The sequence below is a fragment of the Pinus tabuliformis genome, chromosome 2_2, assembly GCF_031772625.1.
Source record: "Pinus tabuliformis cultivar Carrire ecotype Pingquan chromosome 2_2, CPIR1, whole genome shotgun sequence".
NCBI classification, from domain to species: Eukaryota; Viridiplantae; Streptophyta; class Pinopsida; order Pinales; family Pinaceae; genus Pinus; species Pinus tabuliformis.
Genome location: NC_142300.1, coordinates 800,644,230 through 800,715,953, shown reverse-complemented (window position 1 = coordinate 800,715,953; position 71,724 = coordinate 800,644,230). Strand labels below are relative to the sequence as shown.

The following is a 71,724-nucleotide window of genomic DNA, read 5'->3' as shown; positions in this document are numbered from 1 at the left end:
GAGCTGCACGAACATGCACAAAGCCAACCTCGGGTCACAACTTAGAATTTTTGGTACGGGCTCATTTGCCCGGGCGTGCCCTTGCCCGAACGACCCACCTGAACGAGTTTGCTCGGACGCCCTCAAACGACCCGCCCGAATGATTTTGCGTGGGCGCTCAAATGATTGAAACGAAGCGACAAGGGAGAGTCAGGCAAACGAGCTGCATGAACGTACACAAAGCCAACCTCGGGTCACAACTTAGCATTTTTTGATACAGCTCATTCGCCCGGGCGCACCCTTGCCTGAATGACCCGCTCGAACGAGTTCACATGGACACCCTCAAACGACCCGCTCGAACGATTTTGCTTGGGTGCCCGAACGACCGAAACGAAGCGACAAGGGAGAGGTGGGCAAACTAGCTGCATTAACATGCACAAAGCCAACCTCGGGTCACAACTTAGCATTTTTTGATATGGGCTCGTTTTCCTAGGCGCACCCTCGCCCGAACGAGTTCACACGGATGCCCTCAAACGACCCACCTAAACGAGTTCACACGGACGCCCTCAAACGACCCGCCTGAACAATTTTTCCTGGATGCCTGCACAACCAAAACAAAGCGACAAGGGAACGCCAGGCAAACGAGCTGCACGAACGTGCACAAAGCCAACCTCGAGTCACAACTTAGCATTTTTTGATACTGGCTCGTTCACCTACGCGTGCCCACGCGTGCCCTCGCCCGAATGACCCGCCCTAACGAGTTCACATGAACTCCCTCGAATGACCCGCCCAAACGAGTTGACGCAAATGCCCTCGCCCAACCCGCCCGAATGAGTTTGCACGGACGCCCATACCTGACTCGCCCGAACGGGTTTGCACGGACGCCCTTGCCTGACCTGCCCGAACGAGTTTGCACGGATGCCCTCGCTCGACCCACCTGAATGGGTTTGCACGGAAGCCCTCGCCCGACCCACCCGAACGGGTTTGCACAAACGCCCTCGCCTGACCCGCCCAAACATTTTTGCACAGACGACCTCGCCCGACCCGCCCTGTAAGGCCTCCAGGCATGACCACGGTTGGACGTCGGGCAAGTCGACGTGCACGACGAGCACGTGGGTGGGTGTGGAGCACTTGGAAGGTATGCTTTTTGACAAGCAATCTAGTGGTTTTTCAATAATATTTCTAACCTTTTCTGCATTATGAGTCTAAAGAATATAAGGGTTTTGATAAATTGTGTGAAAATGGAAAAACGAAGCTCAATCACTAATAATTGATGTTTTCTATGCAGAAGGATGCGGAAACAGGGAATCATCGAGTAAAAACAAGAAGCGAAGGGAAAGTAACTGCTGTCCCGTCGACAGGGAACCAGATGCGGACAAGATCAAGTAAAATTAGAGCCGAATAGTCCAGGAAAAGAACGCAGGATACCGAGACGGAGAACGCAAGAAAGGAAAGAGAAGAACTAAACGATTAGCGAATCCCTCAGGATCTTCGATCCCGAGGGATCGCTGCTTTAAGCTTATCTTTTGTATCTAGATATCTCCGTCATTTCTGTTATATAAAGGTGCCACGCCATCGAGCGTGGGGGACGACTGTTGTTGTAATTACAAGCTTCAGAACAACTTTGATCATTAAGTTTTGTTAAGATCTGATTTTGTATACTTTTGTTAATGCAATCAATATAAAGGACTTGGTGTTCACTTCGTTTCTGCATCTGAAGTAACTTTAAGCAGTGTACCATTGGTAGCCAAGGGTCCAGCTCTGACGGTCACTTGCTGTTGTATCATACGGTGATTTGTGTGGTTTGCTTATTTCTCTTGTTTCAGTAATCCGATATATCTTTTATATGATAGACTATGCTTCCTAATTAATATCTGAATCTGAATAAGTTCTTTAACCCACGTCTCTGTATTACACAAAGTGAATCTATTCGAATTGCATCCATTTCTATAGCAAGATATTGGTATGAATGTTATCATCATTGGATTCATATAAAATAAGTATTTGCGAGGCTTGAAGATAATATCACTTTGTTCAGAAACATAGTCACATCATACATTACTCTCGGATTGCTACAGTAGTCTAGAACGTGTACATACATTTGAGTTTGCTGTTCCAATTTATATGATTGACGTTTCCTGTTTATGATAGTTTGCTGTTCCATTTAATTACTGTTGTTCCATTTGATTACTGTTGTTCTATTTTAGAATTGTTGTTCCATTTTACTTTCGCTAATCTGCCTTTATTGCTTTTGCGTGATAGCAGGCCTAAGGCTGTCGTGAGCCCAGCAAGACGCTGCCTAGCTCCCAGACCTATAAGTCCATGCTTTGGTTTTCTTTCTTTATCAGTTTCTAAAGGGAAGGGTTATTGTTTCCGTACCCTTGACTGATCAACTGCTTTGTGTGATTTTATCTTTTGAGTTGGTTTAGTTACAGCTTAGTGTTTGTTTCCTTTCAAATCATTAGAACGCTATACTACCGAGCATTACTTGGACAAAACAGCCTCGGATTGAGTTACTCCTTGAAAGAACAAAACGATCCCGGATTGACTTAATAATGTGGAATAATTGGTGGTGTGAGAGACCCTAGTTATCGCTCTACATTTTGGCGCCGTTGACGGGGAAGGGGTAATAGCCATTTGTCCTTTATAGAGTAGTGTGCAAAACTGCTAGGAGGGAGTTGGATTTTAAAAACGGAAGGTAAGAACCTGCGTACGGAGCATGTAAAAGCCCTGCTCCACCATCCGCTCTCTTAGTAGAATTGTTGGTTGATAGGATTTAGTAGTTTTCCTAGAGTGCATGACTAAGCAGAAAAAGATAGAAAAGAATATCAAACTTCCAGTTAAAGCCAAAGGACCGGTGACCCTTGGTAGGACAACCTTTATAGACGAAATCTACAAGAAAACTGGATCTCAGCCGTCGGTAGGCTTTAGAAAAACTAATTCTAAGCAGCCTACCAGTTCCCTTCAGGCTACAGCATCACCATCTGGAGCCTTTGCTGAGGTCCACAGCCAGACTAATGAACAGGACTATCAAGAAATTGAAAATTCTGTGACAGAACGGCTGCAGGAAGGGAAATTAAGTAACCTTTGTGAAGGAGAAGGGGAAACAGGGGAAATAGAAGAACCAAGGTCTCCTTCTAGGATAATCCAACTGTTAAACAGCCCAGATAAGGGGAGCGTAGCTAGAATTAATATTGAAGGCACCCCATTCCTTCAGATAGAGATTCCAGCTGTAGAAATTCCAGATAAGGGAAGCATCATTAAACCAACCCCTGCCAATTCCGTCCCTTCCCAACCTAGGAACACCCTCCTAGAAATCCCGGAAGGATATTGGCACATATTTGATCCCATGGCGCAGAATCAGCCAAATACCCAAACCTCTACCTTACAATATCCTATAGTAGATTTTGCTGTGAATGCACCGATGAAGGCAATTCCGCTTCAACACATCCCAACATTTCATGGACTCACATCAGAAGACCCTGATGCATTCTTATTCGAGTATGATGTGTTATGCAGGGGGTACGATTACACCACTGACCCCCAAAAACTAAAGTTGTTCCCCTCTACTTTGAAGGGAGTAGCTCTGAGATGGTTTATGGGTTTAGGTGGTGGAGTCATAAACAATTGGGAAGAGATGAAAGAAGCTTTTCTCAAGAAATATCAGGATTACTGTAGGTCAAGGGAACTGAAAGATGAGATTTTCCAAATGACGGCCAAACCAAATGAAACTTTAGAAGAATATGTGGAATGCTTCCAATATAATTTACAAAGATCCCCCTATGCATTATTACCTTTGCCTGACAATGTGTTGAAAACTGCATTAATCAGAGGTATGAAAGAACAGTGGATTGAAACATTGAATATCATGGGAAAAGGGGACATTTACCAAGAAAACTTTGCTGATATTATTAAGTTATGCATCAGGAGTTCAAGGGGTAGCACAAGAATAAAACCAACAGAATACGATCGGTTTGTTAGAGATAATAAAATTTCAACAGAGGGGGTAACACATGTAGAGCTTGGGAATTTATTAGAAAATTTCAAAACTGATATTTTAGGGACATTAACTACACAGCTTGATATTGTGCAGGCTAGACAAAAGCAAATGGAGGCAGAACAAAATCTGGCAATTTTTTGCCCCCGATGCAGAAAAAAACACAGCCACAAGGAATGTCCACTAGATTCAGTCCAAGCATGTGCTATTTGTACAAAGGATCATCCTACTGAAAGCTGCCCCTCACTCCCTGTACTGAAGGCAGTATACAAAGAAGCAGAAGAGGAACCAGAGCCTACATACTTTGTTAACCAGCGTCGCCAATGGCAGCCTAAGCAACCAGGTATGTTTTCGGATCCAACCTCTTCCTTTCAGCCTCCACAGTATAATACTCAGCAATATGGTATATGGAAAAATCAATCTGCACCCCCATTTTCAAACTGGCCATCACAACCATTTCCCTCTTCAAACCCATGGATGAATCAAACAAACCAATTTGGTTGGCCAAATTTTCCTTATGCCCCACCATACTGGCAAAATAACTCATATCCCCCGCAGTGGATTCCCCCTACTTCACAAGGTTCACCCTGGCAGACCAATTGGCCAAGATCGACATATCAATCAACAGGAACTATCCCACTCCTTCAACCAACTCTGCCAGCTTTACAACAAAATCCCCAGTCTAATCTGAGACCGCAACTCCCAGCCCAACCCAATCCCAATCCTAATAATAGGCCAGTCCAATCCATCCAAATCATAGACACATCAGAGATTGGATCTGACCTAAGGGAGTGCAATGATCTTCAGTTAAGATCTGGACGAATAATAGAAACAGAGGGAGACAAAACAATTCGCATTGAAGATCAGTTACCAATAGAACAACCCCCACAACAGAAGGATGAAAACAAAGAGCAAAACAATAAACAAGCAAGTACATCCTCTCCTCCTTCCCCAGAACGATTAGTCATATCTCGACCTATACAATCTCCAGACTTCGACATTTTGGGAGAATTACAAAATTTGTATATAAAGATTTCATTCCTCCAAGCCATACAAGATATTCCTATATATGCAAAAACCATAAAAGAATTGTGCATCAAAAAATCAAGGAGGAATACAAATACTAACCCCAGAGTCCAAGTAGTTGGTACTTTATCCGACCTATTATCAGGAAAAGAGGCACCTATCAAATATGAAGATCCCGGGAACCCAATTGTAACTGTCCAAATCTATGGCCAAACCCTGACTAACACTCTAGTTGACCTGGGAGCTGCAATCAAAATTTTGACAACCTCCACCTGCCAAAAGCTTGGCATCACGTCACTAGAACCTACCTCTACTCTGTTAGAATTGGCAGATCGATCTGTAGTTTGACCAGAAGGTATTCTGAATGATGTCATGGTTTCCGTAGATTCCTGGGAGTATCCCACAGATTTCCTGGTAATTAATCCTAAAACCCGACTAGATGGACATCCGTTAATCCTAGGCAGACCCTGGCTTGCTACTGCCGATGCCTACATTGGCTGCCGGCAGGGAAACATGACTATAACTAAAGGACCAGATGTTAAAAATTTAATTTTATATCCTCCAGCACAGCCAAGCCTGCCAATGATTAAAACTAACTCTTATCCTGTGTCATATCTTGCTAACAATATCAGATCTCCATTAACTATACAGAAGGCTTTAGACTTTAAAGATCAAACAGAAGACGACGCCATTAACAATTTTATTAGTCAAACTGAAGCTAGAACACATATGCAATGTTTTATGATAGAAGCAGCATTTGACAGTGAGCTAGAAGAAGATCCTTTAAAAGATCCACATGACCAAACAATACCAGTAACTGTTGTTGCCAATAGCAAAGTAGTGGAAATTGAACCTGGTAAAACTCTGAATATTAACGCCAACCTTACATCAGATCAAGAAATAAAGCTTGTTAATCTGTTACAAAAATACAAGGATGCATTTGCGTGGGATTATCCTGACATGAAGGGGATTGATCCTCAATTATGCACCCATCACATCTATATAGAGAAAGATGCAAGACCTATCCGTCAGCCACAAAGAAGACTCAACCCTCACCTAAAAGAGATAGTAAAAGACGAACTTCAGAAGCTCTTAGATGTTAACTTTATTTACCCTATCTCTGACAGTAAATGGGTCTCTCCCCTTGTGGTGGTACCCAATAAAAATGGAAAATGGAGGATTTGCGTGGATTACAGGGAGTTAAACAAGGCTACACAGAAGGATCACTTCCCCCTCCCATTTATAGACCAAGTATTGGACACGTTAGCAGGGAAGAAATTTTTCTCCTTTCTGGACGGCTTCAGTGGATATAACCAAATCCAAATTGCCCCTGAAGACCAGGATAAAACTACCTTTACGTGCCCCTGGGGAACGTTTGCCTATCGAGTATTACCCTTCGGCCTATGTAACGCCCCTGCTACATTTCAAAGGGCTATTCTCAGTATTTTTGCAGATCTAATAAACGATGGACTTGAGGTGTATATGGACGACTTCACACCGTATGGGGATGAATTTGATCTAGCTCTAGATACCCTGGAAAAAGTTCTACAACGTTGCATTGCTACCAGACTCTGCCTGAGCCACGAAAAGTGCTACATGATGATGACGGAAGGGCTCATTCTAGGGCACTACATTTCAGCAACTGGCATCCAGGTAGACCCTGCTAAAATTCAGATTCTTTTGCTCATCCCTACCCCCACTACTCAAACAGAGGTACGTAGTTTCCTTGGATTTTCTGGATATTACAGACGATTTATAGAACATTATTCACGAATTGCAGCACCTCTATATGCCTTAACTGGTAATGTTGATTTCTTGTGGACAGAGAAATGTGACCAGGCTTTTAAAGAATTGAAAAAGTTGTTGTCAATAGCTCCAGTCCTTCGAGGACCAAACTGGAATTTGCCATTCCAGATCTCATCTGATGCCTCGGATATAGCAATCGGTGCAGTCCTAGGACAAGAAGAGGATAAGAAGCCATACGCTATTTACTATATTAGCAAAAATTTATCCTCTGCCGAACTCAATTATACTGTTACTGAAAAGGAATTCCTGGTTGTAATTCATGATGTTAATAAATTTAGGCATTATATTACAGGTTATCCTGTTGTGTTATATACAGATCATTCTGCTATCAAATATCTAGCAAACAAACCTGTCACGAATGCTAGAGTAACTCGATGGTTGATCCTGTTGTAGGAGTTTGACATCACAATGAAGGATCGACCCGGCAAGGAGAACCCTGTAGCCGACTTCCTCTCAAGAATACCCAAATCAATCGAAACAGCAGCAGTAGAAGATCAATTCCCTGATGAACATCTGTTTGCCATTGCCATTCGAACACCCTGGTATGCTGATGTCGCCAATTACCTTGCAGTGGGTAAGTTACCAAAACACCTAACCCCTCAGGAACGAAAGCAAATTGTTCAAAAAAGCACTCGATTTTCGTGGATTGGAGACCATTTATTCCATACAGGGGCAGACATGCAAATCAGGAGGTGTATTCGAGAGGATGAGATCCTAGACATCTTAAAAGCTTGTCATAATGGACCATGCGGGGGGCACTTTGCCGACAAAAGAACAGCACATAAAGTACTACAGGCAGGATACTATTGGCCTACAATTTTTAAGGACACGAAAAAGTTTGTACAAGCCTATGACAGCTGCCAGCGAGCAGGAAAACCTGGTCAAGCTGATGAAATGCCTCTGAGACCACAAGTGGTTATTGAGCCATTTGAACGATGGGCTCTCAATTTCGTCGGGCCCATTAATCCACCATCAAACCAGAGGACATACATCCTGGTAGCAACAGACTATGTTACTAAATGGGTTGAGGCTGAATCATTAGCTAGGGCTACAGAAGATTTGGTAATACAATTTTTGTTCCATTTGTTTGTACGTTATGGACTTCCGAGAGAAGTAATTACAGATGGTGGACCACAATTTGTTGGAAATAAACTAGCTGCAACACTTAACAACTATCATATCCAACATAAGATCACTACTCCCTACCATCCGCAGGCAAATGGACAAGTAGAAAACAGTAACAAGATAATTGAATCAATCTTAATAAAGACTATCGCATCACACAGGCGTGATTGGGCTGCTCGGCTACCTGAAGCACTGTGGGCTTATAGAACCACATGGAGAAGTACGACAGGCTATTCACCTTATCAATTGGTGTTTGGGAAACAACCAATCTTTCCTATCGAATTTGAGATCCAAACACTACGAACTGCACAAGAGGTTGGCTTAGATCTGAATGAGGCACAGATCAATCGACTACAACAAATCAACGAATTGGATGAGATTAGGCTCTCTGCATTACAAAACACAACATTAATCCAACAGCAGCAGGCTAAGTGGCATGATGCACTTATAAAGAATAAAGTCTTCCATGAAGGAGACTGGGCTCTGTTATACGATTCTCGGTTCCAGGATTTCCCGGGGAAACTCCAGACTCGCTGGCTAGGACCATATGAGATCCAGAAGGTGCACGACAATGGGACCCTCACTCTGATCACAATTGAAGGTTCTGGACATACGTTCAAAGTAAATGGCCACCGAGTTCGTCTCTATCGAAGACCTCTTACTCGGGAATCCTTTTGTCAATAGCTATAGCAAGATACTGATTTGGAGATCTTAGGAGAGGAAGCGAAATCTTCCTCACCTATAACTTAAGCAACTCGTTTTTCATAATTTGTACATAACATCATGTACATATGTTCTTTTCATCTTTGTTTGTAGTATTTTTGTTACCTTATTTTGCACAACACTTTTTGATTTTGTTGTTCCTTTTCAAAAGGAACAGCACTGGTTTGATTTTGCTGTTCCTTTTCAAAAGGAACAACACTCGTGTGATTCTGCTGTTCCTTTTCAAAAGGAACAGCACTTTTGGTTTTTTGCTGTTCCTTTGCGAAAAGGAACAGCACTTGGTGTTTTGCTGTTCCTTTGCGAAAAGGAACAGCACTTGTTGCTTTGCTGTTCCTTTGAGAAAAGGAACAACACTTTTTGCTTTGTTGTTCCTTTGCGAAAAGGAACAACAATTTTTGCTTTGTTGTTCCTTTGCGAAAAGGAACAACACTTTTTGCTTTGCTGTTCCTTTGCGAAAAGGAACAACACTTTTTGCTTTGTTGTTCCTTTGCGAAAAGGAACAACACTTTTTGCTTTGCTGTTCCTTCGCGAAAAGGAACAACACTTTTTTTCTTTGTTGTTCCTTTGTGAAAAGGAACAACACTTTTTTGCTTTGCTGTTCCTTTGCGAAAAGGAACAACACTTTTTTGCTTTGCTATTCCTTTGCGAAAAGGAACAGCACTTTTTTTGCTTTGCTGTTCCTTTGCGAAAAGGAACATCACTTTTTTGCTTTGTTGTTCCTTTGCGAAAAGAAACAACACTTTTTGCTTTGCTATTCCTTTGCGAAAAGGAACAGCATGTGTGGATTTTTGTTGTTCCTTTGTGAAAAGGAACAACACTTTTGTGTTTTGGAATTTTTTAGTTGTTCCTTTGCGAAAAGGAACAACACTTTTGTGTTTTGGAATTTTTGCTGTTCCTTTGCGAAAAGGAACAACACTTTTTTTCTTTGTTGTTCCTTTGCGAAAAGGAACAACACTTTTTGTTTTGCTGTTCCTTTGCGAAAAGGAACAGCACGTGTGGATTTTTGTTGTTCCTTTGCGAAAAGGAACAGCACGTGTGGATTTTTGCTGTTCCTTTGCGAAAAGGAACAACACTCTTTGTGCTTTGCTGTTCCTTTGCGAAAAGGAACAGCACTCGCATATTTCTTTTTCCAAGATACAGAATTTGGCTAATTCTGCTATTTCTTTTCCACAAGATAACTCATTTACATGCTTCTCTCAGAGAGGACACCATCAGAACCTTTCTGCTCCTATTGGGACGTTTTGCGATTATGCTCTCCTAAATCCTTTAGATATAGCAATGACATTATGCAATGAACATAAAGCATGATATACCGAAACCAGCATATCATAAATCGCTACTATTTTAACAGTCAGTATATATAAGAAGACAAGAGGAGGGACATTAACTTTCGTCTTCACTGTCATTATCTTATTCCCGAACCGTGGTTTGGTAATTTTTATCATGTCGATCTCCCTAAAAACTTTCTTGATCATTACTGAGGAATATGAGCAAACGATTTATATCTGTCTGTTGGGATTGTAATACTTCTTCCACCATTCCCCGCTCTTAAGGAGTGCGGAACCACCCTTATGTGTAATTGAACAAAGAAAAAGAGAAGTGTGCTGCAAAAGAAGAATAAAAGAAAAAATAAAAACAAGATATGAAATCGTCAAATGCAGGATAGGGGGTCTCATTCAGAGCCAGCCTACCATGATCATAAGGATGGAAGCGAAGTGGCATTCCCATTACGGCCACCACACCAGGGATATGGTCCAAAGGTAAAATAACAAGCAAACATTGGAACAGGAGGTCTCATCACGAGCCGGCCTGACCACGTTTCGTGCCTACCTTGTGAATGGCATTATGGTTATCTGGTCACCAAGCCAGCATAATGGCCTGCATTTTGACAAAGCACTCTTTAGTAGATACACAAAGGATAATGGTTCCGGAGGGTGAGATAAACAACTTTGCCAAGGTTATGAACACCTGTTGGCAGCAGAGCTCTGTTAATGGCATTGGAGTCGTAATATTTACACCAACAGGTATGATATTAAGTATGTTTGTCTTTTATATCCTTTGCATGTATCATATGTCACACCCTGATATAATTATCGCATGAACATTATCACCAATCATGGCAACAGAATTGACAATGACTACTGGAGACTTGGTACAGTTGACAGACGTCCAACCCCTCGGTTCCTCATTATATCACACTGGCTTATCTAAAAAGCGATCCACTTTTCTGCCTCGGTTTCGGTACTCCATTGTCCTTTTACAACATGGCATAATTCTACCTGCTGTACTTTATGATTTGACTCCCGACTGGCTGCTGCTACTCTCTTTGACGGCTGGGGGCAGCCTATCATATCGCGGGGGGGAGGTAACCTCATTACTCCAATGGTTACGTGGCTGCACACCATTCGGGCAAAATAATGACACGATTTAACGGTATGATGATCTCATTCTACGGACTGCCATCCATGATCTTTCTCTTTGCTACATTCTCTGTGAAGATCCTTCCTAAAATTAGAATCGAGTATCCTCTCTGCTTGGTAAATACTGCAAACAGTTGCTGTTTCATTCCTGAGTCTATTTCTGGAGTAAGCTATGGGCGGGAGGACAATCCGAAGTGAACCGCACAAGCTGACCGCGTCCGCTGCTGCCCACGAAATTCTGGAAAATTCAGGATGGTTGAATTACTTCAACCGCCTGCAAGAATCGAATGAGGCTGTAGCGTTGGAATTCCTGCAAAATTTGCAGGAAAACCACTCTATAGTCGGAGGAAAACGGATAGGAGTTACGGAGGACATTATCGCAGAAACCTCAGGATTACCAGCTGTTGGACCCAGATGGGAGCTGAAGAAGGAAAGACTGCAGAAAGTAATGGAAATTTTCCAAAGCGAAGGCCAAAGTCTGACAGTCAAAGGGAAAGGAGTTCTGCCGACAACACTGGGGGAACCCTGGACCGAGCTAGCGAAGATAGTGCAGAGCTATATCACCTGCGAAGGGATAAAAGATGTGGTAAGGGCTCGTCACTTAAAACTTCTAGCTGTTTTAAAGGGAAAATGTTCTGTAAATCTCCCTGCCCTTTTAAATTCATTATTACATGATGCGGCCAGAAGCCTGAAGAAGGCTCAGCACACAGATACGGTTGTTAGCCACCACGGACTGATTTGGCTAATAATAAGCCACAGTCTTACCCAACAGCAAGGCACCTGGGAGGAATTGGTCGAAACAGTTAAAGAGGGACTGGCTGTACCACTCCCAAAATCTGAACGAACCTCCAGCACACCGGAACGTTCAGAAAAACATAAGAAGCCAGCAGCAGAAAAGCATGCTGTTTCAAAACGAAAGCAGTCCTCCAGCACGCCAGAACAATCAGAGAAATGTAAGAAGTCGGCGGCAGAAAAGCATGCTGTTTCGAAACGGAAGCAACCCTTCGATACGCCGGAACAACCAGAGGAACCTAGAGAACCTGTTGGCACTCCCAACCTACCTGAAAGACCTAGGAAGTCAGCTCGATTGGTTCGAATACGGGGAAGGTTGGAAAAGATTCAGAAAACTGCGGCCCAACCAATTGAAATCGAGGACGAACCTCCGGAAGTGGAAGGTGAATTACCCGAAGGAAATGCTGAGCAATCAGAGGCTGGAACTAACCAGCCAGAAGGAGGAATTGAAGAACGACACGACCAATCTGAAGGAGAAGAGACCACCAAGCGAGACAATCAAGAAGAAGAAAACGCACAATCTATGGGTAGCCCGTTGCAAGACCCTCCAGGAGAAGAGGAATTGGCAGCAGTTCTGGCCAATATGAGAGGATACGGCCAAGCCTCCAGTACAGGAGGCGTCCTTGATGGCCCCGCAGAAGAAGAATTACCCGAGAAAAGGCGTGCAGAAGAGGCAGGGGAAGAAAACCTGCCTGGATATGGTAATGAAGAAGAAGACATCAATCCGGGACAATCTATCCCCAGGACGCCGGAAGATGTTCCAGGAGAGGAAGAAGAAGTAAGATTGAGGGCCAAACCCTCTGCCGAGGCAAGGGAAATTGAAAAATTGAGGAAGAAGCACCAGAGGATGCTGGGCATGATAGCCAGACTCTGGCAACAAATTAGAATGTTGAAAGCCAGTCTGAGAATACAAAAAACTGCAAGGAAAAGGAAGAGGACCACGGCAGCAAGAACCCCGAGGGTTAGAGTTCGTTTTGATGGATGAAACCCCATCAGGAGACCTACTGTCAAGGAACAGTCTGTTGTTCCAAATGATAATGAGGAACAAGGTGTTGTTCCAATAGAAACTGTTGTTCCATCTGGCCCGGAGGAACGAATGGACATTCCAATGGAACAGCAAGAGGCTCCGGTGGTAGGAAGACCACAGCAACCCTTTGTTCGCATTAAAAAGGAAATGGATAGCAAAGAGGTTCAAATAGAAGCACCCCCCTCGGGTGTAATTCGGGTCCAAAATTCCAAACAACGTAATAAGAAGGTCCAAGTTAAACTTCCAGCTTCTACGGCTGTGTGGAAGAAAGACCCAAAAACCAGAACCTTGCATAAAATGATGAAGGAAGCCCAGCAGGAGGCCGAGCAGTTGCGAGAACAGACGGTCCCCAAGGAAAGATATGAAGAGCTCCAACAGCAACTTCGAAACATCAGTCAGTCTGAGAGCCAGGCCTTTGAAGGATGGCAGAAGGAGCAGGAAAAGGTTGCTAAGGTAACTCGTCGACTAGATAGTGTTGTTAAGCAGATGGACACCCTGTGTTCCTTGTATACTGATGTTTTGACTTGTAGAGCCCTTGCTAAAAATTATGCTTTGTTTTTGCTTGAACGATATTTGAGATTAAAAATAAAAGCTGTTAGGGCAGGAGCACCTATCCATATCAACACTGTTAATGATTTTATAGACTGCTGCAAGCACTATGGAGTTAAAGTTCAAAGGTTGTTATGTGAATTTTACCTGCACAATCTTGTCTTAGACCAGGAAACTGATTTGAATCCTGGCCCTTTTGTTGGCGATATACAATTCCAAGCCTTTATCTCATTTGGGGTGAATCAGTTAAAATGGCTTAAAGCTTACAACATCTTCCAGAGGCAAGAAAATAGTTTAGACCTATGGGTACGAGCTGAACCTAGGGACCCAACAGCATTATGGAGAGAGCATAGAAGTGTGATGAGGATCCCAGGTGTCATGAAGATATTAGGTCCCATGCATGGAGACTTGATCCGAAATGGTCTGGAGTATTTCTTGACTATTAAAGACCATGCCCTCCATGCTGCAAAGTTTCGCTACCGAACCTCTAACCCAAACATCCAGCTCAGGGAACCCTTTAACTTTGAGAATTTTGAATTGGCTGCCAGTCGATTGAGTCTCTATGGGGAACGGATTCTGCGAGCAGGACCATTCTGGTTGGGGTATCGGTTTCGCAGCCCAATTATTTGGCATCCTTCACCTGGATATCAGGCCCTATATGAGATGCATGCAGATCAGTTAGATCAGTTCTTTGACCATCTAGTTGCTAATCATGGTTGTCGACCTCTTCGTTAGATCCCTTCTCCGGCCTACTCTCTCACAGCCTTGCATGTCAATTATGACGTTTTCATGAGGACATGAAACAGGGTAAGCAGGGGGGTGTGTGGAGCACTTGGAAGGTATGCTTTTTGACAAGCAATCTAGTGGTTTTTCAATAATATTTCTAACCTTTTCTACATTATGAGTCTAAAGAATATAAGGGTTTTGATAAATTGTGTGAAAATGGACAAACAAAGCTCAATCACTAATAATTGATGTTTTCTATGCAGAAGGACGCGGAAACAGGGAATCATCGAGTAAAAACAAGAAGCGAAGGGAAAGTAACTGCTGTCCCGTCGACAGGGAACCGGATGCGGACAAGATCAAGTAAAATTAGAGCCGAATAGTCCAGGAAAAGAATGCAGGATACCAAGACGGAGAATGCAAGAAAGGAAAGAGAAGAACTGAACGATTAGCGAATCCCTCAGGATCTTCGATCCCAAGGGATCGCTGCTTTAAGCTTATCTTTTGTATCTAGATATCTCCGTCATTTCTGTTATATAAAGGTGCCATGCCATCGAGCGTGGGAGACGACTGTTGTTGTAATTACAAGCTTCAGAACAACTTTGATCATTAAGTTTTGTTAAGACCTGATTTTGTATACTTTTGTTAATGCAATCAATATAAAGGACTTGGTGTTCACTTCGTTTTTGCATCTGAAGTAACTTTAAGCAGTGTACCATTGGTAGCCAAGGGCCCAGCTCCGACGGTCACTTGCTGTTGTATCATACGGTGATTTGTGTGGTTTGCTTATTTATCTTGTTTCAGTAATCCGATATATCTTTTATATGATAGACTATGCTTCCTAATTAATATCTGAATCTGAATAAGTTCTTTAACCCACGTCTCTGTATTACACAAAGTGAATCTATTCGAATTGCATCCATTTCTATAGCAAGATATTGGTATGAATGTTATCATCATTGGATTCATATAAAATAAGTATTTGCGAGGCTTGAAGATAATATCACTTTGTTCAGAAACATACTCAAATCATACATTACTCTCGGATTGCTACAGTAGTCTAGAACGTGTACATACATTTGAGTTTGCTGTTCCATTTGAGTTTGCTGTTCCAATTTATATGATTGACGTTTCCTGTTTATGATAGTTTGCTGTTCCATTTAATTACTGCTGTTCCATTTGATTACTGTTGTTCTATTTTAGAATTGTTGTTCCATTTTACTTTCGCTAATCTGCCTTTATTGCTTTTGCGTGATAGCAGGCCTAAGGCTGTCGTGAGCCCAGCAAGACGCTGCCTAGCTCCCAGACCTATAAGTCCATGCTTTGGTTTTCTTTCTTTATCAGTTTCTAAAGGGAAGGGTTATTGTTTCCGTACCCTTGACTGATCAACTGCTTTCTGTGATTTTATCTTTTGAGTTGGTTTAGTTACAGCTTAGTGTTTGTTTCCTTTCAAATCATTAGAACGCTATACTACCGAGCATTACTTGGACAAAATAGCCTCGGATTGAGTTACTCCTTGAAAGAACAAAACGATCCCGGATTGACTTAATAATGTGGAATAATTGGTGGTGTGAGAGACCCTAGTTATCGCTCTACAGCGGGCGCACGGGCAGGTGTGGGTGCACGAGCGGGTGCGAACGCACGGGCGGTTGCAGGCACACGATGCGACGGAGATGCGGAGAATGTGCGACGAAACCGTGGACGTTTTACGACACTTAGGAAATGCGATGGAATGATGGAGTATTTATAACCCATTATGCGTGGAGGAGCATGTGGGCAGGCCGACATGTAGAAGGGCACACGCTGGGGTGTGTTAAGGCTGTTTTGGCTATCGGCTGGAGTGCCACCACCCACAGTGAAGACATGATAGAATGCATATATATTGGCATGCGTTGGGATTCATTTGGAGCAAGTTCGATCAAGGACAATTCACACAAGCTCAAGGAGACAAGGAAAAGTGCGCAGATTTGGAGGAGTGCGCATAGCTCATGCGCATGTCTTGAGGGCGCAGTTTTGAATGTGACTTGGAGCTGGTTGTGGGTTGGGCAAGGTGTGCCTAGGGTTGTCTTTATCATAGTTTTGTGCCAGGATTGACAGGGATGTCTTGGTGACTTGGGTGAGCACCCATCCTTTGTGCAAGACGTGCACATGGTTATTGTAAAAGGCTGATTTTCCTATATTATAAAAGAAGCTAAGTATTGGCTTGGAGATTGCCAAGCATTACTTGTGATGATTATATTATTATGAAGAAAGATTGAATAATATATATGGTCGGGCAGACTTGTTCGGGAGTTGCCCCTCCCCTTTATACTGTGCAATTGTTATTGTCTTTTATAATTGCTATGGATAATGAATGAGTATGGGTGTTCATTGGTATAAAGGATAAATGTAATTTTACTTGGTTGCGAAACACAAACTAAGTAAGGACAAGTGAATTAGGCGTAGTCCATGAATGTTAGTATTGGTGAAAAGAAAGCATTCGATGGTGCCGAACCTCACTATAAGCGGTTGGAAGACTACCGCAGGTGTAGGGGCGTGACATGTGGTATCAGAGCTCAGTTGGAGTTGGTGTTAGAGCAGGGTTGCTCGTGACTAGTTTGAAGCTTGTGAAAAGGTTAAGGTGTTGAAGCATTGAAGCTGGTACACACTTGACAGGTGAGAACAAGACTTCGGTTTGAAGCTGGTGAGCAGGGTTTCTCATGACAGTGGAAAGGGTACTTGCAGGTGAAGGAAACCGTTTAACACAAGTGGAACAAGGGTTGGTTCAGGTTGCAGGGACTTGGTGAACATGGAGAAGGCTGAAAAGGCAGAAATGGTAGATAAACTTATGATTAGTGAGTCTAGCCATGGTGCAGTTGAAGCTTTCCAGTACAAGGAGTTAGAACAGATGAGTCGATGGGGTTCTAACTGGGTTTCGATGAAGGCCGAGAACATGAAGATTCAGGAGAGCTGTTCAGAACTAAGAACGAAACTTGAAGAACTCAGGAGCTAATGCAGAATTATGAAAGATTTTGAACTCAAGGAACTTGATGAGGAGATCCAACGAAGTAGTCTTGATCTTCAAGAGCTCTTTGATGAAAGAGCCTGATTAAGGAAGGAAAGTGCCAGAGTGGAAGCTGAAATCAAGCAAGTTGACGAGGAGATAAAGAAGAAGCTTCTTGGTAAGAAGGTTGTTGTGATTGAGTAGGAAGAGCTAGACTACATTGATAGGTTGGGAACTCAATACCGAGAGCATCTAGAGGACATTCGGAAGTTTAGTTCTATGAACTTGGTCAGTGGACACTTGGTTGGTGCACTTGAGCAAGAAGCGATGAAGGGAAAGCTTGAGGAGAGTCAAGCTGGACCAGGATCGGGTTGCCTAGAAGAGCCAAGGAGGGAGGTGAAGTACCTTAAGAGGAATGTCAAGGTGGAGCATGAACCAATTGACACTTTTGAGGCCAAATTCTTGAAGAAGGTTGTTGATGTAAGGTGCAAGACAAAGCCAACAAAGGGAGATTATTCCTTGAAGCTAAGTTTTGTGCAGGTAACCGTGAAGGGCAAAAGGTTTGCAGCTTTGGTGGATACGGGGGCTACTCATAGCTTCTTAAGCAGGAAGGCAGCAAAGTCTTTTGGGAAGAAAGCAAAGATGGAGAGGGAATGGAGTGCTTTCAAAGCAGTCAACTCTACCATTAGAGCTGTTGATGGTGTATTGAAGGACACTTAGGTGAAAGTAGGATTGTGGTTTGGGAAGTTGGACTTGAGGGTTGTGGACATGGATGATCATTCGATGGTGTTGGGGCTGGACTTTATGGAGCTTGCACAAGCCATACCAATGGTGGACTGGGACATTCTCTTGATCACAGATGAAGGGAAGACCATGATGGTACCGATGAATAGAAGGAGTTGCTTGGGGTATAGACCAAGGATGACTTCTATGGTTTTGTATCCCAAAGATCTGAATGTGAAACATGAGGATGTGGAGCAAAGAGGACTTGGGAGTGTGACTCAAACAATGAAGGAAAGGAAGTTGACTAACTTCGTTGCAAGGGCTAGAAAGAAGGATGATGGAAGTGAGAAGGCAACCTCACGAACATGGAGACACTTATTGGGAGCATCTTCTACTGATGATATTCACAATGTAGTTGCAAGTGAAGGGAGTCTGAGTACTACTTCAGAGGTAGTGGTTGATGAGGATTATGTAGGTAGAGATCCTGCTGGGATAGTGGACTTTTGCAGGTATGCTATGGGCATATATGATTTTCAGTTGACAAAGGACAAGCTAGGTGAGCTTGGATGTACATGTGAGGAGATTGAGGCTGTGCATAGATACTTGAGGACACAACATCAATCTGACACATGGGTGGATGAGAGTCAGGGAGGAAACTTCCTGGCCCTCCTTTCTCTATAAACAACCTTGGAGGAAGGTTGGTGTGGAGGCCTTGGTAGGAAGGAACCACATCAACTTTGCAAGGGGCCTTGAAGGAGGCTTCTTTATGACAGATTGCAGACTTGGATGTAGATGGCTAGATGTTGGGATGGAGTCTACATGGGTTGGAAATCATGGACAACTAGAGTCATGGACATCAGGTTGGAGATATGGAGCATGACAGTTTGATGCAGGGACATGAAGCAGGTGCATGTGTAGAGGAGTCATGTATGGACATTCTATGGGGGAATTCCAAAGCAGAGGATGTTGTGCAGATGTTTTTGTGGAGGTATATGAGCTAGTGGAAAGGTTGTACACTCTTGTGCAACATAACCATGGCTTGAAAATGTTGCAGATGGGATGGAGTTTTCCATGGACCTGAGCATGGGTTGATAGATTCTTGATGAGTCCAAGATGTAGCAGAAGTCAGGAAAAGACTTGTGGTGGCATAAGGATGTTCATTCTTATGGTTTGGGTGTATGGTTGGACTGATCACCCAACTAGTTTGAGTCATGAGAGGGTACCAATGTGTAGAAATATGTTGGCATTAGTCGAAGACATGGTAACACATGATACAAATGTGTTGGCATTTGATGGGAGACTACATGGAGGGTGGACACATGATGAGGTCGACACGAGATGTTACAGTGGAGATTTTGGCAGAGGGGTTGATGATCATGGATCGAGATGATATCTAATGGAGGACATACCGTAGAGGTGTATACCTTGGTATGCTTATCTTGGTGGCAGTTGGTCACTAAGGTGAGACATGATGGAGATGTAGTTCTACATATGTTGTTGGGATGTTTTCCTTATGTGGAGGAGTGACATCATGGATAGTGATGATCTTGGTGGATGGCTACCAGGATGGTATGTTGTCGAGGACGACAACAATTTTAGGTGGAGGAGAATGTAAGGCCTCCAGGCACGACAGCAGTTGGGCACCAGGCGAGTCGGCGTGCACGATGAGCACGCAAGCGCGCGGGCGCACGGGCGAGCTCGGGCACACGGGCGGGTGCGGGACCACGGGTGGGCTCGGGCACACGGGTAGGTAAGGGCGCATGGGCGGGCGCGCGATGCGACAGAGCTGTGGAGAAAATGTGACGAAAGTGCGACGAACCTTATGCGACAAAACCGTGGACGTTTTATGACACTTAGGAAATGTGATGGAATGATGGAGTATTTATAACCCATTGTGCGTGGAGGAGCATGTGGGCAGGCCGACATGTAGAAGGGCACACGCAGGGGTGTGTTAAGGTTATTTTGGGGGTCAACTAGAGTGCCACCACCCATAGTGAAGACATGATAGAATGCATATATATTGGCATGCGTTGGGATTCATTTGGAGCAAGTTCGATCAAGGACAATTCGCACAAGCTCAAGGAGACAAGGAAAAGTGCGCAGATTTGGAGGAGTGCGCGTAGCTCATGCGCATGTCTTGAGGGCGCAGTTTTGAATGTGACTTGGAGCCGGTTGTGGGTTGGGCAAGGTGTGCCCAGGGTTGTCTTTATCACAGTTTTGTGTCGGGATTGACAGGGATGTCTTGGTGACTCGGGTGAGCACCCATCCTTTGTGCAAGGCGTGCACATGGTTTTGTAAAAGGCTGATTTGCCTATATTGTAAAAGAAGCTAAGTATTGGCTTGGAGCTTGCCAATCATTACTTGTGATGATTGTATTATTATGAAGAAAGATTGAATAATATATATTGTCGGGCAGACTTGTTCAGGAGTTACCCCTCCCCTTTATACTGTGCAATTGTTATTGTCTTTTATAATTGCTATGGATAATGAATGAGTATGGTTGTTCATTGGTATAAAGGATAAATGTAATTTTACTTGGTTGCGAAACACAAACTAAGTAAGGAAAAGTGAATTAGGCGTAGTCCATGAATGTTAGTATTGGTGAAAAGAAAGTGTTTGGTGGTGCCGCACCTCGCTATAAGCGGTTGGAAGACTACTGCAGGTGTAGGGGCGTGACACGCCCGAACGAGTTTACATAGGCACCCTCAAACGACCTGCCCGAACGAGTTTACATGGCAAATGACCCACTCGAACGAGTTTTTACAAGGCAAATGACCCGCTCGAACGAGTTTACATGGGCTCTGACATACGATCAAAACGAAGTCATAAGGGAGATTCGGGCAAACGGGCAGCACGATCGTGCACAAACCCCACCCTGGTCACATCTTAGAATTTTTTATACGGCCACATGTGCCTGGGGCGCCATCACACAACACGACACAACACAACCCAACCCGACCCGACCCATTTGCGCGGGCACCCACACACGACATGTCCCTACCCGTCCGAACGAAATTTGGGGTTTCCATGGGCACACGACCCGAACAAAATTTTGGGGTTTCCGTGGGTGCACGACCGGAACGAAGGCACGAGGGAGAATCAGGCAAACGGGCTGCACAAACGTGTAGAAGACACACAGGCGGTCACAACTTAGCATTTTTGGCACGACCACATGTGCCCGGGCACCCACGCACTGCACGACACAGCCCGACCAGCCTTGTGCGAGCCGACCCGACTCGCCCAAACACGTTTGCACGGGCACCCACACACGACACGACAAGACCCGACCTAAACAAAATTTGGAGTTTCCTTGTATGCACAACCCGAACAAAATTTGGGGTTTCCATGGCTGCGCAACCCAAACGAAGGCACAAGGCAACGTCGAGCAAACGGGCTGAACGAACGTGTAGAAGGCACACGGGGGGTCATGACTTAGCATTTTTGGTACTGCCACGTGTGCTCGAGCACCCATGCACAACACGAACCGACCTGCCCGAATGAAATTTGGGGTTTCCAAGGGTGCACGACCCGAATGAAGGCACGACGGAGCGTCGGGCAAACGGGTCGCGCGAACGTGTAGGAGGCACATGAGTGGTCACGCCCTAACATTTTTTGCACGACCACATGTTCCTAAGCACCCACGCATGGCATGGCATGACCCGACCCGACTCGACTTGCCTGAACGCGTTTTCACGGGCACCCACACATGACACGACCCGACCCGCCTGAACGGAATTTGGGGTTTCCATGTGTGCACGACCAAAAACGAAATTTGGGTTTCCATGGGTGCACGACCCAAACAAAGGCCCGAGCGAGCATCAGGAAAATGGGCCGCATGAATGTGCATAAGACACACGGGCAGTGACGACTTAGAATTTTTGGCACAGCCACGTGTGCCGACGCACCCACACATGGCACGGTACGACCCGACCCGCCTTGGGCGAGCCGACCTGAATCGTCCAAATGAAATTTGGGGTTTCCATGGGTGCACAACCCGAACAAAGAAGGCACATGGGCAGTCATGACTTAGCATTTTCGGCACGCCCACGTGTGCCCACGCACCCCCACACACGGCACGGCACAGGATGACCCAGACCGCCAGAAGGAAATTTGGGGTTTGAACGGGTGCACGACCCAAACGAAGGCACGAGGGTAGGAATATATTTGACTTTAATACATAAATATACCTAGGGTAACATGCCCTTAAGGTCTTCAACATTTTCTTTTGACTCTTTATAACACTTTAACATGTGCTAGGCCTATTTCAATGAGCAAGAAACTCAATGATAAATAATATATATATATATATATATATATATATATATATATATATATATATATATATATATATATATATATATATATATATATATATATATATTTATTTATTTATTTTCTTGAATAAATACAAATATCAAAAGTACATTTATGAAGACCGAACCCAGTTACACTTTCTTCAACACCCCCTCTTAACTAGGGAGGTATTCATAAATCATTACAAGGTGTTTGGCTATTTTTCAATCTTGAATAATTCACATAAGAGAAACCGGATTGGAAACCCATCTATTATAGCATCATATTAGCCAACATTGTTCATAACAAGGCCTTGACTAACAGCTTTATCTCTCATAAGATTAGAGCACAATGTTGGCGAGGCCCAATGTTCGGGTGAGGGCGCGCCCATGCGAACGATCCCGTATTAAAAATGCTAAGTTGTGACGCGAGGTTGGCTTTGTGCACGTTCGTGTAGCTCATTTGCCCAGCTCTCCCTTTTCGCTTCGTTTCAGTTGTGTGGGCACCCATGCAAAATCGTTCCAGTAGGTCGTTTGAGGGCGTCCATGTGAACTTGTTCGGGCGGGTCATTTGACGGCGTCCGTGTGAACTCGTTCGGGTGAGGGCACGCCCTGGTGAATGAGCCCGTATCAAAAAATGCTAAGTTGTGACCTGAGGTTAGCTTTGCGCACGTTCGTGCAACTCGTTTTCCTGGCTCTCCCTTGTCGCTTCGTTTCGGTCATTCGGGCGCCCAAGCAAAATCATTCGGCCGGGTCATTTGACGGTGTCCGTGTGAACTCGTTCGGGTGAGGGTGCACCTGAGCGAACGAGATCGTATCAAAAAATGCTAAGTTGTGACCCGAGGTTGGCTTTGTGCACATTCGTGCAGCTTGTTTTCCCGGCTCTCCCTTGTAGCTTCGTTTCGGTCGTTCAGGCACCCATGCAAAATCGTTCATGTGGGTCGTTTGAGGGCGTCTACGCGAACGCGTTTGGGCGGGTCATTCAGGTGAGGGCGTGCCCGGGCGAATGAGCCCGTATCAAAAATGCTAAGTTGTGACCCGAGGTTTGCTTTGCGCACGTTCGTGCAGCTCGTTTTCCCGACTCTCCCTTGTCGCTTCGTTTCGGTAGTTCGAGCGCCCATGCGAAATCGTTCAGGCGGGTCATTTGATGGCATCCGTGTGAACTCGTTCAGGCAGTTCCTTCGGGCGGGGGTGCACCCAGGTGAACGAGCCCGTACCAAAAATGCTAAGTTGTGACCCGAGGTTCGCTTTGTGCACGTTCGTTCAACTCACTTGCCCGGCTCTCCCTTGTCGCTTCGTTTTGGTTGTGCGGGCGCCCATGCAAAATCGTTCGGGCGTGTCGTTTGAGGGCGTCTGTGTGAACTCGTTCAGGTGGGTCGTTTGGGCGAGGGCGCGCTCGGGCGAACGACCCCGTATCAAAAAATTCTAAGTTGTGACCCGAGGTTGGCTTTGTGCACGTTCTTGCAGCTCGTTTGCTCGGCTCTCCCTTGTCGCTCCGTTTCGGTCGTTCGAGCGCCCATGCAAAATCGTTCGGGCAGGTCGTTTGAGGGCGTCCGTGTGAACTCATTCGGGTGGGTCATTTGGGCGAGGGCACACCCGTGCGAACAAGCATGTATAAAAAAATTCTAAGTTGTGACCCAAGGTTGGCTTTGTGCACGTTCGTGCAGCTCGTTTACCCAGCTCTCCCTTGTCGCTTTGTTTCAGTCATGCAGGTGCCCATGCAAATTCATTCGGGCGGGTCATTTGAGGGCATCCGTGTGAACTCATTCGGGCGGGTCATTCAGGCAAGAGCACACCCGGGCAAACAACCCTATATCAAAACTACTAAGTTGTGATTCGAGGTTGGCTTTGTGCACATTCATGCAGCTCATTTACCCGGCTCTCCCTTGTCGCCTCGTTTCGGTCATTCAGCCGCCCATGCAAAATCATTTGGGTCGTTCGGGCGCCCATGCAAAATTGTTCGGGCAGATCATTTGAGGGTGTCCCTATGAACTCGTTTGGGCGGGTTGTTTGAGGGCATCCGTGTGAACTCCTTTGGATGGGTTCCTTGGGCGAGGGCCCACCCGGGTGAACGAGCCCGTATCAAAAAATGCTAGGTTGTGACCCAAGGTTAGCTTTGTGCACATTCATGCAGCTCGTTTGCCCGGGTCTCCGTTGTCGCTTCGTTTCGGTCGTTCGGGCGGGTTGTTTGATGGCGTCTATGTGAACTCGTTCAGGTGGGTTGTTCGGTTGAGGGCGCGCCCAGGCGAACGAGCCCATATCAAAAATGCTAAGTTTTGACCCTTGGTTGGCTTTGTGCACATTCATGCAGCTCATTTTCCCGGCTCTCCCTTGTCGCTTCGTTTCGGTCATTCGGGCGCCCATGCAAAATCGTTCGGGTGGTTCTTTTGAGGGTGTCCATGTGAACTTGTTCGGGTGCCCATACGAACTCGTTCGGTCGAGGGTGTCTGTGTAAACTCATATGGGTTGTTGTGGTGTGGTCCCCTGGCTCGCCTTGGTCCCTCCCCGGGTGCCTCGTGCCATCCAAATGATACAAGTGACAGGTTTCCTTTTCGCGTGAAAGGTGGGTTGGTAATTGAGTTGTGTTTTCGGGTTTGCCTAAAGTATGGCCTTTGGTCATTTGTAGGGTGGCTGATTTTCATCTTCTCTCCATCCCCACTTGGTAGCGCATGAGCGATGATGTTAGCCATGCTCGTCCCGGGAGGCATAGGTGAACAATTCCCCTTCTGCTCTACAAGTTCTTGGAGTTGTATGGGTTGTTGTGGTGTGGCTCCCTGGCTTGTCCTGGTCCCCTCATGCCCCTCCAGATGATACCAGTGACAGGTTTCCTTTTCACGTGAAAGGTTGGTTGGTAATTGAGTTGTGCTTTTGGGTTTTCCTGAAAGATTCCCTTGGGTCATCTGTAGGGTGGCCGATTTTCATCTTCTCTCCATCCCAAGTCGATAGCGCATGAGCGGTAATGTTGGCCATGCTTGTCCCAAGAGGCATATGTGAACAATTCCCCTTCAGCTCTCTAAGTTCTTGGAGTTGTGTATGGGTTGTTTTGGTGTGGCTCCCTGGCTCGTCTTGGTCCTCTCATGCCCCTCCAGATGATACCAGCGACAAGTTTTCTTTCTGTGTGAAAGGTGGGTTAGTAATCAAGTTGTGTTTTCATGTTTGCCTGAACAATGGCCTTGGGTTGTTTGAAGGGTGGCCGATTTTCATCTTCTCTCCATCCCCACTTGGTAGTGCATGAGCGGTATTGTTGGCCACGCTCATCTTGGGAGGCATATGTGAACAATTCCCCTTCCACTCTCCAAGTTATTGGAGTTGTGTGGGCTATTGTGGTGTGGCTCCCTGGCTTGTCCTGGTCCCCCTCGTGCCCCTCCAGATGATACCAGTGACAGGTTTTCTTTCCGTGTGAAAGGTGGGTTGGTAATCGAGTTGTGTTTTCGGGTTTGCCTAAACGATGGCCATGGGTCATTTGTAGGGTGGCCGATTTTCATCTTCTCTCCATCCCCACTCGGTAGCGCATGAGTGGTAATGTTGGCCATGATCGTCCTGGGAGGCATATGTGAACAATTCCCCTTCCTCTCTCCAAGTTCTTGGAGCTGTATGGGCTGTTCTGGTTTGGCTCCCTAGCTCGTCATGGTCCCCTCATGCCCCTCCAGATGATACCAGTGACAAGTTTTCTTTCCGTGTGAAATGTGGGTTGGTAATCAATTTGTGCTTTCGGGTTTTCCTAAACGATGGCCTTGTGTCGTTTGTAGGGCAGCCGATTTTCATCTTCTCTCCATCCCCACTCAGTAGCGCATGAGCGGTAATGTTGGCCATGCTCATCCTGGGAGGCATATGTGAAAAATTCCCCTTCCGCTCTCTAAGTTCTTGGAGCTGTATGGCCTATTGTGGTGTGGCTCCCTGGCTCATCCCGGTCCCCTCGTGCCCCTCCAGAAGATACCAACGATAGGTTTTCTTTCCGTGTGAAAGGTGGGTTGGTAATCGAGTTGTGTTTTCACATTTTCCTAAACGATGGCCTTGGGTCATGTGTAGAGCAGCCAATTTTCATCTTCTCTCCATCCCCACTTGGTAGTGCATGAGCAATAATGTTGGCCATGCTCGTCCTGGGAGGCATATGTGAACAATTCCCCTTCCACTCTCCAAGTTCTTGGAGTTGTATGGGCTATTGTGGTATGGCTCCCTGGCTTGTCTTGGTCCCCTGGTGCCCCTCCAGATGATACCAGCGATAGGTTTTCTTTCTATGTGAAAGGTGGGTTAGTAATCGAGTTGTGTTTTCACGTTTGCCTAAATGATGGCCTTGGGTTGTTTGTAGGGTGGTTGATTTTCATCTTCTCTCCATCCCCACTTGGTAGCACATGAGTGGTAATGTTGGCCATGCTCGTGCTGGGAGGCATATGTGAACAATTCCCCTTCCGCTCTCCAAGTTCTTGGAGCTGTATGGGCTGTTGTGGTGTGTCTCCTTGGCTCATCCTGGTCCCCCTCGTGCCCCTCCATATGATACCAGTGACAGGTTTTCTTTCCATGTGAAAGGTGAGTTGGTAATCGAGTTGTGTTTTCGTGTTTGCCTGAACGATGGCCTTGGGTCGTTTGTAGGGTGGTCGATTTTCATCTTCTCTCCATCCCCACTCGGTAGCAAATGAGTGGTAATGTTGCCCATGCTCGTCCGGGGAGGCATATGTGGACAATTTCTCTCTAAGTTCTTGGAGCTATAGGGGCTATTGTGGTTTGGCTGCCTGGCTCGTCTTGGTCCCCTTATGCCCCTCCAGATGATACCAGCGACAGGTTTTCTTTCTGTGTGAAAGGTGAGTTGGTAATTGAGTTGTGTTTTCGCATTTGCCTGAACGACGACCTTGGGTCGTTTGTAGGGTTTCCGATTTTCATCATCTCTCCATCCCCTCTCGGTAGCGAATGAGTGGTAATGTTGGCCATGCTCGTCCCAGGAGGCATATGTGAACAATTCCCCTTCTGCTCTCTAAGTTCTTGGAGCTGTATGGGTTGTTGTGGTGTGGCTCCTTAGCTCATCCTGGTCCCTCTCGTGCCCCTCCAGAAGATACCGGTGATAGGTTTTCTTTCCGTGTGAAAGGTGGGTTGGTAATCGAGTTGCTTTGTCAAGTTTTCCTGAATGATGGCCTTGGGTCATTTGTAGGTTAGCCGATTTTCATCTTCTCTTCATCCCCACTCAGTAGCACATGAGCGTAATGTGGGCCATGCTCATCCCCGTCCCTCTTTCCCATCCCAACGATAAGAATGTTGAAAGTTTTCTTAATGCTCCTTTGAGGCTTCGTTGTTGCGGTCCTAGATGGAAGCCCCAAAGCTCCGTCGTGCCTATGTCACACTCGTGCCCCTCGGTTGTTGCGAATAGAGAATTTTGATTGGGCTGGGCAGCCGTTTGTTGCTCCATTGAAATTGGCTCCTCATTATATTGTTCACCTCCTCCCTATTTGGTGCGGAGGGTTTTGCTTCTCGTGTGAAAGGTGGGTTGGTAATTGAGTTAGTTTTTCGGGTTTGCCTCAAGAGTGGCCTTGGGTCGTTTGTAGGGTGGCCGATTTTCATATTCTCTCCATACCCACATGGTAGTGCATGAGCGATAATGTTGGCCATGCTTGTCTCGGGAGGCATATGTGAACGATTGCCCTTCTGCTCCAAGTTTTGGGAGTTGTATGGGTTGTTGTGGTGTGGCTCCTTGTGATGGCTAGCCTCTTCATTGTTCGGCTGTTTATGGTGCCAGTGTCTTGTGCTTGTACTCTTTCCCTGTTGGAATTGTCGGTTGAGATGCATACATTTAAGAGGGACATGGAAGGGTTTTGGTTGTAAACCACCTACCCCTCCCTCTTGCTTTCTTTTTCCGTCGGGCGATATGAGGTGCAATTCTCCTTATTGTAAAGTCAAGGGTTGCGATTCCTTTCAAAGTGAACATAGTTCGTGGTTGCGTTGGCTTTGAGGTTTTGATAGATGTGTTGGCCCATATGTTTGATCGAGGGGTCAACTTTTCACTTGCATCTTGCGTGCGTGGCAAGATTTTGCGGTTGGAAATGTGAATTCATAATGTTTATGGGCATTTATTGTTTCAATTGTGTATGCGCTCCTGGTCCAATGTGGAGGAGGCTTGCTATGTTGAGGGTGGGGGCTATCTCGAAGAAGGATTTTGAGGTGGAACGCTTTGACCTCCCTCCTTTGTGTGGAGGTGGCCATAGGGAAAAGTATTCATCGTCTAGTCGGTAAAGCTGTGAGAAATCTCCTAGGTCTCCTGTACGTAGGGTGCGGGGGGTGTGGAGCTGCCCGATCCCTCCTCCTATTTGGATATGTTCTTGTATTGTGTAGCGAGCCTCTTGATTTGCATTTATTTCCTTCCTTTGCCTTCGCATCGTGGTTGCTGCAGGCGGTCAAGTGATTGAGGTCCACCGTTGCTGCTGTCTGGATGGACTCCTAGGTGGCCTCGGTGCATGGCATGGAGGGTTGGCGGGCACATTTCTAACAGAGGTTGTGGGCTCGGTTGGTATTGTTTTTTGTTTCCTTCCATTTCCTTTGCGTTGAGGCTACCGCAGGCGATCATGCGATTGAGGTCCATCATTGCTGTTGTCCGGGTGGACTCCTAGGTGGCCTCTCTGCAGGGAGGGGAGGGTTGGGGGGCACTTGTTATTTCAATTGTGTATGCGCTCATGGTCCAACGGGGAGGAGGCTTGCTACATCGATGGTGGGGGCTATCTAGAAGAAGGATTTCGAGGTGGAATGCTTCGACCTCCCTCCTTTGTGTGGAGGTGGCCGTAGGGGAAAATTTTTCATCATCTAATCGGTAAAGCTGTGGGAAATCTCCTAGGTTGCTGGTATGTAGGGTGCGTGGGGTGCGAAGCTGCCCGATCCCTCCTCCTGTTTGGATATGTTCTTGTATTGTGTAGTGAGCCTCTTGATTTGCATTTATTTCCTTCCTTTGCCTTCACATCGTGGTTGCTGCAGGCGGTCAAACGATCGAGGTCCACCATTGCTACTATCCGGGTGGACTCCTAGGTGGCCTCAGTACGTGGCATGGAGGGTCGAGGGACATTTCTAAGAGAGGTTGTGGGCTCGATTAGTTTTGTTGTTTTGTTTCCTTCCGTTTCCTTTGCATTGAGGCTGCCACAGGCGATCATGCGATCGAGGTCCATCGTTGCTGTTGTCCGGGTGGACTCCTAGGTGGCCTCTCTGCAGGGAGGGGAGGGTTGGGGGGAACTTATTGTTTCAATTGTGTATGTGCTCGTGGCCCAACAGGGAGGAGGATTGCTACATCGTTGGTGGGGGCTATCTGGAAGAAGGATTTCGAGGTGGAATGCTTCGACCTCCCTCCTTTGCATGGAGGTGGCAGTAGGGAAAAATTATTCATCGTCCAGTTGGTAAAGCTGTGGGAAATCTCCTAGCTTGCCTGTACGTAGGGTACGTGGGGTGCGGAGCTGCTCGATCCCTCCTCTCATTTGGATATGTGTTCTTGTATTGTGTAGCGAGCCTCTTGATTTTCATTTATTTCCTTCCCCTTTGCCTTCACATCTTGGTTGCCGCAGGCGGTCAAGTGATCGAGGTCCACTGTTCCTACTGTCCGGGTGGACTCCTAGGTGGCCTCGATGCATGTCGTGGAGGGTCGTGGGGCATTTCTAAGAGAGGTTGTGGGCTTAGTTGGAATTGTTTTATTTCCTTCTGTTTCCTCTACATTGAGGCTGCCACAGGCGATCATGCGATCGAGGTCCATCATTGCTACTGTCCGGGTGGACTCCTAGGTAGCCCCTCTGTGGGGAGGGGTGGGTTGGGCGGCATTTCTAAGGGAGGTTGCGGGCTTGGTTTGTCTTGTATGATTTCCTTCCCTTGCCTTTGTGTCGAGGTTGCCGCAGGCGATCATCTGATCAAGGTCCACTATTGTTGCTGTCCGGGTGGACTCCTAGGTGGCATCGGTGCGGGCGCGGGGAGGTTTGTATGGCCTCTCTATGATGGGATTTGTGCGGTAGGTCATACTATTTTTATTTTCCTTCCTTTTCATTCGCATCAAGGCTGCTGCAGGCAGTTGGGAGATCGAGGTCCATCATTGCTGTTGTCCAGGTGGATTCCTAGGTGGCCTCAGTGTGGGGCGTGGAGGCCTTTGGAGGCATTTATAAGGGAGTGAGTGAGTGATTGCTCGTTTTCTTGTTGGTTGGGCCATGGATGCAAAATCTGGAGTGGCCTTGGTGCATTGTGGCTTGGCAGGTCTACCCATTTTTTTGCCATGTCCTTGGCATGTTGCGTGTGCTTCCTTCTTGGGATGCAAGAGGTGCAAGGCATACAAGTTTTACATGATATTTTGACGTCTCTTTGACTTGATGGGTGTTCAGGTTGGCTCTCGGTAAGAGAGGGCCCGAAATTCCCTTTGAAGTGGGAGGGTGCTACCTGGTTGATCTTGCTAGTAGTCATATGCTTCTCTCAAAAATTAAGCCATGCATGTCTAAGTATGAACTAATTTAGAATGTGAAACTGCGGATTGCTCATTAAATCAGTTATAGTTTTTTTAATGGTACCATACTACTCGGATAACCGTAGTAATTCTAGAGCTAATACATGCACCAAGTCTAGACTCTTTGGAAGGGATGATTTTTTTAGATAAAAGGTCGGCGCAGGCTTGCCCACTTCTCCGGTGAATCATGATAACTCGACCAATCGTACAGCCCTTGTGCTGGCGATGCTTCATTCAAATTTATGCCCTATCAACTTTCAATGGTAGAATAGAGGCCTACCATGGTGGTGATGGGTGATGGAGAATTAGGGTTCGATTCTGGAGAGGGAGCCTGAGAAACGGCTATCACATCTAAGGGAGGCAGCAGGCGCGCAAATTACCCAATCCTGACATGGGGAGGTAGTGACAATAAATAACAATACTGGGCTCATCGAGTCTGGTAATTGGAATGAGTACAATCTAAATCCCTTAACGAGGATCCATTGGAGGGCAAGTATGTTGCCAGCAGCCGCGGTAATTCTAGCTCCAATAGCGTATATTTAAGTTGTTGTAGTTAAAAAGCTCGTAGTTGGATCTTGGGTCGTAAAGGTCAGTCCACCTACTCGATGTGCACCTGCCCTTCAGTCCCTTTTGTTGGCGGCATGCTCCTAGCCTTAATTTGCTAGGTCCCGGTTCCAGTGTTGTTACTTTGAAAAAATTAGAGTGCTCAAAGCAAGTTTATGCTCTGAATACATTAGCATGTAATAACGTGATAGGAGTCTGGTCCTATTATGTTGGCCTTCAGGACTGGACTAATGATTAATAGGGACTGTCGGGGGCATTCTTATTTCATTGTCAGAGGTGAAATTCTTGGATTTATGAAAGACAGACCACTGTAAAAGCATTTGCCAAGGATGTTTTCATTAATCAAGAATGAAAGTTGCGGGCTCGAAGACGATCAGATACCGTCCTAGTCTCAACCATAAATGATGCCGACCAGGGATCGACGGATGTTGCTCTAAGGACTCCGCCAGCACCTTCTAAGAAATCAGAGTGTTTGGGTTCCAGGGGGAGTATGGTCACAAGGCTGAAACTTAAAGGAATTGACGGAAGGGCACCACCAGGAGTGGAGCCTGCGGCTTAATTTGACTCAACACGGGGAAACTTACTAGGTCCAGACATAATAAGGATTGAAAGATTGAGAGCTCTTTCTTGATTCTATGGGTAGTGGTGTATGGCCGTTCTTAGTTGGTGGAGCGATTTGTCTAGTTAATTCAGATAATGAACGAGACCTCAGCTTGCTAACTAGCTACGTGGAGGTCCCCCTTTGTGGCCAGCTTCTTAGAGGAACTATGGCCATTTAGGCCATGGAAGTTTGAGGCAATAATAGGTCTGTGATGCCCTTAGATGTTCTGGGCTGCATGCGCGCTACACTGATGCAGCCAACGAGTTTTTATTCCTGGTTCGAGAGGATTGGGAAATCTTCTCAAATTGCATCGTGATGGGGATAGACCATTGCAATTATTGGTCTTCAACAAGGAATTCCTAGTAAGCGCGTGTCATCAACTCATGTTGACTATGTCCCTGCCCTTTGTACATGTCGCCCATCACTCCTACCGATTGAATGATCCAGTGAAGTGTTCAGATTGCGTCGACGATGGTGGTTTGTCGTTGTCGACGTCATGAGAAGTTCATTGAACCTTATCATTTAAAGGAAGGAGAAGTCGTAACAAGGTTACCGTAGGTGAACTTGTGGTAGGATCATTGATATCAGGGGTTTTATTTTTTGGTTCGAGCTGGTTGGGTTTCGATTGCAATGTGGGAATTTGTGGTGCGTCTCTAGGGGAGCGGGTTTGGTGTTTGGCAGGAACATTGTTGGTTGCTTGTCTCGAGGTAACGCTTATTTTTTCGTGTGTGCCTGCAAGCCATGCTTGTGCTTGTCCCACCCATCCTTTGTTTTTCTCCCCCCCAATGTGTTTCTGCATGGGGTTCGGAAGCTTGTTTCTTGGGAGCCCTTCCGACGATCTGTTCAGTCGGGCATGGTTGCTGCAGAGTTGAGGTGCTTGGTAAATACGATGGATAAATTTGGACTCGTTAGTAGTGACGGTGCTCAGTCTTTTTTTCATTGGAATGCATGGGCCAAGGGTGCGGGCTTCCATAGTTGGTTCTCTCGAAAAGGCGATGGCAGTTGATGTGTTGCTTGGTGAGCTTTTTCGCTGGTGGTTGGGTCGAGGGAGTGGTTGCACGCACGCCTGGTAGCTCAAACCTTCCCTGAGGGGAGATTTTCGGGGTGAGGTAAATATGGGATGGATGAAGAGCAGTTCAACCCATTGGGCTGGCCACCCTAGTCCCTCCCGACCGTTCCTCGACATGCCCTTGCAGAAGGGTTGGGTGTCCAGGTAATGAAAAGCAAATCCCTCGGTCTGAGCTCCATCGAGATCAAAATTTCCCCCGCCAACGGGCATGAGGGTGGCAATCTTATCTCGTGCCTTTGCCGTCGAGGGAATTCCTCGTCCTCTCATGAGCCACTCCCCTTCTAAGGGAAAAAGAAGTAGCGGGTTGTGTCTTTGTTCCTCCCTTTGGATTGTGGGTTTTTTGTGGGACTTGTGTCGTTCCTTTGTTTCGTGGTGTGCACTTTGTGAATGTCCCTCTCTCTAGTGGCCTTACACCATCAATGTATTTGTGGCCCGCGGCTTTCTCCAGCATTGAGTTTCGGCCCGTGACAACTCCCCTTTGGAGTTTGATTCTTTGACCCCCGTTGACTTTCTCACTGGAAAGTTTTTTGGGTGTTTTGTACATGGAGGGGTGCAATAGCGGGGTGGTTTTGTGTTATTGGAAGAAGTCTATTTGTCGTTTGAAGCATTGTGCCACTGGGTTGGGGGGCTGTTTGCCTCTCAGTGACGTGCTCCAGACGCCGGTATCATCGTGGCCCTTGTCTTTTCTATTGGCCAATTTTAGGTTGTGATTTATCTGCTTGGTTGTTTGCTATGTTGTAAAGCTAGAAAGGGTGTTGTGTTGAATGCATGTGGGAGGGTGTGAAGAGGTGGGACGCTTTTTTGATTGGGTGCCTTGTTTGTGTTCTTTTTGGTTAGCAGACATCTACTCGGCGTTCTGTTGAGCTTCTCTCTTTTCTTGGGATCTTTGTTTCTTTGGTGTTGTTTTCTTCCCTTCTTCCTTTCGGCCCCAGCTTTATGGAGGAGAGGTGGGATTGTTGTGGATTGGTGTTTGGGAAGGACGAAAAGCAGTGTGAGTTCCCAGGGTGGCCACCCTAGTCCTTCTCAATCACCATCCCCTGCAGTTCCCCCTTTTTCTGAAGGTGCGAGGTTTGGGAAGCTTGTTCTCTATTTGAGCCTCCCCTTGTGAGCTGGTAGCCACATTTGATATCTCTTGCTTTCATGTTGTTTTCTTCCCTTCTTGCTTTTGGCCCCTATCTTTATGGAGAAAAGGTGGGATTGTTGTGGATTGGTGTTCAGGAAGGATGAAAAGCAGTGCGAGTTCTGAGGGTGGCCACCCTAGTCCTTCTCGATCACCGTCCCCTGCAGTTCCCCCCCTTTTTGCGAAGGCACGGGGGTGGGGAAGCTTGTTCTCTATTTGAGCCTCCCCTTGTGAGCCGGTAGACACATTTGATATCTCTCTTTCTTTCATGTTGTTTTCTTCCCTTCTTCCTTTCAGCCCCTAGCTTTACGAAGAAAAGGTGGGATTGTTGTGGATTGGTGTTCAGGAAGGACGAAAAGTAGTGTGAGTTCCCAGGGTGGCCACCCTAGTCCTTCTTTATCGTTATCCCCTATAGTTCCCCCCTATTTACGAAGGCACGGGGTTGGGGAAGCTTTTTCTCTGTTTGAAGCCTTCCCTTGTGAGCCGGTAGCCACGGTTAACATATCCCTTTCACTCTTGTTGTTTTTTTCCCTTCTTCCTCATGGCCCCTAGCATTATGGAGAAAAGGTAGGATTGTTGTGGATTGGTGTTCCGAAAGGACAAAACATAGTGCGAGCTCCCAGGGTGGCCACCCTAGTGCTTATCCATCGTCGCCCCCTTCAATTCCCCCTTTTCACCGAAGGCACGGGGCTTGGGAGGCTTGTGCTTTGTTTTCTACCATTTTCTTCCTTTCGGTCCCTAGCTTTATGGAGAAAAGGGGGAATTGTTGTGGGCTGGTGTTGGGGAAGGGCTAAAAGCAGTGCGAGCTCCCAAGGTAGCCACCCTAGTCCTTCTCGATCACTGTTCCATGCATTTCCCCCCTTTTTTTCGAGGGCATGTCTGTCTGGGCGTCGCATCCCATTCAAATTCGCTCCCTGCAATATGATAGGGAGCAACGGAGTTGGTCGTCCGTGCCCCATGTGGTGCGGTCGGCTGAAATACCTCAAGCGATGTTTCGTGGCGTGCGTCGGCGAGCGGTGATCTTGTCCCCTTGGATGGGCAGTCGACGTTAGCTGATGCGGGCTTTGTGTGGCATCGCTTGAACTTACTTTTCTCTCTCTTGTCCTCCCATGGGGTAGGGCGGATTTAGCTCCAACTTTGTGACCTCAGCTCAAACGAGAACACCCACTGAGTTTAAGCATATAATTAAGCGGAGGAGAAGAAACTTACAAGGATTCCCCTAGTAGCAGTGAGTGAACTGAGAAGAGACCAACATGAAAATCAGGCGGCGTCACTGCCTGAATTGTAGTATGTATAAGCGTCCTCAGCAACAAACCTGGGCCAAGCCCCTTGGAAGGGGGTGCTTGAGAGGGTGACAGCCCCGTCGGCTCGGGACCCTGCCACACCACGAGGCTTGTCGGCGAGTTGGGTTGTTTGGGAATGCAGCCCTAATTGGGTGGTAAATTCCATCCAAGGCTAAATACGGGTGAGAGACCGATAGCGAAAAAGTACCGTGAGGGAAAGATGAAAACGACTTTGAAAAGAGAGTTAAAGAGTGCTTGAAATTGTCGGGAGGGAAGCGGATGGAGGTTGTCGATACGTCTCGGTCAGATGTGGAATGGCTTAGGCTGGTTCGCCGCTCAACTTGAGGTGCAAACCAACATGGGCTGCTGCATCGTCACAAGCGCAGGTGGATTACTGCCTGTCGGTTTGCCGCTGTGGTGGTCGAGGAATGAAGTGTGCGCCCTTGTGGTAGGTTGTGTGCACCTGTGCACTCGTGGTGTTGGTTGGCAGGCTTTCCATTCGACCCATCTTGAAATATGGACCAAGGAGTGTAACATGTGTGTGAGTCGGCGGGTTTGAAAACCTACGAGGCGCAAGGAAGTTGACAGGCGAGATCCCCTCTCTGGGGGGGTGAATTGTCGACAGACCTTGAGCTTATGCGAAGGGTTCGAGTGCGAGCACACCTGTTGGGACCCGAAGGATGGTGAACTATGCCTGAGCAGGGGGAAGCCAGAGGAAACTCTGGCGGAGGCTCGTAGCGATACTGACGTGCAAATCATTCGTCTGACTTGGGTATAGGGGCGAAAGACTAATCGAACCATCTAATAGCTTTTTTACTCCAAAGTTTCCCTCAGGATAGCTGGAGCTCACACACAAGTTTTATCAGGTAAAGCAAATGATTAGAGGCATCATGGGTGTAACGCCCTCAACCTATTCTCAAACTTTAAATAGGTAAGAGGGTGCGGCTGCTCAATTGAGCCGCGCCGTGGAATCGAGAACTCCAAGTGGGCCATTTTTGGTAAGCAGAATTGGCGATGTGGGATGAACCGAAAGTCAAGTTACGGTGCCGAATTGCGTGCTAACCTAGATCCCACAAAGGGTGTTGGTTGATTAAGACAGCAGGACAGTGGTCATGGAAGTCGAAATCTGCTAAGGAGTGTGTAACAACTAATCTGTCGAATCAACTAGCCTCGAAAATGGATGGCGCTGAAGCGTGCAACCTATACTCGACCGTCGGAGAAATTGCCTGGCTCCGATGAGTAGGAGGACGTGGGGGTCATTGAGAAACCTTGGGCGTGAGCTTGGGTGGATTGGCCCCTGGTGCAGATCTTGGTGGTAGTAGTAAATATTCAAATGAGAACTTTGAAGACTGAAGTGGGGAAAGGTTCCATGTGAATAGCACTTGGACATGGGTTAGTCGATCCTAAGAGATGGGGAAGCCTTGTATCAAGGGTGCACTCTGCACGAGCATCGAAATGGAATCAGATTAATATTCCTGAACCGGGACATGGCGGCGAGCGGCAACGTTAGGAAATCCGAAGATGTCGTCAGGGGCCCCGGGAAGAGTTATCTTTTCCTTTTAATAGCTTACCCACCCTGGAATCGGTTCACCTGAAGATAGTGTCCAGCAGCTAGAAGAGCACCGCACGTCTTGCGGTGTCCGGTGTGCCCTCATCGCCCCTTGAAAATCTAGAGGACCAAGTACCGTTCATGCTCGGTCCTACTCATAACCACATCAGGTCTCCAAGGTGAACAACCTCTTGTCAATAGAACAATGTAGGTAAGGGAAGTCGGCAAAATGGATCTGTAACTTTAGGAAAAGGATTGGCTCTCAGGGCTGGGCCTAGTGGTCTGCGCCCTCAACTCGTGGACTGTCGGTAGTCTGCCCGAGCTGCTCTCGTGGTGAAGGCGGGCAGTCGCGTGCCAATTGGGCTACGGCCGTAGAATGCCCCTTGCCGGGGGATTTTCCCTAGGCATCGAACAATCGACTCAGAACTGGTATGGATAAGGGGAATCCGACTGTTTAATTAAAACAAAGCATTGCAATGGTCCCTGCAGATGCTAACGCAATGTGATTTTTGCCCAGTGCTCTAAATGTCAAAGTGAAGAAATTCAACCAAGCGCAGGTAAATGGTGGGAGTAACTATGACTCTCTTAAGGTAGCCAAATGCCTCTTCATCTAATTAGTGACGTGCATGAATGGATTAACGAGATTCCCACTGTCCCTATCTACTATCTAGAGAAACCACAACCAAGGGAACAGGCTTGGCAGAATCATCGGGGAAAGAAGACCCTGTTGAGCTTGACTCTAGTCCGACTTTGTGAAATGAGTTGAGAGGTGTAGAATAAGTGGGATCTGTTTTCAGTGCAAGTGAAATACCACTACTTTTAACGTTATTTTACTTATTCCGTGGGGCGGAGACGTGGAACTGCCCCTGTTTTTGGACTTAAGGCATGTTTCGGCGGGTTGATCCGGGTGGAAGACATTGTCAGGTGGGGAGTTTGGCTGGGGCGGCACATCTATTAAAAGATAACGCAGGTGTCCTAAGATGAGATCAAGGAGAACAAAAATTCTTGTGTGGAACAAAAGGGTAAAAGCTCATTTGATTTTGATTTTCAGTACGAATAAAACCGTGAAAGCGTGGCCTATCGATCCTTTAGATTTTTGGAATTTGAAGCTAGAGATGACAGAAAAGTTACCACAGGGATAACTAGCTTGTGGCATCCAAGCGTTCATAGCGACGTTGCTTTTTGATCCTTCAATGTCGGCTCTTCCTATCATTGTGAAGTAGAATTCACCAAGTGTTGGATTGTTCACCCACCAATAGGGAACATGAGCTGGGTTTAGACCGTCGTGGGACAGGTTAGTTTTACCCTACTGATTAACCACACCGCAATAGTAATTCAAATTAGTACGAGAGGAACTGTTGATTCACACAATTGGTCATTGTGCTTGGTTGAAAAGCCAGTGGCGTGAAGGTACTGTGTGTCAGATTATGACTGAACACCTCTAAGTCAGAATCCATGCTAGAAGTGGTGCATGTCACTCTTCGACTGTATCTACAACCGCAGTAGGGGCGTCAATTTGTCGCCCCCAGGGGCTCATGTCATTTGAAAACCGCGACCGTGAAGCATCTCGGTCAGGGCAGATTTGAAGTTCAATTCCAAATGGTCGTTGAGAAGAATCCTTTGCAAATGACTTAAATACGACGGGGTATTGTAAGTGGCAGAGTGGCCTTGTTGCCATGATCCACTAAGATTTAGCCCTTGGTCGCCTTGATTTAGGGCTTCGCTCTTGTCACAAACAAAATCTGGGCAACCCTCTCCTCCAGATGGCAATTTTTCATTGCTTGGGGGCGGGAAATTTAGGGATTCCGCGCCGCGATGGAAAAGGCACTGAAGCCTGGGAAAACTGGGGTTTCCATGTAGTGCCCTGGTGCCCAAAATTTGGGGTTTCCATGCCGCGCCCCGACGCCCAAAATTTGGGGTTTCCACCTGGCGCCTAAAATTTGGGGTTTCCATCGGGCGCCTAAAATTCGGGGCTTCCATGTCGCGCCCAAAATTTGGGGTTTCCACCCGGCGCAAATTTTTTTTGGGTTTACAAGTCGTGCCCAAGCCCAGGGAAACTTGGGGTTTCCATGTCGCGCCCCTGTGCCCAAGTCGGGGGAAACTTGGGGTTTCCATGTCGGCCCCAACCGAAACCGGCGGCGCCCAAGCCTGGGGAAACTTAGGGTTTCCCAGTCGCATCCCGACGCCCAAGCCTGGGGAAACTTGGGGTTTCCGAGTCACGTCGAAACCGACGGCACCCAAGCCTACGGAAATTGGGGGTTTCCGAGTCACGCCCCGGTGCCCAGGCCTAGGAAAACTTGGGGTTTCCATGTCGCGCCACGACCGAAGCCAGCGGTGCCCAAGCCTGTGGAGACTCGGGGTTTTCCATGTCATACGCTAGCGCCCAACCCTGTGAAACTTGGGGTTTCCATGTCCCACCCTTGATGGAACCACGGGTTTCCGCATTTTACGGCACGATGGAAACACGGGGTTTTCAACAATGCCCCAACGCAGGGAACTTGGGGTTTCCATGACGATGCAAACCAGCTCGCAAGTCTCGGGAACTTGGGGTGTTTCAAAACCACTGCCCAAGTCTGGGAAACTCGTTGTTTCCATGTCGTGGCACACCCTGAATCATCCGAGAGTCTGTGGAACATTGGATTTCCATGTTGTGGGGCCACGAAGAGCCACCAAAGTTCGGGGAACTTGGGGTGTTCATTTTGTGGTGCGATGAAAACTACTACCCAAGTCAGCGGACACACGTGGGGTTTCCATTTCGCATCACAACAAAAGTTGCTACCCAAGTCTGGGAAACGCGGTGTAACGTCCTACGGTTCGGTTTCTCCCCATCAGTGCGAAGTGCGAACTCTACGACCAAAATGTGTGAAGGGACATCAATATAATGCACATTAGAGGTGGAGCAATAGTTGGTTTATAGCGTGGGAGAATTTGGCATAACCCACGGGCCGACTTGAATGAAGGATTGTTTTCCGACCAACAATCGGATGGCAAGTTTGCGACATGTAAGGGAGTTTTGGCACGCGGTGGTCAAGTCAGCCTGGGTAGCGACTCGCCCAACCTCTCTTAAAAATATGGCAAGGTGTTGGAGCATTTGGCATTCATTCAAAGATGGACATTCGAACACGAGCATTCGGTGATCAAGAAAAAAGTGCGAAGTAGTGGAGCAGGTCGCAAAAGAGGCGCTGGCATATATCCGCCCGCTCTTAGGCAAGCACACACGTTATGCATAGGTTTTGGTTATCGGGTGAGGGCGCGAGTAAGGAAGGCACCCGCTGTTCGGTGTGACACGGGGTGTCTCGTGTAGGTCGCCCACCTGTCGTGGAAGAAGAAACGCAGAGGTGTCTCGGGTGACTCGGGTAAGTCGCCCGCCCGTCGTGCAAAAGGAAACGCGGGGTGACTCGGGGGAGGTCGCCCACCCATCATGCAACGGTAAATGAGGTTCGGTCGAGGAGTACGGTTGGCAGCTCGTGTGAGGGCGTGCCTACCCAGCTCGGGCAAGGAACTCGGTTGGCACACGGAGTTGTTGCCTATTTGTAAAATTGGCTAAGTATGAAACTTGTTGTTTCCCAAGTATACTTGTAAAGCCTCGTAAACATTGTAGAGTTGAATAATAAATTGTATTCAGGCAGACTCATTATTCAGGGAGTTGCCCCTCCCTTTATACTGTGCAATTGTGTTCTTCATGTATAATTGCTAATGACAATGAATGTGTATGGGTGTTCATTGGTATAAAGGAAACATAATAATACTTGGTTGCGAAAAACAAAATAAGTAGAATAATGGTTGGGCGTAGTCCATGAACATAAGTATTGGTGAAAAGAAAGTGTTCGGTGGCACCGCACCTCGCCAAATACGGCTGAAAGACTATTGTAGGCCTGAGGGCATGACACGCAGGGTTCCCATGTCGCTCGTGCCATGTTAGGCATGGCGCACGCCCCTTGATACCTGCACGATGGGCGAGCCACCAACAAAAGGCGCGCGAGAAACCCTTGTTGCATGCCCGGATGAAAGAGGTGACCATGTGTAGATGAGTTTGGATGCGGGTAGGTGTGCGACGTGCGGCGATGGGTGTAATCAGCGAGGCATTGGAGTCGACCCATGGGTGCAACGGTGCACATGAAGGGATGCGGCGGTTCGTTGGAATGGCGCGTGTCGAGGTTATGTGGCAGGTCAACCGGGCATGCATGTTGATGGAGCCGACCCTTGTTATCCTCGAGAGACATGACCCTTGGGAAAAAGGATGCGTATAAGTAAGGAGGATGGCATTCGACGAAGGGACATTAGACTTAGACTTCCACATCACAGAACAAGTGCGAAGGAAGGAGTTGGGCGAAAACAGAAGGAAGAAGAGGATGCATGTAAGAGGGCTGCACTGGCGGGCAGATTACAGAGGGCGGGTCGGGCTTGGTAGTGCGGACAGGCAAAGCGGGGCTGGTTACCGTCTGGGCAGGCAGGCCGCACTACATGCGGGCCATGCGCCCTCACTATGGACCGCACCGACGAGCATAGTTTGGGCGCCACAGAAGGAAAAGTCAGGCAAACAGGTTCGTAGTTCAGGTGTGGAGTTGTGTCATGCAGGCCGTGGGCCATTGCAGCACGACCACATGACACGATAGGTTGAAAGAATAATTGAAGAAGATAAATTTATGGTAAGTTATTTTCATTGCATTGTTAAGAACACTTATTGGAAAATTGACCGAGTGTTGAAGTAGGCATAGACCGTGTACTCAAGTATCGGTAAAAGGAAAAAGTATGAAGGTGCCACACCCGCTTATGCGTGGTTGAAATACTACCACTAGGATAGGAGCGTGACATGGGGTCTCCCAGTCCCTCCTCGACAAAAGTCACCAAATTGCAGGGAACCCAGGGATTCCATGTCCCGCCTTGTCGAAAGCATCCCAAGTGCAGGAAATTTTGGGTTTCCATGTCTCATTGCGATGTAAATTGCCCCAGGTGCAGTAAACTTGGTGTACATCGAGCCTGCGACCTTACATCAAGAAATAGGCTCAGTTGGTCGAGAGAATGAAGGTTTCTTCATTAGTAAAGGATCTCACTAAGGATCAAAGGTTGGAGTCTCTTCTAGAGCCGTCCACCATGGACTATCAAAAGTTGAAAGAAGGACAAAGTGTCGGGGAACGAAGCGTCGAAGAAACAAAGTGCAGAGAGGAGGAAGGACTCGACTGGTGCTAGGGGGATATTATTGTCAAGGGTCTAGGGCTTCACAATGAGCAATAAGAAGCTTCAATGAGAGAAATTTATGGAAGGGTTTTCCTCTCTGAGAGAGAGAGGGGTTTTTCCCTGGCAAAGAACCAACATCTTGTGTTCTTGTTCTTATGTTTTTGGCACTAATTTGATGAAAGTAAACACACATGCATTAATAAGAAGACAAGAATATTAAGATAACACGATAAATTGCAAAAGATCTTCACAAATTGTTATCAAGTCTAGAAGAATCCTGCTATACCCCATTGCCCCAAATTCTTCAACGTGGTATCGGAGCTAAGGTGACACATCAAGGGAAGGGAATCTCAAGAACATCCGCAAGGTTAAAGCATCAAGCCAAGAAGTCTCAATCACATCAAGGAAAAGAAGGTCTACCATCTATCATTCATCATGGAAGACTACAAAGCAAGACAAAACGCCTTGTATAAAGGCACCTACAAGAAGAACAAATCAAAGAGGGACCTACATCAAGATACGCCATCTTGAAGAATGAAAGGCACTAAGAGTCAAGTCATCAAGCAAGTCCATTTGAAGAAAGAAAGTTGAACAACATCAAGATCTAAGGAAGGCAAGCCATCAAGTCTTCAAGAAGAAAGCAAGTTCACTACATCTCAAACTCTATCAAGTAAGTATATGTCCCCTTCTGAGTATACCTCAGTGTCTTTTTGCAAGGAAAGTAACAAATTGGTTGGGACCACTACATGTCCATAGTCCAACGGTTTGGATGCCAAGAGTATGGACGCTACAAAAGGGATTGTCCTAAACTTAAGAAGGACAACAACAACAAGAGAAAAAGGGAAGAAGCTCATGTAATTCAATAAGTGAAAGAAGACGACAAGAAGCAAAAGAAGGAAGATCCTCCTATGACTAAGTCAACCTCTTTGCTTAAAGTATTCTTTCAAAGGGGGTATAGGTCTCATTGGGGGTCCCATTTATGGGATTCAAGAGAGGATGATATACAAGCGAGAGTAGTTGAAGCAAGAAAGTCTACACCAATAGAGGAGAACTATAAAATAAAGCCGCAATGATAAAAGCATAATCAAGATGAGGTATGTATGCATCAAAGTTTAAGTCATGTCATCATATATATTGATCAGGTCATGGGAAAAGTTCTAGAATCACGATCAAGAATAAAAGGATCTCTTTCACCAATGACATGCTCAAAGGCATGTGCTATAGTGGAGTAAAAGGTCAACATGAAGAAGTGCTCTCATGTGGAGTATAAGGTGGTTGACCAATCAATCCAAGAAGAAGCAAATGAAGAACATTGTGGTCACAAAGAAAAACTATTTGACAAGATTCCTCAATATCTCTCGAAAGAAGGCATGGCAACTCTGACAAAGGAAGAAAACGATAAAGGACCCTTGACACCTACGAAGGCCCTGGAGATAGTAAGGTGCAGATAACTGATTCAACTCTACAAATATGTCATGATGAAGAGCAATATCTCGATGAAGTCATGAAGGGCCACTAAATCAAAGTACAGGAACAAGCGAGTACAACTAAGCATCCATGTGATAAGTGTTATGAAGGATAGACAAGGTGACAAAGGAGTAGCTAGATGACAAAAAGGACTTGATATATATCAAGAAGGCCACTTTCCATGAAGGGAGCAATGACATGACAAACCAAGAGGGAAAGTGATTGATGGCCGATACCCTGCCAGGAAGAAGTTCAAACAAAGACTTCATGACATCGAAGGAAAGAAGGAGATCAAGCGGCTGAAGGACCCATGAAGAAGACGTTGTTGATGAATGGACAAGTCCCTAGCTAAGAGGGATTTCTAACAAGTTCCCAACTACAAAGGAGCTTGGGCAAGTTCCTTGTCAGAGGAAACTTGGGCATGTCTTCCCCAATCAAGGGGAAGAGATAGACACAACATTCTTGTCTTCACTTGGCAAGAAATAACAGGAGGATTCGGTAATCATTTGGCATCTGATGCTCTTTGAGGATGTGTAGGGCACCCAAGACAAGAGTAGGCAAGAGGAGCGATATTCTTTGAGGGCTGGGAACCTAAGACAAGAATTTTCCTAGAAGGTCATACTCAGGGAACACCTAGGTGGGTATGTACCTTTAGAGACAATGACCAAGGTGTTTATAAGCCATTGGCCTCGCCAACATTGTGCTCTGATCTTAAGAAATAAATCTGTTAGTCAAGGCCTTGCTATGAACAATGTTGGCTAATATGATGCTATAACAGATGGGTTTCCAATCCAGTTTCTCTTATGTGAATTATTCAAGATTTAAAAATAGCCAAACACCTTGTAATGATTTATGAATACCTCCCTAGTTAAGAGGGGGTGTTGAAGAAAGTGTAACTGGGTTCGGTCTTCATAAATAAACATATATATATATATATATATATATATATATATATATATATATATATATATATATATATATATATAATATTTATCATTGAGTTTCTTGCTCATTGAAATAGGCCTAGCACATGTTAAAGTTTTATAAAGAGTCAAAAGAAAATGTTGAAGACCTTAAGGGAATGTTACCCCAGGTATATTTATGTATTAGAGTCAAAGATATTCCTACCCTCGTGCCTTCGTTCGGGTCGTGCACCCGTTGAAACCCCAAATTTCCTTCGGGCGAGCCGGGTCATCCCGTGCCGTGCCATGTGTGGGGATGCGCGGGCACACTGTGCGTGCCGAAAATGCTAAGTCATGACCGCCGTGTGCCTTCTTTGTTCGGGTCGTGCACCCATGGAAACCCAAAATTTCATTCGGGCGATTCGGGTCAGCTCGCCCAGGGAGGGTCGGGTCATGCCATGCCGTGTGTGGGTGCCCTGGCACACGTGGCTGTGCCAAAAATTCTAAGTCGTCACGGCCCGTGTGTCTTCTGCACATTCGTGTGGTCCGTTTGCTCGATGCTCCCTCGGGCCTTTGTTCGGGTCATGCACCCATGCAAACCCCAAATTTTGTTCGGGCCGTGCACACATGGAAACCCCAAATTCCGTTCGGGCGGGTCGGGTCGTGTCGTGTGTGGGTGCCCGTGCAAATGCGTTCGGGAGAGCCAAGTCAGGTCGGGTTGTGCTGTGCCATGCGTGGGTGCTCAGGAACATGTGGCCGTGAAAAAAATGTTAGGGCGTGACCACCCGTGTGCCTCCTGCACGTTCGCGTGACCCGTTTGCCTGACGCTCTGTCGTGCCTTCGTTCGGGTCGTGCACCCATGGAAACCCCAAATTTCGTTCAGGTGGGTCGAGTCGTGTCGTGCGTGGGTGCTCGGGCACACGTGGCAGTGCCAAAAATGCTAAGTCATGATCCCCCATGTGCCTTCTACACGTTCGTGCGGCCTGTTTTCCCGACACTTCCTTGTGCCTTCGTTCAGGTCGCGCACCCATGGAAACCCCAAATTTCGTTCGGGTTGTGCATACAAGGAAACCCCAAATTTTGTTCGGGTCAGGTCGTGTCATGTTGTGTGTGGGTGCCCGTGCAAACACGTTTGGGCAGGTCGGGTCGGCTCGCAGAAGGTAGGTCGGGTCGTGCCGTGCAGTGTGTGGGTGCCCAAGCACACGTGGCCGTGCCAAAAATGCTAAGTCGTGACCGCCCATGTGTCTTCTGCACGTTCGTGTGGCCCGTTTGCCTGATGCTCCCTCGTGCATTCATTCGGGTCGTGTGCCCATGGAAACCCCAAAATTTCGTTCGGGTCGTACGTCCATGGAAACCCCAAATTTCGTTCGAGCGGGTTGGGACGTGGCGTGTGTGGGTGCCCGCACAAACGGGTCGGGTCAGGTCGAGTCGCGTCGTGTTGTGTTGTGTGACAGCACCACAGGCACATGTGGCCATATAGAAAATGCTAAGTTGTGACCAGGGGTGGGCTTTGTGCATGATCGTGCTACCCATTTGCCTGAATCTCCCTTGTGACTTCGTTTTGGTCGTGTGTCAGAGCCCATGTAAACTTGTTCGAGCGGGTCGTTTGCCGTGTAAAAACTTGTTCGGGTGGGTCGTTTTCCATGTAAACTCGTTTGGGTGGGTCGTTTGAGGGCACCAATGTAAACTCGTTCGGGTGGGTTGGGCGAGGTCGTCCGTGCAAAAATGTTCGGGCGGGTCGGGTGAGGGCGTCTGTGCAAATCCGCTCGGGTGGGTCATTAGGGTGGGTCAGGGAAGGGCGTCCGTGCAAACCCATTTGGGCGGGTCGGGCAAGGGCGTCCATGAAAACTCGTTCAGGCGGGTCAGGCGATGGCATCAGTGCAAACCCGTTCGGGCAGGTTGTTCAGGCAGGTCGAGCGAGGGCGTCCATGCAAACTCATTCGGGCGAGTCGGGCGAGGGCGTTCGTGCAAACTCATTCGAGCGGGTCGGGCGAGGGCGTCCGTGCAAACTCATTCGAGCGGGTCGGGCGAGGGCGTCCATGTCAACTCATTCAGGCGGGTCATTTGAGGGCATTCGGGCGGGTCGTTCGGGCGAGGGCACGTGCGGGTGAATGAGCCCGTATCAAAAAATGCTATGTTGTGACCCGAGGTTGGCTTTGTGCACGTTCATGTAGCTCGTTTGCCTGGCTCTCCCTTGTCGCTTCATTTCGGTCGTGCGGGTGCCCATGCAAAATCGTTGGGTAGGTCGTTTGAGGGCGTCCGTATGAACTCATTCGGGTGGGTCGTTTGAGGGCGTCTGTGTGAACGCGTTCGTGCGAGGGCACGCCCGGGCGAAGTATCAAAATATGCTAAGTTGTGACCCGAGGTTGGCTTTGTGCACATTCGTTCAGCTTGTTTTCCAGGCTCTCCCTTGTCGCTTCATTTCGGTTGTTCGGGTGCCCAAGAAAAATCGTTTAGGTGGGTCGTTTAAGGACGTTTGTGTGAACTCGTTCGTGCGAGGGCGCGTCTGGGCGAACGAGCCCGTATCAAAAAATGCTAAGTTGTGACCCGAGGTTGGGTTTGTGCACATTCGTGCATCTCGTTTTCCGGGCTCTCCCTTGTCGCTTCGTTTCGGTCGTTCGGGTGCCAATGCAAAATCGTTTGGGTGGTTTGTTAGAGGGCATCCGTGTGAACTCGTTCAGGTGGGTCGTTTGGGTGAGGGCGCACCCGGGCAAACGAGCCCGTATCAAAAAATGCTAAGTTGTGACCCGAGGTTGGATTTGTGTACGTTTGTGCAGCTCGTTTGCCCGACTCTCCCTTGTCGCTTCGTTTCAGTCGTTCATGCGCCCATGCAAAATCGTTCAAGCGGGTCGTTTGAGGGCGTCCATGCGAACTCGTTCAGGCGGGTCGTTTCGGCGAGGGCGCGCCTGGGCGAATGAGCCCGTATCAAAAATGCTAAGTTGTGACCCAAGGTTGGCTTTGTGCATGTTCGTGTAGCTCATTTGCCCGCCTCTCCCTCGTTGCTTCGTTTCGGTCGTTCGGGCGCCCATGCAAAATCGTTCGAGCGGGTCATTTGAGGGCGTCCATGTGAACTCGTTCGGGCGGGTTGTTCGGGCGAGGGCATGCTCGGGCGAATGAGCCCGTATCAAAAATTCTAAGTTATGACCCAAGGTTTGCTTTGTGCACATTTGTGAAGCTTGTTTTCCCGGCTCTCCCTTGTTGCTTCGTTTCAGTCGTGCGGGTGCCCATGCAAAATTGTTTGGGCAGGTCGTTTGTGGGCGTCCGTGTGAACTTGTTCGAGCGGGTCGTTCAGGCGAGGGCATGCCCGGGCGAATGAGCCCGTATCAAAAAATGCTAAGTTGTGACCCAAGGTTTTCTTTATGCACATTCGTGCAGCTCGTTTGCCCGACTCTCCCTTGTCGCTTCGTTTCGGTTGTTCAGGCGCCCATGCAAAATCGTTTGGGCGGGTCGTTTGAGGGCGTCCGTGTGAACTCATTCAGGCAGGTTGTTTGGGCGAGGGTGCACCCAGGTGAACGAGCCCGTATCAAAAAATGCTAAGTTGTGACCCGAGGTTGGCTTTGTGCACATTTGGCCAGCTCTCCCTTGTCGCTTCGTTTCGGTCATGCGGGCGCCCATGCAAATTCGTTCTGGCGGGTCGTTTGAGGGCATCCATGTGAACTCATTCAGGTGGGTCGTTTGGGCGAGGGTACACCCATGCGAACGAGTCTGTATCAAAAATGTTAAGTTCTGACCCGAGGTTGGCTTTGTGCACGTTCATGCAGCTCGTTTTCCCGGCTCTCCCTTGTCACTTCATTTCAGTCGTTCGGGCACCCATGCAAAATTGTTCAGGCAGGTCGCTTGAGCGCGTCCATGTGAACTCGTTCAGGCGGGTTGTTCGGGCGAGGGCGCGCCCGGGGGAACGAGCCCGTATCAAAAAATGCTAAGTTGTGACCTGAGGTTGGCTTTGTGCACGTTCATGCAGCTTGTTTGCCCGGATCTCCCTTTTCGCTTCGTTTCGGTCATTTGGGTGCCCATGCAAAATCATTCGGGCGGGTCGTTTGAGGGCATTCGTGTGAACTTGTTCGGGCGAGGGCACGCCCGGGCGAACGAGCATCTATCAAAAAATGATAAGTTGTGACTTGAGGTTGGCTTTGTGCACATTCGTGCAGCTCGTTTGCCCGGCTCTCCCTTGTCGCTTCGTTTCGGCCGTTCAGTCCCCCATGAAAATTTGTTATGGCGGGTCATTTGAGGGCATCAGTGTGAACTCGTTCAGGTGAGGGCGCGCCCGGGCGAACGAGCCCGTATCAAAAAATGCTAAATTGTGTCCCAAGGTTGGCTTTGTGCATGTTTGTCCAGCTCGTTTGCCTGGCTCTCCCTTGTCGCTTCGTTTCGGCCGTTCAGGCGCCCATGAAAAATCGTTCGGGCGGGTCGTTTGAGGGCATTTGTGTGAATTCGTTCGGGCGGGTCGTTTGAGGGCGTTTGTGTGAACTCATTCGGACGGGTCGTTCGGGCGAGGGCTCACCTGGGCGAACGAGCCCGTATCAAAAAATGCTAGGTTGTGACCCGAGGTTGGCTTTGTGCACATTCGTGCAGCTCGTTTGCCCGGCTCTCCCTTGTCGCTTCATTTCGGTCGTTCGGGCACCCATGCAAATTCATTTAGGTGGGTCGTTTTAGGGCGTCTGTTTGAACTCATTTGGGCGGGTCGTTCAGGCGAGGGCGCACATGGGCGAATGAGCCTGTATCAAAAATGCTAAGTTGTGACCCGATGTTGGCTTTGTGCACGTTCGTGCAGCTCATTTGCCCAGCTCTCCATTGTCACTTCGTTTCGGTTGTGCGGGCGCCCATGCAAATTTGTTCGGGTAGGTCATTTGAGGGCATCTATGTGAACTCATTCAGGCGAGGGTGCGCCCGGGCCAACGAGGCCGTATAAAAAAATGCTAAGTTGTGACCTGAGGTTGGCTTTGTGCACGCTCGTGCAGCTCGTTTGCTCGGCTCTCCCTTGTCGCTTCATTTCGGTCGTGCGGGTGCCCTTGAAAATTTGTTCAGGCAGGTCATTTGATGGCATCCATGTGAACTCGTTCGAGCAGGTCGTTGGGGTGAGGGCGCACCCGGGCAAACGAGCCCGCATAAAAAAACGCTAAGTTGTGACCCGAGCTTGGCTTTGTGGACGTTCGTGTAGCTCGTTTTCTCGGCTCTCCCTTGTCGCTTCGTTTCGGTTGTGCGGGTGGCCATGCAAAATCGTTTGGGCGGGTCATTTGAGGGCGTCCATGTGAACTCGTTCAGGTGGGTCATTCAGGCGAGGGCGCGCCCGGGCGAACGAGCCCGTATCAAAAATGCTAATTTGTGACCTGAGGGTGGCTTTGTGCATGTTTGTGCTACTCGTTTCCCCGGATCTCCCTTGTCGCTTCGTTTTGGTCATGTGGGCACCCATACAAATTTGTTCGGGCAGGTCATCTGAGGGTGTCTATGTCATCTCATTCAGGTGGGTTGGGTGAGGGCACGCCCGGGCAAACGAGCCCGTATCAAAAATGCTAAGTTGTGACCCGAGGTTGTCTTTTTGCACGTTCGTGCATCTCGTTTGTCTGACTCTCCCTTGTCCCTTCATTACGTTCATGTGGGCACCCATGTAAACTCATATGGGCAGGTCGTTTGAGGGCGTCTGCGTCAGCTCGTTTGGGCGGGTCTGGCGAGGGCGCACCCGGGGGAATGAGCCCGTATCAAAATTGCTAAGTTGTGACCCAAGGTTGGCTTTGTGCACGTTCGTGCACCTCATTTTCCCAGCTCTCCCTTGTCCTTTCATTATGGTCGTGTCCGCGCCCATGTAAACTCATACGGGCGGGTCGTTTGAGGGCGTCCATGTGAACTCGTTCAAGCGGGTCAGGCGAGGGCATCCATGCAAACTCATTTGGTCGAGGGTGTCCATGTAAACTTGTATGGGTTGTTGTGGTGTGGCTCCCTGGCTCACCTTGGTCCCCCCCCCCGGGTGCCTCGTGCCCATCCAAATGATACAAGTGACAGGTTTCCTTTTCGCGTGAAAGGTGGGTTGGTAATTGAGTTGTGTTTTCGGGTTTGCCTGAAGGATGGCCTTGGGTCATTTGTAGGGTGGCCGATTTTCATCTTCTCTCCATCCCCACTCGGTAGCACATGAGCGGTGATGTTGGCCATGCTCATCCCGGGAGGCATAGGTGAAAAATTCCCCTTCTGCTCTCCAAGTTCTTGGAGTTGTATGGGTTGTTGTGGTGTGCTTCCCTGGCTCATCTTGGTCCCCTCATGCCCCTCCAGATGATACCAGCGACAGGTTTCCTTTTCGTGTGAAAGGTGGGTTGGTAATTGAGTTGTGTTTTTGGGTTTTCCTGAACGATGCCTTTGGGTCGTCTGTAGGGTGGCTGATTTTCATCTTCTTTCCATCCCCACTTGGTAGCACATGAGCAGTAATGTTGGCCATGCTCGTCGTGGGAGGCATATCTGAACAATTCCCCTTCAGCTCTCTAAGTTCTTGGAGTTGTGTATGGGTTGTTGTGGTGTGGATCCCTGGCTTGTCTTGGTCCTCTCGTGCCCCTCCAGATGATACCAGCGACAGGTTTTCTTTCCGTGTGAAAGGTGGGTTGGTAATCGAGTTGTGTTTTCATGTTTGCCTGAATGATAGCCTTGGATCATTTGTAGGGTGGCCGATTTTCATCTTCTATCCATCCCCAATCGGTAGCACATTAGTGGTAATGTTGGCCACGCTCGTCTTGGGAGGCATATCTGAACAATTCCCCTTCTGCTCTCCAAGTTATTGGAGTTGTATGGGCTATTATGGTGTGGCTCCCTGGCTCGTCCTGGTCCCCCTCGTGCCCCTCCATATGATACCAGCGACAGGTTTTCTTTCCGTGTGAAAGGTGGGTTGGTAATCAAGTTGTGTTTTCAGGTTTTCCTGAATGATGGCCATGGTTCATTTGTAGGGTGTGGCCGATTTTCATCTTCTCTCCATCCCCACTCGGTAGTGCATGAGTGGTAATGTTGGCCATGATCGTCCTGGGAGGCATATGTGAACAATTCCCCTTCCGCTCTTCAAGTTCTTGGAGTTGTATGGGCTGTTGTGGTGTGGCTCCCTAGCTCGTCCTAGTCCCCTCGTGCCCCTCCAGATGATACCAGTGACAGGTTTTCTTTCCGTGTGAAAGGTGGGTTGGTAATCGAGTTGTGTTTTCGGGTTTGCCTGAACGATGGCCTTGGGTCGTTTGTAGGGCAGCCGATTTTCATCTTCTCTCCATACCCACTCGGTAGCGCATGAGCGGTAATGTTGGCCATGCTCGTCCAAGGAGGCATATGTGAACAACTCCCCTTCCACTCTCCATGTTCTTGGAGCTGTATGGGCTGTTGTGGTGTGGCTCCCTGGCTCATCTTGGTCCTCTCGTGCCCCTCCAAATGATGCTAGGGATAGGTTTTCTTTCCATGTGAAAGGTGGGTTGGTAATCGAGTTGTGTTTTTGCGTTTTCCTGAACGATGGCCTTGGGTCATGTGTAGGGCGGCCGATTTACATCTTCTCTCCATCCCCACTCGGTAGCGCATGAGCGGTAATGTTGGCCATGCTCGTCCTGGGAGGCATATGTGAACAATTCCCCTTTCGCTCTCCATGTTCTTGGAGTTGTATGGGCTGTTGTGGTGTGGCTCCCTCCAGAAGATACCGGTTACAGGTTTTGTTTCCGTGTGAAAGGTGGGTTGGTAATCGAGTTTCTTTGTTGGGTTTTCCCAAACGATGGCCTTGGGTCGTTTGTAGGGTGGCCGATTTTCATCTTCTCTCCATACCCACTTGGTAGCGCATGTACGGTAATGTTGGCCATGCTTGTCCTGGGAGGCATATGTGAACGATTGCCCTTCTACCCCAAGTTTTGGGAGTTGTATGGGTTGTTGTGGTGTGGCTCCTTGTGATGGATAGCCTCTTCATTGTTCGGCTGTTTATGGTGCCGGTGTCTTGTGCTTGTACTCTTTCCGTGTTGGCATTGTCAGTTGAGATGCATACATTTAAGAGGGACGTGGAAGGGTTTTGGTTGTAAACCACCTACCCCTCCCTCTTTCTTGCTTTTTCCATCTGGCAATGTGAGGCGTTGTTCTCCTTATTGTAAAGTCAAGGGTTGGCATTCCTTTCAAAGTGCACATCGTTCATGGTTGCGGTTGGAAATGTTAAGTCACAATGTTTATGGGCATTTGTTGTTTCAAGTTTGTATGCGCTCCTGGTCCAATGTGGAGGAGGCTTGCTATGTCGATGGTGGGGGCTATCTAGAAGAAGTATTTTGAGGTGGAATGCTTCGACCTCCCTCCTTTGCGTGGAGGTGGCCGTAGGGGAAAATAATTCATCATCCAGTCGGTAAGGCTGTGGGAAATCTCCTAGGTTGCCTGTACGTAGGGTGCGAGGGGTGCGGAGCTACCCGATCCATCCTCTTGTTTGGATATGTTATTGTATTTTGTAGTGAGCCTCTTGATTTTAGTTTATTTCCTTCCTTTGCCTTCGTATCGTGGTTGCCACAGGCGGTCAAGTGATCGAGGTCCACCGTTGCTGCTGTCAGGTGGACTCCTAGGTGGCCTCGGTGCATGGCGTGGAGGGTCGGGGGGCACATTTCTAAGAGAGGTTGTGGGCTTGGTTGGTCTTGTTGTTTTGTTTCCTTCTGTTTCCTTTGCATTGAGGTTGCCACAGGCGATCATGCGATCGAGGTCCATCATTGCTGCTATCCGGGTGGACTCCTAGGTGGCCTCTCTACGGGGAGGGGAAGGTTGGGGAGCACTTGTTGTTTCAATTGTGTATGCGCTCGTGGTCCAACGGGGAGGAGGCTTGCTAAATCATGGTGGGGGATATTTGGAAGAAGGATTTCGAGGTGGAATGCTTCGACCTCCCTCCTTTACGTAGAGGTGGCCATAGGGGAAAATTATTCATCATCTAGTCAGTAAAGCTGTGGAAAATCTCATAGGTTGCCTGTACGTAGGGTGCGTGGGGTGTGGAGCTACCGATCCCTCCTCCTGTTTAGATATGTTCATGTATTATGTAGTAAGCCTCTTGATTTGCATTTATTTCCTTCCTTTGCCTTGACATCGTGGTTACCGCAGGCGGTCAAGTGATCAAGGTCAACCATTGCTGGTGTCCGGGTGGACTCCTAGGTGGCATCGGTGCGTGGCGTGGAGGATTGGGGGACATTTCTAAGAGAGGTTGTGGGCTCGGTTGGTCTTGTTGTATTGTTTCCTTCTGTTTCCTTTGCATTGAGGCTGTCGCAAGCGATCATGCAATCGGGGTCCATCGTTGCTGCTATCTGGGGAGGGTTGGGGGGAAATTGTTGTTTCAATTGTGTATGCACTCGTGGTCCAACAGGGAGGAGGCTTGCTACATCGATGGTGGGGGCTATCTGGAAGAAGGATTTCGAGGTGGAATGCTTCGACCTCCCTCCTTTGCGTGGAGGTGGCCGTAGGGGAAAATTATTCATCGTCCAGTCGGTAAAGTTGTGGGAAATCTCCTAGCTTGCCTGTACATAGGGTGTGTGGGGTGTGGAGCTACCTGATCCCTCCACCTGTTTGGATATGTTTTCTTGTATTTTGTAGCGGGCCTCTTGATTTGCATTTATTTCCTTCCCCCTTGCCTTTGCATCATGGTTGCTGCAGGCGGTCAAGTGATCGAGGTCCACCATTGCTGCTGTCTGGGTGGACTCCTAGGTGGCCTCGGTGCGTGGCATGGAGGGTCGAAGGGCATTTATAAGAGAGGTTGTGGGCTCATTTGGTCTTGTTTTATTTCCTTCCGTTTCCTTTGCATTGAGGCTGTTGCAGGCAATCATGCGATTGAGGTCCAACATTGCTGCTGTCCGGGTGGACTCCTAGGTGGCCCCAGTGCGGGGAGGGGTGGGTTGGGGGCATTTCTAAGGGAGGTTTCGGGCTTGGTTTGTCTTGTATGATTTCATTCCCTTGCCTTTGTGTCGAGGCTGCCGCAGGCGATCATCCGATCGAGGTCCATTGTTTCTGCTGTCCCGGTGGACTCCTAGGTGGCATCAGTGTGGGCGCAGGGAGGTTTGTATGGCCTCTCTATGATGGGATTTGTGTGGTCGGTCGTCCTCTTTTTATTTTCCTTCCTTTTCCTTTGCATCGAGGCTGCCGTAGGTGGTCGGGAGATCGAGGTCCATAGCTGCTGCTGTCCGGGTGGATTCCTAGGTGGCCTCGCTGCGGGGCATGGAGGCATTTAGAGGCATTTCTAAGGGAGTGGGTGAGTGATCGCTCATTTTCTTGTTGGTTGGGCCATGGATGCAAACTCTGGAGTCGCCTTGGTGCATTTTGGCTTGGAAGGTCTACCCATTTGTTTGCCATGTCCTTGGCATGTTGTGTGTGCTCTCTTCTTGGGATGCAAGAGGTGCAAGGCATAAAATTTTTACATGATATTTTGACGTCTCTTTGACTTGATGGGTGTTCAGGTTGGCTCTTGGTAAGAGAGTGCCCGGAATGCCCTTTGAAGTGGGAGGGTGCTACCTGGTTGATCCTGCTAGTAGTCATATGCTTGTCTCAAAGATTAAGCCATGCATGTCTAAGTATGAACTAATTCAGACTGTGAAACTGCGGATGGCTCACTAAATCAATTATATTTTTTTTTATGGTACCATACTACTCGGATAATCGTAGTAATTCTAGAGCTAATACATGCACCAAGTCCCGACTCTTTGGAAGGGATGCATTTTTTAGATAAAAGGCCGGCGCGGGCTTGCCCACTTCTCCAGTGAATCATGATAAATCGACCAATCACACAGCCCTTGTGCTGGCGATGCTTCATTCAAATTTCTGCCCTATCAAACTTCTATGGTAGGATAGAGGCCTACCATGGTGGTGACTGGTGACGGAGAATTAGGGTTCAATTCCGGAGAGGGAGCCTGAGAAACGGCTACCACATCCAAGCAAGGCAGCAGGCACGCAAATTACCCAATCCTGACATGGGGAGGTAGTGACAATAAATAACAATACTGGGCTCATTGAGTCTGGTCATTGGAATGAGTACAATCTAAATCCCTTAAAGAGGATCCATTGGAGGGAAAGTCTCGTGCCAGCAGCCGCGCTAATTCCAGCTCCAATAGTGTATATTTAAGTTGTTGCAGTTAAAAAGCTCGTAGTTGGATCTTGGGTCGTAAATGTCGGTCCGCCTACTCGGTGTGCACCTGCCCTTCCGTCCCTTTTGTCAGCAGTGTGATCCTAGCCTTAATTGGTTGTGTCGCAGTTCTGGCACTGTTACTTTGAAAAAATTAGAGTGCTCAAAGCAAGCTTCTGCTCTGAATACATTAGCATGGAATAACGTGATAGGAGTTTGGTCCTATTGTGTTGGCCTTCGGGACAGGAGTAATGATTAATAGGGACTGTCGGGGGCATTCGTATTTCATTGTCAGAGGTGAAATTCTTGGATTTATGAAAGACGGACCACTGTGAAAGCATTTTCCAAGGATGTTTTCATTAATCAAGAACCAACGTTGGGGGCTCGAAGACAATCAGATACCATCCTAGTCTCAACCATAAACGATGCCGACCAGGGATTGGCGGATGTTGCTCTAAGGACTCCACCAGCACCTTCTCAGAAATCAAAGTGTTTGGGTTCCGGGGGGAGTATGGTCGCAAGGCTGAAAATTAAAGGAATTGACGGAAGGGCACCACCAGGAGTGGAGCCTATGGCTTAATTTTACTCAACACGGGGAAACTGACCAGGTCCAAACATAGTAAGGATTTACAGATTGAGAGCTCTTTCTTGATTATATGGGTGGTGGTGCATGGCCGTTCTTAGTTGGTGGAGCGATTTGTCTGGTTAATTCCGATAACGAACGAGACCACAGCCTGATAACTAGCTACGCGGAGGTTCCCCTTCACGGCCAGCTTCTTAGAGGGACTATGGCCATTTAGGCCATGGAAGTTTGAGGCAATAACAGGTCTATGATGCCCTTAGATGTTCTGGGCTACACGTGCACTAGACTGATGCAGCCAATGAGTTTTTATTCCTGGTTCGAGAGGATCGGGAAATCTTCTCAAATTACATCATGATGGGGATAGACCATTGCAATTATTGGTATTCAACGAGGAATTCCTAGTAAGCGCGTGTCATCAACTCGTGTTGACTACGTCCCTGCCCTTTGTACACATCGCCCGTCGCTCCTACCGATTGAATGATCTGGTGAAGTGTTCGGATTGCATCGACGATGGTGGTTCGCCACCGTCGACGTCGTGAGAAGTTCATTGAACCTTATCATTTAGAGGAAGGAGAAGTCATAACAAGGTTACAGTAGGTGAACCTGCGGTAGGATCATTGATAACAGGGGTTTTCTTTTTTGGTTCGGGCTGGTTGGGTTTCGATTGCAATGTGGGACTTTGTGGTGCGTCTCTGGGGTAGTTGGTTTGGTGTTTGGTGGGAACATTGTTGGTTGCTTGTCTTAAGGTAACGCTTATTTTTTCGTGTGTGCTTTCAAGCCATGCTTGCGCTTGTCCCACCCATCCATTGTTTTTCTTCCCCCAATGTGTTTTTGTAGGGGGTTCAGAAGCTTGTTTCTTGGGAGCCCTTCCGACGATCTGTTCGGCCGGGCATAGTTGCTGCAGAGTTGAGGTGCTTGGTAAATACGATGGATAAATTTGGACTCATTCATAGTGGCGGTGCTCAGCCTTTTGTTTGTTGGAAGGCATGGGCCAAGGGTGTGGGATTCCATAGTTGGTTCTCTCGAAAAGGCGGCGACAGTTGATGTGTTTCTTGGGTGAGCTTTTTCGCTGGTGGTTGGGTTGAGGGAGTGGTTATGCACATGCCTGGTAGCTCAAACCTTCCCTGAGGGGAGATTTTCAGGGTACGGTCAGTATGGGATGGATGAAGAGCGGTTCAACCCGTTGGGCTAGCCACCCTAGTCCCTCCCGACCATTCCTCGACATGCCCTCGTGGAAGGGTTGGGTGTCCAAGTAATGAAAAACCCATCCCTCGGTCTGAGCTCCATCGAGATCACAATTTTCCCCACCGATGGGAATGAAGGTGGCAATCTTATCTCGTGCCTTTTCCATCGAGGGAATTCCTCATCCTCTCGTGGGCCACTCCCCTTCTAAGGGAAAAAGAAGTAGCGGGTTGTGTCTTTGTTCCTCCCTTTGGATTGTGGGTTTTTTGTGGGACTTGTGTCATTTCTTTGTTTCGTGGTGTGCACTTTGTGAACGTCCCTCTCTCTAGTGGCCTTGCACCATCAATGTATTTGTGGCCTGCGGCTTTCTCCAGTGTTGAGTGTCGGCCCGTGACAACTCCTCTTTGGAGTTTGATTCTTTGACCCCCGTTGAATTTCTCGCTGGAAAGGTTGTCGGGTGTTTTGTACACGGAGGGGTGAAACAGCGGGGTGGGTTTGTGTTATTGGTAGCAGTCTATTTGTCATTTGAATCCTTGTGCCACTGGGTTGGGGTCTGTTTGCCTCTCAGTGACGTGCTCCAGACACTGGTCTCATCGTGGCCCTTGTCTTTTCTATTGGTCAATTTTAGGTTGTGATTTATTTGCTTGGTTGTTTTCTGTGTTGTAAAGCTAGAAAGAGTGTTGTGCTGAATGCATGTGGGAGGGTGTGAAGAGGTGGGATGCTTTTTTGATTGGGTGCCTTGTTTGATTTCTTTTTGGTTAGCGGACATCTACTCGGCGTGCTGTTGAGCTTCTCCCTTTTCTTGGGATCTTTGCTTCTTTGGTGTTGTTTTCTTCCCTTCTTCCTTTTGGCCCCAGCTTTACGCAGGAGAGGTGGGATTGTTGTGGATTGGTGTTCGGGAAGGAAGAAAAGTAGTACGAGTTCCCAGGGTGGCCATCCTAGTCCTTCTCGATCACCGTCCCCTGCAGTTCCCCCCTTTTCCGAAGGCGCGGGGTTTGGAAATCTTGTTCTCTGTTTGAGCCTCCCCTTGTGAGCCGGTAGCCAGATTTGATATCTCTTGCTTTCCTGTTGTTTTCTTCCCTTATTGCTTTTGGGCCCTTAGCTCTACGCATTTGATATCTCTCTTTCTTTCATTTTGTTTTCTTCCCTTCTTCCTTTTAGCCCCTAGCTTTACGAAGAAAAGGTGGGATTGTTGTGGATTGGTGTTCAGGAAGGACAAAAAGTAGTGCGAGTTCCGAGGGTGGCCACCCTAGTCCTTCTCGATCGTTGTCCCCTGCAGTTCCCCCCCTTTTTGCGAAGGCACGGGGGTGGGGAAGGTTGTTCTCTGTTTGAGCCGCCCCCTGTGAGCCAGTAGACGCGTTTGATATCTCTCTTTATTTCATGTTGTTTTCTTCCCTTCTTCCTTTCGGCCCCTAGCTTTACGGGGAAAGGTGGGATTGTTGTGGATTGGTGTTCCGGAAGGATGAAAAGTAGTGTGAGTTCCCAGGGTGGCCACCCTTGTCCTTCTCGATCACCGTCCCCTACAGTTACCCCCTTTTTACGAAGGCACGGGGTTGGGGAAGCTTGTTCTCTGTTTGAAGCCTCCCCTTGCGAGCCGGTAGCCACGGTTGATATATCCCTTTCTCTCTTGTTGCTTTCTTCCCTTCTTCCTCGTGGCCCCTAGTTTTATGGAGAAAAGGTGGGATTGTTGTGGATTGGTGTTCCAGAAGGACGAAACGCATTGCAAGCTCCCAGGGTGGCCACCCTAGTCCTTCTCAATCGTCATCCCCTTCAATTCCCCCCTTTCGCCGAAGGCACGGGGCTTGGGAGGCTTGTGCTTTATTTATGCTTTGTTTTCTACCCTTTTCTTCCTTTCGGTCCCTAGCTTTAAGGAGAAAAGGGGGAATTGTTGTGGGCTGGTGTTGGGGAAGGGCTAAAAGCAGTGCGAGCTCCCGGGGTGGCCACCCTAGTTCTTCTCGATCATTGTTCCATGCATTCCCCCCCTTTTTGCGAGGGCGTGGGGCTGGGGGAGATTGTCCTCTGTTTGAGCCTCCCCTTGTGACAGGGTTAGACACCTTTGTTTCTCTTTCTCTCATGATTTTTTCCTCGTTTTGCCCCTTGGCCTTACATTTGTTGTGGGGGGGGGGGCCTATTTAGTTTTGTGGCTGATTTTTCAGTAATACGTGGAAACGAATCTTGGCAACGAATATCTCGGCTCTTGTTATGATGAAGAACATAGCAAAATGCAATAATTAGTGTGAATTGCAGAATCCCATGAATCATCGATTTTTTGAATGCAATTTGCGCCCAAGGCTTCGGTCGAGGGCACGTCTATCTCCGCGTCGCATCCCATTCAAACGCGCTCCCTACAATATGCTAGGGAGCAGCGGAGCTGGTTTTCTGTGCCCCATGTGGTGCGGTTGGCTGAAATACCTCAAGTGATGTTTCGTGGCATGCATCGGCGAGCAGTGATCTTGTCCCCTTGGATAGGTAGTCGGCGTTAGCTGATGTGGGCTTTGTGTGGCATCGCTCGAACTTGATTTTCTCTCTCTTTTCCTCCCATTGGGTAGGGCAGATTTAGCTCCAACTTTGCGACCTCATCTCAAGTGAGAACACCCGTTGAGTTTAAGAGTATAATTAAGTGGAGGAAAAGAAACTTACAAGGATTCCCCTAGTAGTGGCGAGCGAACTGGGAAGAGCTCAGCATGAAAATTGGGCGGTGGCGCCACCTAAATTGTAGTCTATAGAAGTGTCCTCAGCGACCGACCTTGGCCAAGTCCCTTAGAAGGGGGCACCTGAGAGGGTGATAGCCCCATCGGCCCGGGACCCTGCCGCATCACCAGGCATTGTCGGCGAGTCGGGTTGTTTTGGAATGTAGCCCTAATTGGGTGTAAATTTCGTCCAAGGCTAAATACGTGCGGGAGACCGATAGCGAACAAGTACCGTGAGGGAAAGATGAAAAGGACTTTGAAAAGAAAGTTAAAGAGTGCTTGAAATTGCTGGGAGGGAAGCGGATGGAGGCCTCCGATGCATCTCAGTCAGATGTGGAATGGCTCAAGTTGGCCCGCCGCTCGACTTGGGGTGAAAACCAACACGGGCTACTGCATCGTCATAAGCGTGGGTGGGTTACCGCCTATTAGTTTTCCACTGCAGTGGTCGAGGAATGAAGCGTGCACCCTTGTGGCAGGCCATGTGCACCTGCACGCTCATGGTGTTGGTTGGTGGGCTTTCCATTCGACCCGTATTGAAACACAGACCAAGGATTCTAACATGTGTGAGAGTTGGCGGGTTTGAAAACCTGCGAGGGGCAAGGAAGATGACGGGCGAGATCCCCTCTCTGGGGGGTGCATCATCGACCGACCTTAAGCTTATATGAAGGGTTCGAGTGCGAGCACACCTATTGGGACCCGAAAGATGGTGAACTATGATTGAGCAAGGCGAAGCCAGAGGAAACTTTGGTGGAGGCTTTGTCGTGGCGGAAAAAGTCGTTTGTGCGGACACAACTGACCTCCCTAGGAGTCTAAACTCTCTAGCGACAAACAAGACAAAATGGAGTAATCTTTCTCTAAATATACCTTTTAAAACATGAAAACTACAAGTGTTTAGGCTTACCTTATTCCAAAACGCGGTTGTTGTAGTCCGTCCTTGCCGATCCGGATGAGCTCCTCCTTCAAGTCAATTCCTGCAACCACAAACAATCAAACAATTACCAAGCACTTGCATTTCATATAATAAAACATATATTCAACATGCAGACCAAGGAACACATGAAATAACTCATTAACACAAGCTATTGAGAAAAATAAACCAGTTTGTATTAATAACGAAACAAAGAAACTCTTACAACCTGGCCTTGGTGTTGTGCAAGTTCCTCCCAAGGTCCATCAAGGGTTTTCCTCTACTTTGACAAAGCTCACCCACTTCCAAGTAGAATCAAGCAAAGACAATCTCTCCTCACAAGGCTCTAAATGGGAGTCCTAATTCCTGCAGCATTTACCCAAAGAAAATGTATAGCTCCAACCTCTCCTCCCTCTGGCTCAATGTCTTTATTTATAGTGCTGTAAAGAGGTTATTCAGGTCCACCATCAATGGGATAATCCCCCTCTTTGGGTGGGATAGCTCCCTTATTGATGGGATAAGTTCCCCCTTAATAGAGATACATGAACCAACTGGAGGCGCATCCAAATCATCAAACCGACCTCTAGAAAGTTCTAGAAGTAACCACAAGTAACTTTTTTAAGATGAAACTCGCGCATTTTGCCTTTTACAGAAGGACGCACCTGTCCCTTAACATACAGAGCGTCCAAGGACGCACCTTTTGTGAACATGGTCCGCGTCCCCGCAGGTAAGGCTAGAGAGAACCTGCGACCCCAGAGATAAACATATTTTTGACAAGACTTTCTCTCTTCTTTGAGTTTGAGATGGATAACAGAGGCATAAGACTTGCCTAAGAGGGTAGCATGACTGTTGATTTGAGCCATACTAACTGTAAGTAGTCAAGGTGACATTTTTTAGTGTAACAGATTGCCCCCTAAAGTGCGAAGCCTGGAATAGATTTAGGGTTTTGTAATTCTAGGAAGGGTGAAGCGCTTTATCATTTCAAGGATTGTCTTGTGGATGACCTGGTTGGAACCTGCAATTTTCAACACAAAATACATGGATAAGATTATATCATCACTGAGGTAGGCATTCCCATACTCAGATTCAAAACTTTAACTAATGGACTAACTATTCTGATACAGGAATGATCTTGCAGTACATCATTTTTTATAGACTTTTGTAGACACAGTATGGACGCAGCCATCTGTTTATGATTAGTCTACATAGATAATGAATACAAAACTCCTCGCAGCCTGGATGGTAGAAACTAGATCCAGGGTCTTCACTTCTACTTCCCGAATTGGTACGATTCTAGCCATGTGATTAAATGATTCGATGTCGAACATGTTAGAAACCACTTGATTACCAGTCGATGATGTAAACTGTTAACAAGCGTGAGAGAAACCACCAGTAATGTCAATGGTTCTCAAAGTACCAAGCACAACCCGTGAAATGTGAATAGATGTTTTGATGTCGAACACTTCACGGAATCCTTTGATCGAAAGTCAATGATGTAAACTGACGTCAAAGGCGAGAAACCTGCCATTGATGCATGCAGACTTCAAGGTACTGTCGATTCCTAAGTCATCTTTCTAGATAATGTGTCGATGTCGATAGAAAGCGACCCGTTGCAGGCAAGCCCGCAACACGAAATCATTGTTCAAGTTGAAGAAATGTTGCTGTAAGGACTGACTCAGGGATGGTCAAATGGATGACAAGTATTTTGCAGATGAAAGTTTTTGCTTGCAGACCTCTTGAACACATAACGACACGACAGATGGCTTGGTGACGAATAACTCAAAGTTAATCCCCGAAACCCGGTTAAAGACTTTCAAAGTGGTTTGGTCAACTGTGAGGTAAAAGATTTCCCAACCCAGGTGAATGAAAAGTGTCGTGTTCAAGAGTGGTAATAAAGTTTCTTTTGAGACAAAAGGTAACAAATAGGTTCATTCTTCTCTCTTTTCCCCCACCATTTCTGGCAAGTACCTCTTTATTTTTAACAAGCTTGAGGAGGATAACATATGCTTGATTATAAGCTCATCCTTCGGACGAGTCCAACCTAGTTTAAATTCGAACCCTAGGAAGGAGTGGTTCGTTCCTGTTTGTAATTGAACAGGTCCTTTACTGTAAAAGTTTAACGAGCCCAGTATAGGAGAAACTCGGCGTTTTTCATTTTTAGAGAGTCTGAAAAAACAAAAGGAGACTCCACGTTGAACTTTTTCGTATATTTGTGTCCCTCAAGCCCGAAAAAGTATAAAATAATACCTGGGGGAACCGCTTGATCTTGCGACCAAGGAGTACTTTCATAATAGTGTCGTCGACCTGAAAAGTAAAAAGCGATCAAGGACACGTCGTTTTATTTCCTTATCGAGTTCGAAACGACAAAAACCCGGCAATCTTTTCCTGATTTTACGGTCAGAAAAGAGCTAAAAGGGGACCGTCTTTTAATTCCGTTTTAACGAGTGTAAAAGAAACGCTCGGCGATCTTTTCATTTTTAGGAGTCAGAAAAGGGCTTAAAAGATGACTCTGATATTTTATTTGTGAAAAAATTACAATTTCCCTCGAAATCCCTTTGTCCTGCACAAAAGCGACACATTACTCATACCTGTTTAAAATAGGCAAAAATACATTCAAAAACATCTTTTCATGGTAAAAAATGAACTAATTCATCCAAAAAACCTATAAAAAGACCTTTTACCATGTCATTTTTACCGTTTGACTTTGAGGTTGAAAAAGGAGCTTTTGACAAGAAACTTCCCGTGGTCGCTGCGGAAAATCTGACCGTCGGAATCGAACGCCGTCTCATCCAGGTATTTTACACATCCTACTCTGCATTTCTATCCGTTTAGAATCAATTTTTAGGTCTTAGTTTCATTTTTTGGGGGGGTTTTGGTTTTGGAATGCGCCTCTCGGCGGACGCAGGTGCCCTTCGGGTGACCTGCGTCCCCCGACTTTTTCTCATACGGGAAAACGGTCGGAAGACGCAGGCCGCCTTCAGGCCAGCTGCGTCCGGGCGCCCTGTGCTACAAAGCCGGGGTGCGTCTTCCGAGAAGTGCGCATTTCAAAACCCCAACTCTCTCAAAAAACCACCAAAAATTCCCAAATCAATTTCTAATTGCTATTTTTGATATGCAGGGCATTAATCATGTTAGACTGGAGAGAAAGAGAGCATGTAGAGGAAGATGAAGCTGCAATAAATCATCAACCTTCCCTGGATGCCCTAAGAGCATGCGGATTATACAAATATTGGACCATACCGGGCATGAGGGGCCAGGTAAGATTCTTGGAATGGCTGGTTGAGCGATGGAACGTTCAAGAACAATGCTTTTACATAGGAGGGCACCAGCTCGAGATAGAGCCCTCGGATGTATACTTTCTCACTGGCTTGCCGAACAGAGGTGAGCAACTCAGTCTTGCGGGGACTAGGCCGGGTGGCCAATCCCTTGATAGTCTCCGCGAGGATTGGTGCACACGTGGGGCTCACCATTCAAAAGGCATAGAGATAAAACACATCACTCTACCGGAACTCAAAGTCATAGCGTTCACGGTTACCAGAATTTGCGGCGCGGCCGCTTTACACATTGCTTCCGGATCCCAAATGCGGATGGCAATTGACTGTTACCAAGGCACCATTTTCAACTGGTGTGAAGCTGTGTCGGCTCATATGAAGAGCCAACTGACCAAGGCAAAGAACGGACGACTAAAGACTTTTGGATATGGGCCTATAGTCGTGAGCTTTGCCTTGGAGAGAGTTCCAATGTTGATCCCTCAGCAACTCACTGTTGATATCTTGGGTCCTCGGCAGCCAAAGCTGATACGATGGGTTGCGGTGATGGCCCGGCATCCTGACGAGGGTGCGACAGTAGTTCGATTCTCAGATAGTTACTTTCACTGGTTAGAGGACCAGGTTTTTTCGATACAGGACTTTCCGTATGCCGGAATGGATTTCAGAGGTGATCCGGACATGGTTCTTCCACAGGGAGAACAATGGGACGACAGAGGTACTTTTATTTTCACAAGTTTTCTAATTATGTATTTTTTTATTTTTCATATATATCGTCTCAAAACTAACAGTAAAATTTTCAAAATGCAGATGTTGGTCCACAGCGTCCAGCCAACCTCCGGCCTTTTGATAGACTACATCCAGCTGCACCGGTACCGGTCCCACAGGACGCGACAGCAGAAGTACTAGCTGAGTTGGAGCATGATCTAGAGCGTCTCACGGCAGATATACCTGAGACTACTATGGACGACATTCCTATCAGGCTTCAGCGCTTCGTAGTCGCGGTCCCTGGACCGTTTAGGAGATTTTTGCGTAAGGTAGCCCGCGCAGTGGTGTCATACAGAGAGCACCACCAGTGATTGACTAGTCACTTTTGTAGTCACATGTGACATTTTGACTTTTTGTACTATCATTTTGCCGATCATAAGGTGTTTTCAACCTATGATCGAAGACGATGTATATATTTTTTGACACACTTCTATCTATATATATCACTATTACCGGCTTATCTTGTTTAACATATGTGATGAAATGTTTTTAAATTTACTTGCATGATTATCGTAAATGTCTGTCCAACATTCGAGAAGCAATTGCATCTGCTAATGTATTCAAAGACCTTGGAATATGTTGATATTCAATGTAATCAAATTCACGTTCCAAGAGACGCACTCTCAAAAACAACCTTAATAACACAGGATTCCTAATGGCATAAACTCTATTAAGCTGTAATACAACAAGTTCAGAATCTAACCTCACTATCAAACGTCGAATTCCAAATGAAATAGATTCGGATAATAATTCAATCACTGCACTGTATTCTGCAATGTTGTTCGTTGTTTGACCGAGGCTTACCCCATGCATAGAAACTAACTCGTCAGAGGGCGAATAGATAACCCAAGCTGCGGAAGAGATATTCCGTGTACTACGACAAGCACCATCAGCAAATCCAATGTATGTTTGGAGAGGCGTCGACATCTACAATATCAAGAGTAAAACCAAGATAAGCCAGAATAACGACGAAAAACCACACTCTCTAAGCTAAGCACACTGACTAAACTAACACACTTGCTAGCTAGAAAGAAAATCTAACCTATCTAAAAATTTCTCCATTCCCATCATTTAAGCATAATACCTCTTTAGGTAAAGTCCATTTCTGGGTTTACCCAAAGAGTCCCCATCAAAGTCAACTAGCTCATAAGCCCCTTTTGCTAGCTTTCGCTTTACAATGTAGGGCCCATGCCACATGGGAACGAATTTTCCGGCACCTAGCTTATCGTTAGCTTGATCATATAATAGTACTAGGTCTCCTTCCGAAAAACTTCGAGGGGTTACATTTCTATCATACTGAGCTTTCATTCGTTTCGCGTGAGTCTCGATTGCCAATGTAGCGTCACGTCGAGTCTCATCTAATTTAGCCAAGTACAATAAACGTTTCTCCTCTTCGGAAGTAGCTGGAAGTAATTCGACAGCCATTTGAAGTGATGGGATTTCGCATTCAATGGGTAACACAGCTTCTAAGCCATAAACTAGCTGGAAAGGAGTGAACCTGTTGAATTTTTCACTGAGGTTCGGTATGCCCATAGCGCTGAAAATAACATGTTGTGCCAATTCGACCGATGAACACCAATGGTTCGTCGGATCATGATAACTAGAACTTTGTTGATAGACTCAACCAAACCGTTGGCTTGCGGATAATAAGGAGTAGAGCTATCGTGGCGCAAACCAAGCTGGCTTGTAAGCTCAGTCATCATGACATTTCGAAAATGGCTCCCATGGTCAGTAATGATTGCTTGTGGGACACCAAACCTAGTTATGATATGATTGAATACGAAAACTGCAGCTGTTTTGCCGCTTGCGTCGAATGTAGGCATCGCCTCGGCCCACTTAGTAAAATAATCAACCGCAAGGATGATATACGCATGCCCCCCGGCCGAGTGAGGGTTACAAGTAATAAAGTCGATACCCCATTTGGCGAATGGACCAACGGCAATTATAGGGTGGAGAGGAGCAGGTGGAGCGCGCATCTTGCGATCAAACACTTGACAGTTGTGGCACTTTCTGACTGCAATGATACAATCTTTAAACATAGACGGCCAGAAATAGCCAGCGCGCAACACCTTCTGAGCTGTGGCATACCCAGACATATGACCGCCACATGCTCCAGAGTGACAATCATTCAAAACCCTCTCAGCCTCTTCGTGAGTTAAACAACGTCGAAAAACTAAGTCTGCCCCCCGGCGATAAAGTGTATCTCCAATAATTTTGTATGCTGGGATTGAAACCGAATTTTTCGACGTTCCGCTTTGGAAGCTTCAGGCCGAAAGGTTTGGGTTTGGAGATAAATGATTATATCCCCGTACCACGGATCTACAGTACTGATAAGAAACAAAGATTCGTCCGCAATGGACTCCTCTGCCACAGTCTCTGTGTCAGCACTCGGGAAATCACACATCAATTCCGCAAAAACTAAGGATTTCTTAGACTTGGACTTCTCGAACTCCAAGTCGAACTCTTGCAGGATAACAATCCATTTAGAGTACTTGCCCCCTAGCAGTTGTTTTGTCAAAATATAAATCATAGGGTTGCAATCCGAAATAACTGTAGTTTTGCGGAGAAGAATGTAGTGACGGAAACGCTGGACAGCTTGAACGGCTGCCAGGGCCAATTTCTCCACATGCGAATATTTTAGCTCAGTTGGATTCAAGGTCCTACTAAGATAATATATCACATGCTCCGCTCCGAATTCATCTTCTTGAACTAACACCATTCCAATGGTGGAATGCGAAGCTGCGAGGTATAAGAAGTAGTCTTGGTTGTAGTTGGGAGGATGCAATAACGGTGCATGGGTCAACGCGTGTTTAAGTGCATCAAAAGATTGTTGGGCAATCTCGTCCCAAAAGAATTGTGCGTTCTGTTTCAACAACCGTGTAAAACCTTTAGTGACCTCGGCGTAGTTTGGGATGAATCGGCGTAAAAAGTTCGCTTTCCCTTGCAAACTTTGGAGTTGGCGCAAACTCGAAGGAGGAGGCAATTTGATGATAGCCTCGACTTTCGAGGGATCGACGCGAATGCCGGCTTTTGAAACAACAAATCCCAGCAATCGACCTGTTTCTATACAGAAAACACACTTGTGGGGATTCAACCGAATTCGATAATGCCTACACCTCATAAAGATTGCTCGTAGGTGGACAAGGTGATCAGCTCGATGTAAAGAATGAGCAGGCAAATCATCGAGATAGGGTTGCACAATGTGCTTGATGTCATGAAATGCATAAGACATCGCCCGTTGAAAAGTGGCCCCGGCATTCTTAAGCCCAAAAGGTAATTTGCAATAAGCAAATGTCCCCCATGGACAAATGAATGCCGTTTTTGGTTGGTCGGCAGGTAGAATATTGATTTGATTATAGCCTGAAAAACCATCCATGAAGGAAAACATTTCACTTCCGGCACAATCATCAATAATTTGATCGATATAAGGCGTAGGATAGTTGTCTTTTGGACAAGCTCGATTTATATCCCTATAGTCGATACAGATTCTTATTGTTCCTTGTTTCTTGTTGACCGGAACAATATTCGATACCCAATCCGTTAACGGGATCGGATAAATGAAACCTGCTTTCAACAGCTTTTCGACTTCTGCTTTAATCGCAGCCGCTTTTCGAGGGTGAATTTGACGCAACCGTTGCCGGACGGGTTTAGCATCCGGGTAGGTCTTTATTTCATGAACAACAATGGCAGGATCAATTCCTGGCATTTCCTCGTAAGACCAGGCAAACACGTCGCGGAATTCTTGGAATAGGGCCTTGTAAGTTTGGATTTCTTCTTCAGTACATGCGGCACCTATATGAATGTTTTCCTCGATTCCGGGCTTCACTGAAATATCAATGGGAATAGTACGAGAAATATTCCCTAAATTCAACTCTGAATCAGAATGTTTCGTTGGATCCTGAGCGTCTTTGACATATTCAGCGGTAAAGATAGATGAAAAATCATTTTCAAATGCATCATCCTTAGGTAAAAACGAAGATCTGTGATGGAGATCTTCCCATGGTAGATCGTCTACACTTAGGATTTCGCGAAGTTGTTCGTCAGATGACACGACTTCGGGAAACGTTATCCGTTCTAAGGGTGAGGTGAAAAGTGACTCTTCACTGACCACATTCATTTGGTCGACTTCGGTTGAATGAAAGTCAGTAAAAGACATGAGAGCTTCATAAGCAATTTCATATGGACTCAAAGGCATAACATCACCGAGTGAGTCTATCTCAGAGTCAGATGGGACGAACCAAGGATCATCATAAATAATGTTTTCTGATGTAATCATATGAATGGTTGCAAATGAAGGATCTGCGCTGAGTGGAGGGAGAGGAAAAGTTCCCAGTAAACCGGAATCCTTAACTAAACCTACACCAACGTCCCTATAAGGGATTGTCGTTTTACCAACATGCTGGATACTCTCTGAAGAGGCTGGGTCGGATGAAAAGTATGTCAGCTGATCAATAGTCACGATCTTACCGTTATGTGGAAACTTAATTACTCTGAAGACCGATGAAACGACCGCTGTCATAGCATATGACCAACTTCGACCCAAAAGAAGGTTGTAGTCTAGAGGGGCATCAACCACTTCCACATCCAGACTAACGGTTTTACCTTCAACCCCTATAGGCAATTCTTGTAGAATACCAAACGGACGGAACCCACGGCCATCAAAGGCCTTAAGGATGGTGGGGGATTGGTTCAACGAAGGAGAACCAAGCGATCTCCAACATTGAATCGACATAATACACGTAGAAGCTCCCTCATCAATCACAGTCCGATGAATAGGCCTGTTTTTGACTATCACTGGAATTTGGAAAGCCATTTGATGGGGGAGACGTGGTGTACTATTTTCTAGATCAAAGATCATTAGGTTCGGGTCCTGAACATCGACAGCTCCGATAGCCGACAAAAGCAATTTCCGTTGTGCTGGGCATGATTGCAGCACTTCGAGTGCCGACATTGCTGAAGGTGAAACAGCTAAGTCCTCAACAATGTTGTAATTCTGGGCTGCTCTCGCATGTGGATTGAAAGCAGACCTTCGAAGTACACCCTTGGCGGGCGGCTTAATCACTAAGTCTGGGTTAGGTTTTTCGATCTGTAGTGGATCGGAACCAGGAGCTGAGGTTGATGGGTTAGAGTGAGAAGATTCTGCTTCTTTGCCATCAACAGGAGCCTTACTACCATAATCTTGCGATCGAGTCGCAATCCTCACATGAGACATCATCAAAATGGGTTCTTCACTGGCATTCGAAGAAGAACCTATCATCTTATTCTCCTGCTCTGGAAATGGATTCTTTAACACAGCAGGAGTGGGAGAACCTTTGACTATTTTAACAACCTCGGCCCGATGAGGGCAATCTCTCGTAAAATGATCCTCTTCACAAATAAGACAAGGATATCGAGGTTTGCGTTTTTCGTCATTGGTTTCCGACTTTTCAGTTTTCTCCTTTGGAGCCTTGTCTGCTTTAGCCTTCTTCTTTCCTTTCTTCTTTCCACCGTTTTTTGATTTGGCCGTAGATGACTCTACAGCGTGAATGTCGGCGGTAAGTTCAGGAGGAGAAGACTCTCCTGTCGGAGAATCAGGCAAAGTGATAATTGGAGTATTGGAGGCCTTGGAAGACTTCTTCTTACTCTTCGTAGTCACGATACCAATCATACCATCAGCGGCATGAGATCCCGAAGGAGCAGCAGCGATTTGATTCGACTTTGGAAGATCCGGAATCTTCTCGTGTAACGTACCCGACTGAGTGTAAACTAAGTCAAGGTATTGTGCCTGAGCAATGACTTGCTCCTCAGTAACTACTCCGGCCTTAGCGACATCTTCAGTAATCTTCGGTAATAATGATTTGACAAACCATTCAGCTAAGATTTGGTCCGGGATAAAAACTTTCACTAATCTCCTTCGACGTCTCCACTCATGAATGTGATCAGAAATATACGTGGACGTCGATTGTTTTAGTGAAGTTAATAACTCCGTGCCGTTATCGTATCTGACCGGCAACTGAAAGTGAGTTAAGAACGAGGTAGCTAACTGGCTAAAGTTGTAAAAAGAGGCCCGTGGTAACTCAATGTACCACTTGGCCGCGAGACCAATGAGTGTACGCTGGAAAAGACGTAAGCGGATGGAATCATCTGAGATAGAATTCGAAGCACACCAGAGGTGGTAAGTCATCACATGATTGGACGGATCCTCTCCAGACTTACCTTCGAACTTGGGTATATCACTGGGCAACTTATTTGGCATTGGCGGCCAGAACTGAAGATATTGAATTGGATCGTTCGTTAGGCGCGTCAAGTCGGGTAAATCTAAAGTTGCAATAAACGGTAACTGCCGGTTAGGATCTCTAAAACTCTGGGTCACAATACCAGCCCCAGGAGGAGGATATCCAGGATAACTAGGAACAGGAGTCGCATTTGGGATATTATATCCTCCTGGAAAACCAGGATTAACCGGACCGTACTGGGGTTGTTGAGGTTGTTGATAAGTGTACCCAGGATACGGTTGATACTGGTAAACCGGTTGTTGGACAGCTTGCCCAGGTTGGTACTGTCCCTGGTACGGAGGTTGAACAAATTGAGGTTGAGTAGTCACAACCGTACTTATACCAGGCTGACCTACAGGCATCTGGACTGTGGTTTGAATCGTAGATCCAGACAACGGTAAAGATGTCTGAGGTGCGGTAACAGGGACAGTAGAAACTGGAGCCGTCGATACTCCAGAAGTAAGTATGGTAGATGTAGCGATAGTTGCAGCAGCCGTTTGAGATGGAGTACTAGGTGCAATTGCCGGCTGAGTAACTACCGAAGCTACAGAAGCTTGAACATTGGGCTGGACAGGTTGCGGTTGCTGGGTTGGACCAGAAACTACGGGTTGTCCAGCTTGAGGAAGCATTTGTACACTTGGCTGCAACATCTGTTGACCCTGTGA

General features: G+C 47.2%; 4 non-coding genes across 4 annotated transcripts; all 4 read left to right on the top strand.

Moving 5' to 3' along the window:
* Positions 1-30,544: 30,544 nt before the first annotated feature.
* Positions 30,545-32,357, top strand: LOC149195177 (18S ribosomal RNA). The gene has a single exon (XR_016255452.1). It is a non-coding gene; the product is annotated as an 18S ribosomal RNA (ribosomal RNA).
* A 2,748-nt stretch (positions 32,358-35,105) lies between these two features.
* On the top strand, positions 35,106-38,513 carry LOC149195176 (25S ribosomal RNA). Its single transcript, XR_016255554.1, has one exon. It is a non-coding gene; the product is annotated as a 25S ribosomal RNA (ribosomal RNA).
* A 16,286-nt stretch (positions 38,514-54,799) lies between these two features.
* On the top strand, positions 54,800-56,612 carry LOC149195175 (18S ribosomal RNA). The gene has a single exon (XR_016255441.1). It is a non-coding gene; the product is annotated as an 18S ribosomal RNA (ribosomal RNA).
* A 2,732-nt stretch (positions 56,613-59,344) lies between these two features.
* LOC149195174 (5.8S ribosomal RNA) lies at positions 59,345-59,498 on the top strand. The gene has a single exon (XR_016255301.1). It is a non-coding gene; the product is annotated as a 5.8S ribosomal RNA (ribosomal RNA).
* Positions 59,499-71,724: the final 12,226 nt, after the last annotated feature.